This window comes from Oncorhynchus clarkii, unplaced genomic scaffold (genome assembly GCF_045791955.1).
Source record: "Oncorhynchus clarkii lewisi isolate Uvic-CL-2024 unplaced genomic scaffold, UVic_Ocla_1.0 unplaced_contig_1137_pilon_pilon, whole genome shotgun sequence".
In the NCBI taxonomy this organism is placed as follows: domain Eukaryota; kingdom Metazoa; phylum Chordata; class Actinopteri; order Salmoniformes; family Salmonidae; genus Oncorhynchus; species Oncorhynchus clarkii.
In genome coordinates, this window is record NW_027258049.1 from 2,760 (window position 1) to 69,830 (window position 67,071).

General features: G+C 46.1%; 2 protein-coding genes across 3 annotated transcripts; both read right to left on the minus strand.

Moving 5' to 3' along the window:
- Positions 1–17,550: 17,550 nt before the first annotated feature.
- LOC139394644 (dual specificity mitogen-activated protein kinase kinase 6-like) lies at positions 17,551–43,827 on the minus strand. Its single transcript, XM_071142748.1, has 12 exons — positions 43,506–43,827; positions 33,685–33,754; positions 32,955–33,003; positions 32,235–32,348; positions 30,984–31,103; positions 28,849–28,965; positions 28,273–28,324; positions 27,888–28,015; positions 23,886–23,963; positions 23,407–23,546; positions 21,400–21,445; positions 17,551–21,077 (listed from the first exon to the last, which is right to left on the minus strand). The coding sequence occupies exons 1-12, from the start codon at positions 43,522–43,524 to the stop codon at positions 21,000–21,002; spliced, it is 1,011 nt and encodes a 336-aa protein (XP_070998849.1). The 5' UTR covers positions 43,525–43,827; the 3' UTR covers positions 17,551–20,999.
- Positions 43,828–45,251: 1,424 nt separating this feature from the next.
- Positions 45,252–51,020, minus strand: LOC139394640 (BTB/POZ domain-containing protein 17-like). Of its 2 annotated transcripts, none has more exons than XM_071142745.1 (3): positions 50,776–51,020; positions 47,696–47,981; positions 45,252–47,524 (listed from the first exon to the last, which is right to left on the minus strand). In XM_071142745.1, the coding sequence occupies exons 1-3, from the start codon at positions 50,867–50,869 to the stop codon at positions 46,456–46,458; spliced, it is 1,449 nt and encodes a 482-aa protein (XP_070998846.1). In that variant the 5' UTR covers positions 50,870–51,020; the 3' UTR covers positions 45,252–46,455. The 2 variants fall into 2 exon arrangements, with proteins under 2 accessions (XP_070998846.1, XP_070998845.1); XM_071142744.1 differs by having other exon boundaries at positions 47,696–48,026.
- Positions 51,021–67,071: the final 16,051 nt, after the last annotated feature.

Below are 67,071 nucleotides of genomic sequence, written 5' to 3' on the forward strand. Positions count from 1 at the left end.
GGTCTCAGGAGGATAGACAGCACAGAAGGTGAACAGGGGGACTGAGGATCCAAACGCTGTCTCCAGGGTAATGTGCACTAGACCAGCCCCTGGTAAAACCTAGAGGCATCATGAGGGCACTGTTTTGGGAAGGGCTTTACAGATTTTTCTGATGTGCAAACCGATTTGCCAAAATCTGAAACTGACCCCAATTTAACCCTTAACCCTAATCGTAACCCAACTTTAACCAATTCTGAAATAAAATCTTGGCTTGCATGTCAGAAAATTTGGTATTGCCCTTTCCCATAATTCACTCAGCAGTGGTGAGGAGGTGCAGCTGTTCTGCTCGTTAACCATCCTCCTCCATTACTCCTTCTCAACATAATGCTCAATGAGACGATATTACATTTCACCTTCTTGGACCGTCTCGATTCTAAAATAATCCGGAAAATGTTCCAAACTGCCTCGTAAACAACACACGTTTGGAACATCCTGTATTTACCCTGATGCTTGTGTCACGTTTCTACCAGCTACTCCTCTCTTCCATCCCTCCCTTATTAATCTCTGGTGACCAGTACACATCTCTAATTGGACCAATTATATTATTCTTGGCTCTGACACTCCAGCTCTCTCTCCCCCACCTTCCCTCCTCTTAGGCTGGTTGCCACTGGTTGTTGTCACATGTCAAAGAAATCACTCCTAATTCCCCGGGAGGGTTTTGTGTATCTACCATTGCCGTGCACAGTTCACCATGCTAAACAGTGCACAGCGCTGCCGTTCACACACTCAACTGTGGTTGGTGTGCTGGTGTTTATGTCATGTAAAGACTAATGAAGGCAGCAATGTAATTGATATAACACAACTGGACTAGTTTTAAGAAGACAGCAAGAGCCCAAAGACCAGTTGTGTTCTTTAGGGCTTGCAACAGAATATGTTTTTAAAAGTTTTACAACTGAAACGATAAAAACGTGTTTATTTTCCAAGTCCAAGTTTCGTTTCCTGTTTCAGTCAGTTTTCTTCATTATGGTGCATAATGAACATGACCTAAAATGGTAGAGACACTATATATAGCATTTTATTTTTTCCCCTCTCTACGTTTCTTCCTAGGTTCCTGCCTTCTTAGGAGTTTTTCCTAGACACTGTGTTCTGTCTCTGCATCGCTTGCTCTTTGGGGATTCAGGCTGGTTATCTGTACAGCAATATGTGACAACTGCTGATGGAAAAGGGCTTTATAAAATACATTTGATTGATTGATTGATTGACATTACACCCTCTACAGCAAGTCAGATATTTCTGAGGCAGAATTTGGCAAGCCTCTTAAGATGTCTCCATACCCTTTTAACAACATTGTGGTTAGCTTTTACTGTGCCAAGCTATCTAGATATTTAATTCTGTCAGTGTGCTGAAATATACTGTCATCACATCTCTGGGAGGAGGCTTCTATTCCAATAGTCCAATGGCAATGATCTGCTGGAGAGGTGATCCTGCCTACTCAGATGGCTCTCATCGATCTGTTTGTTTACAAACACAGTACCTGAAACACACACACACACACACACACACACACACACACACACACACACACACACACACACACACACACACACTTACGCAAGCAAGCATGCTCGCACCTACACACACATGGGCACACACATACACACCCACAAGCACACACACCCACCTCCCTCTCGTTATGGCCTGCAGTATACAGACAGGGACAGATGTCCGACCTTGGCATGGTGATTTGTGGTGGGTGGCTGCCACCAAGGCATAATTACTGACTACGTCTTCTCTCCAGGCTCAGCTGTCAAATCCACTAATCTATCCAGGCTATCACTTTCTTTCACATCCACATTAAAGCAGGGATTGTTTCTTTGAACCTTTGCAAATGAAGCCCAGAGCCTCTGTAATGAATGAAACAGCCTGTAAGACTAGAGTATTTCCAGAAGTTTAATCAGGCAGACCACTTGAGACCCAGTTACACACAGGTATTTATTTACAACTTAGATGTCAAGCTATCAATGTTAAACAGCGAAGTAGTCCAGTCAGACTACACCTCTCTGGATCTGTCTTTCACTATATCTACGTGCTCATCGTTGGGCCCCAAACCCAGAGGCTCCAGTGCAGTAGGACAGTGTACCAGTATAATCCCATCTGCCCTTTTCGGCTATGCAATGTTACCGCGGTCCCGGAGATCGCATTTAAAGTAAAAGCTGCAGATGTCAGCTCAATTGGAAATTACCTTTAAATGTCAACCGCGCTGCAACAAGGATGTTCCACGGCCTGGACTGTATCCTGGACTTAGACTTACATGTACACATATCAGAGGAGGCTGGTGGGGGGAGTTATAGGAGGACTGGCTCATTGTAATGGCTGGAATGGAATTAATAGAATGATGTCAAACAAATTAACCACATGTTTGACTCTGTTCCATGAATTCCATTCCAGCCATTACAATGAGCCAGTCCTCCTATAACTCCCCCCACCAGCCTCCTCTGAAACATATGGGTTACACCATGGCCAGGCTTGATGCATCTACTGAGACATTCAACCCTTTGACAGCCAGGTAATATCTCAGAGAATCTCTCCCACATGTTGTTTATGTAATGGCCTGATACAGTCTCCCTGAGACATCCTTTTGGTAGAGGAGGATCATTTATACACAGGGTTGGCTTTGTGTCCTAACCCTTTGATTTCAGAGGGGACGGTACCCCCCTGGAGGCTTTGGAAATAAGGGATAACAGTTGGTAAGTACATTATACAAAGCCTATGGTGACCCCTGACCTTATTCCAACATATTTCAATGACATTACCATGGGCTTCTGTGGGAAAGCAAAGCAAAGACCAGTCCCCTCAAGGACAGTGGAAAAACCCTCAATCTAAGCTTATGACTGTGAAACATTGTTTGCACATAGGAACCTTTCCCACTGGAAAAGCTTTGTACCAAAATCAACCTGTCTGTATCACCTGTCTGTATCAACGTGTCTGTATCAACGTGTCTGTATCAACGTGTAAGTATCACCTGTCTGTATCAACGTGTCTGTATCAACCTGTCTGTATCACCTGTCTGTATCAACCTGTCTGTATTACCTGTCTGTATCAACATGTCTGTATCAACGTGTCTGTATTACCTGTCTGTATTACCTGTCTGTATCACCTGTCTGTATTACCTGTCTGTATCAACCTGTCTGTATCACCTGTCTGTATCAACGTGTCTGTATTACCTGTCTGTATCAACGTGTCTGTATTACCTGTCTGTATTACCTGTCTGTATCAACCTGTCTGTATTACCTGTCTGTATTACCGTGTCTGTATCAACGTGTCTGTATTACCTGTCTGTATTACCTGTCTGTATCACCTGTCTGTATCAACGTGTCTGTATCACCTGTCTGTATTACCTGTCTGTATCAACCTGTCTGTATTACCTGTCTGTATCAACGTGTCTGTATCACCTGTCTGTATTACCTGTCTGTATTACCTGTCTGTATCAACGTGTCTGTATCACCTGTCTGTATTACCTGTCTGTATCAACCTGTCTGTATTACCTGTCTGTATCAACGTGTCTGTATCACCTGTCTGTATTACCTGTCTGTATCAACCTGTCTGTATTACCAGTCTGTATCAACCTGTCTGTATCACCTGTCTGTATCAACTGTCTGTATCACCTGTCTGTATTACCTGTCTGTATCAACGTGTCTGTATCACCTGTCTGTATCACCTGTCTGTATTACCTGTCTGTATCAACCTGTCTGTATCACCTGTCTGTATCAACTGTCTGTATCACCTGTCTGTATTACCTGTCTGTATCACCTGTCTGTATCACCTGCATGTGAGTCTATATCACCTGTATGTGAGTCTATATCACCTGTCTGTATCACCTGCATGTGTGTCTGTATCACCTGCATGTGAGTCTGTATCACCTGTCTGTATTACCTGTCTGTATCACCTGTCTGTATCACCTGTCTGTATCACCTGTCTGTATCACCTGTCTGTATCAAAGTGTCTGTATCACCTGTCTGTATTACCTGTCTGTATCAACCTGTCTGTATCAACATGTCTGTATCACCTGTCTGTATCACCTGTCTGTATTACCTGTCTGTATCAACCTGTCTGTATTACCTGTCTGTATCAACGTGTCTGTATCACCTGTCTGTATCACCTGTCTGTATCACCTGTCTGTATTAACCTGTCTGTATTACCTGTCTGTATCAACGTGTCTGTATCACCTGTCTGTATTACCTGTCTGTATCAACCTGTCTGTATTACCTGTCTGTATCAACGTGTCTGTATCACCTGTCTGTATTACCTGTCTGTATCAACCTGTCTGTATTACCTGTCTGTATCAACGTGTCTGTATCACCTGTCTGTATTACCTGTCTGTATCAACCTGTCTGTATTACCTGTCTGTATCAACGTGTCTGTATCACCTGTCTGTATTACCTGTCTGTATCAACCTGTCTGTATTACCTGTCTGTATCAACGTGTCTGTATCACCTGTCTGTATTACCTGTCTGTATCAACCTGTCTGTATTACCTGTCTGTATCACCTGTCTGTATCACCTGTCTGTATTACCTGTCTGTATCACCTGTCTGTATCACCTGCATGTGAGTCTGTATCACCTGCATGTGAGTCTGTATCACCTGTCTGTATCAGCTGCATGTGTGTCTGTATCACCTGCATGTGAGTCTGTATCACCTGTCTGTATTACCTGTCTGTATCACCTGTCTGTATCACCTGTCTGTCTCAACGTGTCTGTATCACCTGTCTGTATTACCTGTCTGTATCAACCTGTCGGTATTACCTGTCTGTATCAACATGTCTGTATCACCTGTCTGTATTACCTGTCTGTATTACCTGTCTGTATCACCTGTCTGTATCAACGTGTCTGTATCACCTGTCTGTATTACCTGTCTGTATCAACCTGTCTGTATTACCTGTCTGTATCAACGTGTCTGTATCACCTGTCTGTATCACCTGTCTGTATCACCTGTCTGTATTACCTGTCTGTATCAACCAGTCTGTATCACCTGTCTGTATCACCTGTCTGTATCAACCTGTCTGTATTACTTGTCTGTATCACCTGTCTGTATCACCTGTCTGTATCACCTGCCTGTATCAACGTGTCTGTATCAATGTGTCTGTATCAACGTGTCTGTATCAACGTGTCTGTATCAACATGTCTGTATTACCTGTCTGTATCAACATGTCTGTATCAACGTGTCTGTATCACCTGTCTGTTTCAACGTGTCTGTATCAACGTGTCTGTATTACCTGTCTGTATTACCTGTCTGTATCACCTGTCTGTATCAACGTGTCTGTATTACCTGTCTGTATCAACCTGTCTGTATTACCTGTCTGTATCACCTGTCTGTATTACCTGTCTGTATCACCTGTCTGTATCACCTGCATGTGAGTCTGTATCACCTGCATTTGAGTCTGTATCACCTGCATGTGAGTCTGTATCACCTGCATGTGTGTCTGTATCACCAGCATGTGAGTCTGTATCACCTGTCTGTATCACCTGCATGTGAGTCTGTATCACCTGTCTGTATCACCAGCATGTGTGTCTGTATCACCTGCATGTGTGTCTGCATCACCTGTCTGTATCACCTGCATGTGAGTCTGTATCACCTGTCTGTATCACCTGCATGTGTGTCTCTATCACCTGCATGTGAGTCTGTATCACCTGTCTGTATCACCTGCATGTGTGTCTGTATCACCTGCATGTGTGTCTGTATCACCTGTCTGTATCACCTGCATGTGTCTGTATCTCCTGTCTGTATCTCCTGTCTGTATCACCTGCATGTGTGTCTGTATCACCTGTCTGTATCACCTGTCTGTATCACCTGTCTGTATCACCTGCATGTGAGTCTGTATCACCTGTCTGTATCAACTGCATGTGTGTCTGTATCACCTGTCTGTATCACCTGCTTGTATCACCTGTCTGTATCACCTGTCACCTGTCTGTCTCACCTGTCTGTATCCTGTCTGTCACCTCACCTGTCTGTATCACCTGTATGTCTCAACTGTATGTATCACCTGTATGTATCACCTGTCTGTATCACTGTCTGTATCACCTGCATGTGTCTCAACTGTATGTATCACCTGTATGTATCACCTGTCTGTATCACCTGTCTGTATCACCTGCATGTGTGTCTGTATCACCTGCATGTGAGTCTGTATCACCTGCATGTGTGTCTGTATCACCTGTCTGTATCACCTGCTTGTGAGTCTGTATCACCTGCATGTGTGTCTGTATCACCTGCATGTGTGTCTGTATCACCTGCATGTGTGTCTGTATCACCTTGTCTGTATCACCTGCATGTGAGTCTGTATCACCTGCATGTGTGTCTGTATCACCTGCATGTGTGTCTGTATCACCTGTCTGTATCACCTGCATGTGAGTCTGTATTACCTGCATGTGAGTCTGTATCACCTTGTCTGTATCACCTGCATGTGAGTCTGTATCACCTGCATGTGTGTCTGTATCACCTGCATGTGTGTCTGTATCACCTGCATGTGAGTCTGTATCACCTGCATGTGTGTCTGTATCACCTGCATGTGAGTCTGTATCACCTGCATGTGTGTCTGTATCACCTGCATGTGTGTCTGTATCACCTGCATGTGTGTCTGTATCACCTGTATCATGTGTGTCTGTATCACCTGCATGTGTGTCTGTATCACCTGCTGTCTGTATCACCTGTCTGTATCACCTGCATGTGTGTCTGTATCTCCTGTCTGTATTACCTGTCTGTATCACCTGCATGTGTGTCTGTATCACCTGTATGTGTGTCTGTATCACCTGTCTGTATCACCTGCATGTGTGTCTGTATCACCTGTATGTGTGTCTGTATTACCTGTCTGTATCACCTGCATGTGTGTCTGTATCACCTGTATGTGTGTCTGTATCACCTGTCTGTATCACCTGTGTGTCTGTATCACCTGCATGTGTGTCTGTATCACCTGTCTGTATCACCTGCATTACCTGTCTGTATCACCTGCATGTGAGTCTGTATCACCTGTCTGTATCACCTGCATGTGAGTCTGTATCACCTGCATGTGTGTCTGTATCACCTGCATGTGTGTCTGTATCACCTGTCTGTATCACCTGCATGTGAGTCTGTATCACCTGTCTGTATCACCTGCATGTGAGTCTGTATCACCTGCATGTGAGTCTGTATCACCTGCATGTGTGTCTATATCACCTGCATGTGTGTCTATATCACCTGCATGTGTGAATCTGCATGCTTCAGTCAATTCATAATGAACACTGAAATTGACTGGATTGACTGGAATGTAAATGGATTTGACCCCAACCCTGGCATGCAGCCACAGACATCATCAATCTAATGTATCTCTGCTCCCTGATGACTACAATCCACCTGTCAGGTCTGGGAAGACGGTTGCTGACACCCAGCACTACTTCCTCTTCCACTCTCCTACTCCACTACTCCCTCTTCAACCCTCCGACTCCCTATTCCACCCTCCTACTACCTCTTCCACCCACACCCTCCGACTCCGTCTTCCACCTTCCTACTACCTCTTCCACCCCCAGCCTCCTACTACCTCTTCCACCTTCCTACTACCTCTTCCACCCCCAGCCTCCTACTACCTCTTCCACCTTCCTACTTCCTCTTCCACCCCCAGCCTCCTACTACCTCTTCCACCCTCCTACTACCTCTTCCACCCCCACCCTCCTACTACCTCTTCCACCCCCAGCCTCCTACTACCTCTTCCACCCTCCTACTACCTCTTCCACCCCCAGCTTCCTACTACCTCTTCCACCCTCCACTACCTCTTCCACCTTCCTACTACCTCTTCCACCCCCACCCTCCTACTACCTCTTCCACCTTCCTATTTCCTCTTCCACCCTCCACTACCTCTTCCACCTTCCTACTTCCTCTTCTACCCCCACCCTCCTACTACCTCTTCTACCCCCACCCTCCTACTTCCTCTTCTACCCCCACCCTCCTACTACCTCTTCCACCCCCACCCTCCTACTACCTCTTCCACCTTCCTATTTCCTCTTCCACACCCCCACCCTCCTACTACCTCTTCCACCTTCCTATTTCCTCTTCCACCCTCCACTACCTCTTCCACCTTCCTACTTCCTCTTCTACCCCCACTCTCCTACTACCTCTTCCACCTTCCTACTACCTCTTCCACCCCCACTCTCCTACTACCTCTTCCACCCTCCTACTACCTCTTCCACCTTCCTACTACCTCTTCCACCCTCCTACTACCTCTTCCACCTTCCTACTACCTCTTCCACCCTCCTACTACCTCTTCCACCTTCCTACTACCTCTTCCACCCCCACCCTCCTACTACCTCTTCCACCCCCACCCTCCTACTACCTCTTCCACCTTCCTATTTCCTCTTCCACCCTCCACTACCTCTTCCACCTTCCTACTTCCTCTTCTACCCCCACTCTCCTACTACCTCTTCCACCTTCCTACTACCTCTTCCACCCCCACTCTCCTACTACCTCTTCCACCTTCCTACTACCTCTTCCACCCCCACTCTCCTACTACCTCTTCCACCTTCCTACTACCTCTTCCACCCCCACTCTCCTACTACCTCTTCCACCTTCCTACTACCTCTTCCACCCCCACTCTCCTACTACCTCTTCCACCTTCCTACTACCTCTTCCACCCCCACTCTCCTACTACCCCTTCCACCCTCCTACTACCTCTTCCACCTTCCTACTACCTCTTCCACCTTCCTACTACCTCTTCCACCTTCCTACTACCTCTTCCACCCTCCTACTACCTCTTCCACCCTCCTACTACCTCTTCCACCCCCACCCTCCTACTACCTCTTCCACCCTCCTACTACCTCTTCCACCCTCCTACTACCTCTTCCACCCTCCTACTACCTCTTCCACCTTCCTACTACCTCTTCCACCCTCCTACTACCTCTTCCACCCCCACCCTCCTACTACCTCTTCCACCCTCCTACTACCTCTTCCACCCTCCTACTACCTCTTCCACCCTCCTACTACCTCTTCCACCTTCCTACTACCTCTTCCACCCTCCTACTACCTCTTCCACCCCCACCCTCCTACTACCTCTTCCACCCTCCTACTACCTCTTCCACCCCCACCCTCCTACTACCTCTTCCACCCCCACCCTCCTACTACCTCTTCCACCCCCACCCTCCTACTACCTCTTCCACCTTCCTATTTCCTCTTCCACCCTCCACTACCTCTTCCACCTTCCTACTTCCTCTTCCACCCTCCTACTACCTCTTCCACCCTCCTACTACCTCTTCCACCCTCCTACTACCTCTTCCACCTTCCTACTACCTCTTCCACCCTCCTACTACCTCTTCCACCCTCCTACTACCTCTTCTACCCCCACCCTCCTACAACCTTTTCCACCTTCCTACTACCTCTTCCACCCCCACCCTCCTACTACCTCTTCCACCCCCAGCCTCCTATTCCAATACTCCCATTTATGGGCCCTGGTCAGAAGTAGTGCACTATATAGGGGATAGGGTGTCATTTGGGATGTAGATATAGATCCCCTGTAATCACTGTTCCAAGTACATCCTGTGTCAGACTTGGCTGTCTATGCCATCCAATGATGAAATGCTGGTGAACAGAGATGCTTGCTCGGTAGATGAGGTGTTCTAGAAGGGGCTGTTTTAGCTCTGCCATCTAAGGGCACCATGACACAAGGACAGGGGCTGCATTCCTTGGCAGGGCAGACTGAGAGGGAGGAGGCATGGGGAGAAACAGAGATCTCCCAAACTGCTGACAGACAGACAGACATGCTGACCATCCCCCTTGGGTAGAAGAATCTCTCTCTCTCTAACTACATTATTCCAATTAGGGACCTCTCTCATGTCCCTCATTGTCTGTCCCCAAGAGATAATTACGGGAAGCACTGGAACCAACACGGGGACAAACACTGGGATGGGAAAACTGTCCTTTGTCTCTGGATCTAGTCTCTGTCTCTCTAATGAGTTGCTAGATCACAACCTAAAATAGAGCCTTCCAATGTCCCATGTTGTTGTTGTTGTTGTAGTAGGGGGCAAAAGATCGTGAGACCTGGCATCAGATTAAGGCTCTAAACATGGAGTGTAACATATTGAACTTTGTCATACACTGTCCGATCCAGCTGAGTCTCTTATAGGGAGGTTCCCTGTTACTTTCAAACCCAAGCTCTGAGCAGGACTAGACAGGATGAGACTGGCTCTGAGCAGCACTAGACAGGATGAGACTGGTTCTAAGCAGGACTAGGCAGGATGAGACTAGCTTGGAGCAGCACTAGACAGGATGAGACTGGCTCTGAGCAGGACTAGACAGGATGAGACTGGCTTTGAGCAGGACTAGGCAGGATGAGACTGGTTCTAAGCAGCACTCGACAGAATGAGACTGGTTCTGAGCAGCACTAGACAGGATGAGACTGGTTCTGAGCAGCACTAGACAGGATGAGACTAGCTTTGAGCAGCACTAGACAGGATGAGACTAGCTTTGAGCAGCACTAGACAGGATGAGACTAGTTCTGCCCAAAACCTTCTCCCGTAGCCGGACAGATATGTTTGAAGGGAGAGAGAAGAGGGTGTGGAGGAAGTGGATGCTTTTTTCGCCTCAATGTACTTGAATAAAAACACAGGAAACCCCTAGCAAATTGAGGAAATGATTTAGGGCCCGCTTCCTGCCTGTCTGCTGACTTTTCCCTCTACAGATCTTGTCAATACGGAGCAATCATATATGGGGATACCCAACACACACTCACAGGCACACCTACATTTAGGCCTACACACTCAATGCATCCTCTGGCAAGGCCTTAAACAACCTCTGTTATAAAACAGCGGTTCCCTTCGGCACCAAGGTTGCCTCTCCATTGGGATATTATTGGCCCTTTTCTCTAGCAAACCTCTTGAATTTCACTGCCCTTATGTAAGTGTTCACTTTGGCTGACTTTTTATTTTCCTGAAAAGAGTGCCTCCTCTTTGGCTGGTGGCCATGTCTTGGACCTCTCAACTCTTGAGCCGGCGGCTGCAGACTCCTGGCATTGAGCTTCCCCATGGTGCCGTGAATAGATTGGATCTTTGACAGACACACATTCAGAATGGAGTGGTATGCACTGGACTGGTCAAGGGAAGTGATCATTTGTTAGCTGTTGCATTGATAGTGAAAGAACTCAAAAAGAGCCATGGAAATGCGCTTTTGTGTTTCTTCTTATGAAGCCTCTGAAACGAATAGGCGTGCAACACAGTCCTCTTTTTGTTTCCATTAAGATGCAACATAAAGACAGACACCACTGCAATATCATCAGGTACATGCACATGTGTTATAATGAACAAAATGAATTAATATTACTAAATGGGGAAATTGGCTGCAAGGGGGCTCAGATTAAAAAGTCATACCGCAGAGAACAATGAGGTTGTTCCCAAATCCTGTGTGTGTGTGTGTGTGTGTGTGAGTGAGAGAGAGAGGGGGCACAGCTACCATCTTTCCTCTCCATCTTTGAAAAAGTGAATTTCATCGGGATGCATTCCTACAATACAGATATGAGCATGTGTAGACAACAACAAAACCCTATTTCCTGATCAAAGATCCTATACAGCCTCTAGCAAGTACTGGAACACTGTTCTTCTTTAACATATCTAATGACTAAAGGTTAACCATTAAAAATATTCATGGTCCCCAATGGAGAAGAAGAATGGAGCCGGCGGGACAAGTACTCTGGAAAAGCACCACAAAGACTGAGAGCAAGAGGAGGAGGGAGAGAGGAGGAGAGAAGAGAGGAGGAGAGGAGGAGAGAAAGAGACGAGAGGAGAGGAGAGAGGGAGGGGGAGAGAAAGAGAGGAGAGGAGGGAGGAGGGGGAGAGAAAGAGAGGAGAGGAGGGTGAGAGGAGGAGAGAAAGAGAAAAGGGAGAGAGGAGGGAGAGAGGAGGAGAGAAAGAGAGGAGGATGGAGAGAGAGGGGAGGAGGGAGAGAGAAAGAGAGGAGAGGAGAGGAGAGGAGAGGAGGAGAGAAAGAGTGGAGAGGTGGGAGAGGGGAGGAGAGGAGGGAGAGGGGGAGAGAGGAGAGGAGGAGAGAAAGAGAGGAGAGGAGGGAGAGGGGAGGAGAGGAGGAGAGGAGGGGGAGAGAGGGGAGAGAGGGAGAGAGGAGGAAAGAGAGGAGAGGAGGGAGAGAGAAAGAGAGGAGGAGAGGAGGGAGAGGGGGAGAGAAAGAGAGGAGAGGGGGGAGAGGGGGAGAGAAAGAGAGGAGAGGGGGGAGAGAGGAGGAGAGAAAGAGAGGAGAGGAGTGAGAGGAGGAGGGAGAGAGGAGAGAAAGAGAGGAGAGGAGGAGAGAAAGAGAGGAGAGGAGGGAGAGAGGAGAGAAAGAGAGGAGAGGAGGAGAGAAAGAGAGGAGAGAGGAGGAGAGAAAAAGGAGGGAGAGAGGAGAGAAAGAGGAGAGGAGGGAGAGAGGGGGAGAGAAAGAGAGGAGGAGGGAGAGAGGAGGAGAGGCGGGAGAGAGAAAGAGAGGAGAGGAGGGAGAGGGGAGGAGAGGAGGGAGAGGGGGAGAGAGGGAGAGAGGAGGAGGGAGAGGAGGAAAGAGAGGAGAGGAGGGAGAGAGAAAGAGCGGAGAGGAGGAGATAAAGAGTGGAGAGGAGGGAGAGGGGAGGAGAGAAGGGAGAGGGGGAGAGAGGGAGAGAGGAGGAGAGAGAGAGGAGGAGGGAGAGAGGAGGAAAGAGAGGAGAGGAGGAAGAGAGAAATAGAGGAGGAGAAGAGGGGGAGAGAAAGAAAGGAGAGGGGGGAGAGGGGGAGAGAAAGAGAGGAAAGGAGTGAGAGGATGAGGGAGAGAGGAGAGAAAGAGAGGAGAGGAAAGAGAGGAGAGGAGGAGAGAAAGAGAGGAGAGAGGAGGGAGAGAGGAGAGAAAGAGGAGAGGAGGGAGAGAGGGGGAGAGAAAGAGAGGAGAGGAGGGAGAGAGGAGGAGAGAAAGAGAGGAGAAGGGGGAGAGAGGAGGAGAGAAAGAGAGGAGAGGAGGGAGAGGAGGAGGGAGAGAAAGAGAGGAGGAGGGAGGGAGAGAGAAAGAGAGGAGAGGAGGGAGAGAGGAGGAGAGAAAGAGGAGAGGAGGGAGAGAGGGGAGAGAAAGAGAGGAGAGGAGGGAGAGAGGAGGAGAGAAAGAGAGGAGGGAGAGAGGGGGAGAGGAGAGGAGGAGGGAGAGGGGGAGAGAGGAGGAGAGAAAGAAAGGAGAGGGGGAGAGAGGAGGAGAGAAAGAGAGGAGAGGAGGGAGAGAGGAGAGGAGGGAGAGGGGGAGAGAAAGAGAGGAGAGGAGGGAGAGAGGAGGAGGGAGAGGAGAGGAGGGAGAGAGGAGAGGAGGGAGAGGGGAGGAGAGGAGGGAGAGGGGGAGAGAGGGAGAGAGGAGGAGAGAGAGAGGAGGAGGGAGAGAGGAGGAAGAGAGAAAGAGAGGAGGAGAGGAGGGAGAGGGGGAGAGAAAGAGAGGAGAGGGGGAGAGGGGGAGAGAGAGAGGAGAGGGGGGAGAGGGGGAGAGAAAGAGAGGAGAGGGGGGAGAGAGGAGGACAGAAAGAGAGGAGAGGAGTGAGAGGAGGAGGGAGAGAGGAGAGAAAGAGAGGAGAGGAGGAGAGAAAGAGAGGAGAGGAGGGAGAGAGGAGGAGAGAAAGAGAGGAGAGGAGGAGAGAAAGAGAGGAGAGAGAAGGAGAGAAAGAGAGGAGAGAGGAGGGAGAGAGGAGAGAAAGAGGAGAGGAGGGAGAGAGGGGGAGAGAAAGAGAGGAGAGGTGGGAGAGAGGAGGAGAGAAAGAGAGGAGAGGGGGGAGAGAGGAGGAGAGAAAGAGAGGAGAGGAGGGAGAGGAGGAGGGAGAGAAAGAGAGGAGGAGGGAGAGAGAAAGAGAGGAGAGGAGGGAGAGAGGAGGAGAGAAAGAGGAGAGGAGGGAGAGAGGAGGAGAGAAAGAGGAGAGGAGGGAGAGAGGGGAGAGAAAGAGAGGAGAGGAGGGAGAGAGGAGGAGAGAAAGAGGAGAGGAGGGAGAGAGGCAGAGAGAAAGAGAGGAGAGGAGGGAGAGGGGGAGAGAAAGAGAGGAGAGGGGGAGAGAGGAGGAGAGAAAGAGAGGAGAGGGGGGAGAGAGGAGGAGAGAAAGCGAGGAGAGGAGGGAGAGAGGAGAGGAGGGAGAGAGGAGGAGGGAGAGGAGAGAAAGAGAGGAGAGAAAGAGAGGAGAGGAGGGAGAGGGGGAGAGAAAGAGAGGAGAGGAGGGAGAGTGGAGGAGGGAGAGGAGGAGGGAGAGAGGAGGAGAGAAAGAGAGGAGAGGATGGACTGAGGAGCAGAGAAAGAGAGGAGGAGGGAGAGAAAGAGAGGAGAGGGGGGAGAGAGGAGGAGAGAAAGAGAGGAGAGGGGGGAGAGAGAAGGAGAGGAGGGAGAGAGGAGGAGAGAAAGAGAGAGGAGGAGAGAAAGAGAGGAGAGGGGGGAGAGAGGAGGGAGAGAGGGAGAGAGGAGGAGAGAAAGAGAGGAGAGGAGGGAGAGAGAAGGAGGAGAGAAAGAGAGGAGAGGATGGAGAGAGGAGCAGAGAAAGAGAGGAGAGGAGGGAGAGAGGAGGAGAGAAAGAGAGGAGGGAGAGAGGAGGAGAGAAAGAGAGGAGAGGAGGGAGAGAGGAGGAGAGAGAGAAGAGGAGGGAGAGAGAAAGGAGAGGAGGAGAGAAAAAGAGGAGAGGAGGGAGAGAGGAGGAGGGAGAGGAGGAGAGAAGGAGAGGAGGAGAGGAGGGAGGAGAGGGGGAGAGAAAGAGAGGAGAGGAGGGAGAGAGGGAGAGAGAAAGAGAGGAGAGAGAGGGTGAGAAAGAGAGGAGAGGTGGGAGAAGGGGAGAGAAGAGAGGAGAGAGAGGGTGAGAAAGAGGAGAGGAGGGGGAGAGGGGGAGAGAAAGAGGAGAGAGAGGGGGAGAAAGAAGGTTGAGAAAGAGGAGAGAGAGAAAGGGAGGAGAGGAGGGAGAGAGGGAGGAAAGGAGTGAGAGAGGGGGCGAGAGAAGGGGAGAAAGAGGAGAGAGAGAGAAGAGGAGGGAGAGAGGGAGGAGAGGAGTGAGAGAGGAGTGAGAGAGGGCAAGAGAAGAGAGGGAGGAGATGAGTGAGAGAGGGGGCGAGAGCGAGAGGAGAGGAGGGAGAAAGGGAGGAGAGAAGTGAGAGAGGGGGCGAGAGCGAGAGAGACTGTTTCTCTACTTTATCTGAAGGATCAGACATCTTAAATCTCTCCCATCTCAATCAAGGTGTGTGGTTTCAGGAAGGATGAACTTAAGTGGAACCCGTTAGTGACGCACAACTCAGGGTCAGGAGGCTTGAGCTTGATTGATGGAGGACCAGTCTCAATGGCAGATCTAACTGTGACGGCCAAGATGCAGGTTTTATTTAACCTTTATTTGGGCAGGGAGTCCCATTGAGACCAAGGTCTCTTTTTCAAGAGTGCGCTGCATGACAAGACCACCGGCAATTATCCAATACAAGTAATTACAGCAATTACACAATAAATGTTAGAGACAGATACTTCAATCATGTATTGGAACAGTCACAACACGACTCTAGTATTTATTGGACGACATGTCGACACTTCCTGGCAGTTTCCTGCCAGTCCTAGCATGAACTTCTGGTAACACTATGCCTGCCAGTCCTAGCATGAACTTCTGGTAACACTATGCCTGCCAGTCCTAGCATGAACTTCTGGTAACTCTATGCCTGCCAGTCCTAGCATGAACTTCTGGTAACACTATGCCTGCCAGTCCTAGCATGAACTTCTGGTAACACTATGCCTGCCCTAGCATGAACTTCTGGTAACACTATGCCTGCCAGTCCTAGCATGAACTTCTGGTAACACTATGCCTGCCTAGTCCTAGCATGAACTTCTGGTAACACTATGCCTGCCAGTCCTAGCATGAACTTCTGGTAACACTATGCCTGCCAGTCCTAGCATGAACTTCTGGTAACACTATGCCTGCCAGTCCTAGCATGACACTATGCCTGCCAGTCCTAGCATGAACTTCTGGTAACACTATGCCTGCCAGTCCTAGCATGAACTTCTGGTAACACTATGCCTGCCAGTCCTAGCATGAACTTCTGGTAACACTATGCCTGCACTTTAAAAAACAAATCCAATGCAGACATTTTTATCTCAATATCAAATAATTTCTGGTTAGCAATTAAGTACCTACCTTCAATTAAATTGGTAAAAAAATTAGCAAAGAGTAATTTCTCAGGCAAGAATTTTGCTAGGACTGTCTGGGAGTGGTTGTAGGGAGGGGAAAAGTGAACATGTGCTGTTATTGGCAGAGAGGTTTGGAACACTTTTTTATTGGTCGATTGACTAATTTACCACATGGTGATGTCACCAGGAAGGCCACAACTCCCTCCCACCAAAACAGGCTGAAATGTCAGTTTATTGGATTATATATATTTTAAACAGTTCTTACACTAAGGGCATTATACATTTCACAACATTATTACAATCTCAGTGTATAAATATATACAAAAAACATCTAATTGACTACCCTGTGTATTCATGTAGTGTATTCTTCCCTTAGCTCATAGTAACATATCTACTACTGTACATTGCAATGTTTTTACACATTATTTATACACTGGATTCTCAACATAGCTCACTGTAATATCTACTGCTGTACATACTCTTAGTATATATTTGTACACCAAAACCTGAACAACAATCCAGGACTGATTGTACTTTCAGTTCTGTCAGATGTGTCTCACGTTTGGAAATCAACTAAATCTATTGAACTTATTAGAAAATGTGCTCAAGTTTATCATTATCTGAAGAGGCAATGACACAGGAATGCCCGTCTGTGTGTGTGTGTGTCTACCACCTTGTGTGGCCGTTACCAATGCTAATGACAGGCTAACCTTTGTCAGGTAGATGGAAAGGGGTTTCCCAAACGTCTCAATTAACTAGTAGCAAGCATTTCTGCTGCACTGTTCAGAGCTAGTAACAAGCATTTCTGCTGCCCTGTTCAGAGCTAGTAACAAGCATTTCTGCTGCACTGTTCAGAGCTAGTAGCAAGCATTTCTGCTGCCCTGTACAGAGCTAGTAACAAGCATTTCTGCTGCCCTGTTCAGAGCTAGTAACAAGCATTTCTGCTGCCCTGTTCAGAGCTAGTAACAAGCATTTCTGCTGCCCTGTTCAGAGCTAGTAACAAGCATTTCTGCTGCCCTGTACAGAGCTAGTAACAAGCATTTCTGCTGCACTGTACAGAGCTAGTAGCAAGCATTTCTGCTGCCCTGTTCAGAGCTAGTAGCAAGCATTTCTGCTGCCCTGTTCAGAGCTAGTAACAAGCATTTCTGCTGCCCTGTACAGAGCTAGTAACAAGCATTTCTGCTGCCCTGTACAGAGCTAGTAACAAGCATTTCTGCTGCCCTGTTCAGAGCTAGTAACAAGCATTTCTGCTGCCCTGTACAGAGCTAGTAACAAGCATTTCTGCTGCCCTGTACAGAGCTAGTAACAAGCATTTCTGCTGCCCTGGCTATAGCATCTGCTAAACTGTGATTTAATCACGATTCTACAATCATGGTCAACGAATGATAAAACGGGATACTCAAGAAGTTTGGTGCGATAACAGTAATTGACAAGGACACATTTTATTTAAGAATAAAGCCTTTATTTTGTCTTCCCACAGTTCAAGTTTGTCAGAACCACCCAATGACTTGGTGGCATGTAGAGTGAATGAAAGAGGTAGACCATCAGTTCCATCCACCCAGTCATCACCCTGTACAGTTCCATCCACCCAGTCATCAGCCTGTACAGTTCCATCCACCCAGTCATCACCCTGTACAGTTCCATCCACCCAGTCATCAGCCTGTACAGTTCCATCCACCCAGTCATCACCCTGTACAGATCCATCCACCCAGTCATCACCCTGTACAGATCCATCCACCCAGTCATCACCCTGTACAGATCCATCCACCCAGTCATCACCCTGTACAGATCCATCCACCCAGTCATCAGCCTGTACAGATCCATCCACCCAGTCATCAGCCTGTACAGATCCATCCACCCAGTCATCAGCCTGTACAGATCCATCCACCCAGTCATCACCCTGTACAGTTCCATCCACACAGTCATCAGCCTGTACAGTTCCATCCACCCAGTCATCACCCTGTACAGATCCATCCACCCAGTCATCACCCTGTACAGTTCCATCCACACAGTCAGCCTGTACAGTTCCATCCACCCAGTCATCACCCTGTACAGTTCCATCCACCCAGTCATCACCCTGTACAGATCCATCCACCCAGTCATCACCCTGTACAGATCCATCCACCCAGTCAGCCTGTACAGTTCCATCCACCCAGTCATCAGCCTGTACAGTTCCATCCACCCAGTCAGCCTGTACAGTTCCATCCACCCAGTCAGCCTGTACAGATCCATCCACCCAGTCAGCCTGTACAGTTCCATCCACCCAGTCACCCTGTACAGTTCCATCCACCCAGTCAGCCTGTACAGTTCCATCCACCCAGTCAGCCTGTACAGTTCCATCCACACTGTATTACTCCATCAGTGTGTTGTGAGGAGCCTCTGTACTATGTGGAATAGTCCCACTTCACTTCTAGATCCTTAAGCTTCACAAACTACAAAGTGACCCATAAAGAACTAACCATCAGTCGGATAGCCATGAACACATTGTGAATGGGCCCATCAAAAGGCCCATCAAGCTAGGTTCTAATGTGTTGTTCACTGCTCTAGTCTGCTTTACGGAACTAAAAAGTGGAACGGAACTATTCCGAGGACGACAGTGGTCCACTTCTAAGATGGCCGACAAGAAGAGAAAAAAAAGGTCAAATCACAGCAGCTCTTTATTTGCTTTCCCTTCTTTACTCACATATTATAAATACTCCTCATCCACCAACTTTGATAAGAAGCCCACTACAATGTACGTCAGAGAGGCTGAGAGAAGACCGGGTAGGCTTACCAGTTACAGACCAGGGCTGCGTCTGAAATGGCACCCGGTTCCCTAGAAAGAAGAGACAGGAAATAGGGCATCCTTTTGGGCGCACCCTAAAAACACTAAGGGCAAGTGCCACCACCACCACTGGCGGTCACATGGCAGGATTCTCATAGTCCTGATGGAAGACCTGAGGGCCACTGCATAGCAGAGTCCAGAGGATTGAGTTCCAGATCAACCCAGAGCCTCCCTACTCCCCAGGGCACTTCTAGAAAGTATGGAGTGGTAACTGTAACCAATATGGTGATTACTTCACCTTGTTATAGTGCTCATACCTCCAAATCGGTCTCAGACCTAGATGATTGTCTAGGGATTGGGTGGGGTCGATTTGGGATTCAAGCCTAGATGGCAGGTACCCATTCACAGCCTAGCAATGATCTCACACATAAGTAGTCTTCCACCATAATGGGTTGCGTTCATTGGGGCATGCAACGGGAAGCTTTTAACATTTTGCAACGTGGAACCGAACATTAGCGTTTCTTATTCGGACCAAGTCCAGGTAGTTCCTCACGGTTTGTTTTCTTCCGTTTGGTGCCTAATGAACACAACCCAGCGCTGGAGAGAGGTACAACATGGTGGGGAAATAAACATGGCCGCCTCCACTGACTTAAAGCAGGGCATTGAAACCTGAGAGGTGGCTGCAGCAGATCGATCAAACAGATGATTACAGGAGGAGTCAGCAGGCTGCGTTTGCCTCTCTCACACGACTGCATTAAAACCAACGAGAACACATCAATCAGCCGCGTAGCACACGACTACACGTCCTCTCTGCCGCCACGTTGCCAACGTTACATTTAAAAAGAGAAAAAAAGTTGTCCAAAATAGTATTTACATCTTCAACACACATAAATGATGTTCCCTGACATACTGTCCGTGTAAGGCATGAGGCTCCGTAGACCTCTCTGTGCTTCAGGGATGAAACACCATACTGACATGCTCCTGTCCGCCACTCGGGAAAAGGAAATTGAGAAAAATTTTAAATTTAAAAAGTTAAAATGGGTCAAACAGCAGCCCCCAACCACATCTAGGAAACCAAGTGATAATAGTCACAATTAATAATGAAAAGACAGTTTTAAAACGGCTCGGAGGGACTGGAAGATAAATACAGCAGTCTGGAGTTACATTATCATTCCCCCAATTACAAGTCCATGTACTATATGAGAATACACTGTTCACATACTCTTTACAGCACTCTTGGTGACAGAGCCGATGGTTAGGAAAGGGGCGGGGCAGAGGGGCGTATACAGATGGTTAGGAAGGGGCGGGGCAGAGGGGCGTATACAGATGGGTGAGGGGTTGTATATAGGGTCAGCATTGCATTCCCATGCCACCAAAGAGACCTAGGTAGGACTTGCAATTCCTTTTGTACAGGGCCCCCATTCACGCTTTCACCTTTGAACTTCCCTCTACAAAGAAACTTACTGAGTCTGACCCCTCCAGAGCCTCCCCAAACCCTGCCCGACGACAGCAGCTGCCGTCCCATTACTGACCAATCACCAGAAGGCGAGACGAGAAATGTAGGTCACCTCTTCCTCTCATGATACCATTCAGAAAGAGTAAAGACACACCCTTAAATTCATATTTGATGAAAATATACAGTATTACAAACTGTATCAGGAAAAATAAAAATGCATAAATGAAAAATATATATCTTTTCAATTCATTATACAGAGACGTACACATTTCACCCAATTCTTTTTGGCTTTCTGTGTAATTCAGAGTGATGGACATACAGTATGTGTAAAGAGAGATTTTCTTCCTGCTGACAGACACTGTCCAATCAGAAAACTGGTACAGTGAGGAGTTTGAATCAGTTCAGTTTGTAGGAGTAGAGGGAGGGAAAAGGTTTGTTGGACCCGTGGGCGAGTTGACCATCTCCAGTTTGGGTGGACACCATCAACATCTTGAGTTCATATTACAAGCGCTTTCCCACGTGGCCTCTGTGAGCTGTCGTCAGTCTTTGGGGAAAGAAAGTTGGAGTTGTGTGGCAGATCAATTCCAGTCAGCTTTCTGAAAGGCCTTGGATTGGTGGGTGGGTGGAGAAGTCCCGCCTACCTCCTACCCTGGTGGGTGGAGGGGCCTGTCAGTCTGCCAGGATGATCTTGACAAAGCTGGCTACGTCCGTCTCTTTGGAGTCATGCAGGGTGAAAAAGGGGTGTTGCTGTAAAAAAATATATATGAGAAAACACCATGAGTCAACAATTCCTAAAAATAAACAGGAGTCCAACAGAAAGTACACATTTACACACAAGACTTAAACATATGTGGTTTAAATACAAGAACACATCCTCATGGTTTGACTAAACACTTGGGTAAGCCTGTCCTCTTGTGGACACATAACAAAGAGGAAACAGAGACAGGAAGTGAGCTTCTACAAAGATACTGTGAATGAAGAGAGAAAAACAACGCCTACAATCCAACCACATTACACCTATTCACCGGTCACCGATTTAAACAAATGCTGATGAGGATCTAAAACCAACCATTAGTTCTGTGTAGGCGGGTCTCTCGTTGGGTTTCTTTCTTAAGCTGCAGAGAGAAAACAAAACAAACAACTGAGAAACATACCTCAATACTGGACACTTCTTAAAATATACCTTTAGTAAGAGTCCCCAACACATCGAAGCCTGTTTGAGGACAACATTCTGATATCTGGGAAAACATTTCTAAAAATCCCAGGTTATCTCAGTTAGGAGATTCCCAGAATCAGAAAGGAATCAGCAGGAAATCCAGAATCCTCCAACCTGGGAAAGTTGCCGTAATTGTGCAACTCTAAGTACACCAAAACACATTTCCACCAGATAAGCTACAGCATGACATTTATAGAGTGGGCCAAGGCGGGACTAGGTCAGGACAACTGGGTCGTCCACAAAAATGGAGGTGGATTCATTTCCAGGTTGTCTTTTTCCCCCAGGGTGCATTCACACTGGGCAGATAAACAGATCTGATCATGTCTGGAGAAGGTTTAAATGCTTTCATTTAACCAGGAAGTCCCACAATCAGTCTCACCAACCACATATGTTGTAGCAGTCAGAGATGCACAGGCTGAAGGGGACCCAGGCCTGGACCCACAGGGAGGGGACAGCAGGACAGTGCCCAGGCCTGGACCCACAGGGAGGGGACAGCAGGACAGTGCCCAGGCCTGGACCCACAGGGAGGGGACAGCAGGACAGTGCCCAGGCCTGGACCCACAGGGAGGGGACAGCAGGACAGTGCCCAGGCCTGGACCCACAGGGAGGGGACAGCAGGACAGTGCCCAGGCCTGGACCCACAGGGAGGGGACAGCAGGGCAGTGCCCAGGCCTGGACCCACAGGGAGGGGACAGCAGGGCAGTGCCCAGGCCTGGACCCACAGGGAGGGGACAGCAGGGCAGTGCCCAGGCCTGGACCCACAGGGAGGGGTCAGCAGGGCAGTGCCACCTGGTGGTGTTTGGTTCAACTGCCTCATCAGTAAGGCCAGATAGGCAGCATCCCAAATAACACCCTATTCCCTATACAGTGCCCTACTTTTGACCAGGACTTTAAACCCTACTCCTATAGGTCCTGGTCAAAGGTAGTGCACTAAATAGTAGGGATGGGCGGTTTACATTTTACTTTTTTTTTTAAAAACTGTTCGAGTTACTCGCAGGATTTTTTTCAGAGAACTCAGAATGGAGAATATATCTATTTTTTGTTACTTTTAGAACACACAGACCAATATGTGTGCGTATATCTATCTATTCAGTCAATAAAACAATTGCCATTTAAGATTCATTTTTTGAAAGCATAAAATCAACTGGTCATATTATATGGTGAAACAGAATCTTCTAAAAGGCAGTAACCTCAGCAGGGGCGCTTGCATGTAGAACTCTATGGCTTTGCAATGGCATTGCCTGGTTTTGTTCATTTCCTGAGCACTCATCACAGTCAAGACACCTATTTTAGAGCAAAAAACATGATCTAATATAACAAGAAAACACAACAGATTCTTTTTCCAAATGAAAAAAAAAGGGTTGCCAGTGTGAAGTGATGTGCATCAGGAACTGTTATTCTCAAACAGGGCTCGGTTTGGAACGGGGCTCGGTTTGGAACGGGGCTCGGTTTGGAACGGGGCTCGGTTTGGAACTTTGAAATTTCTTCAGGGTTACAAACCAAAATCTGTCTTTTCAATATAGGCCTACAGATGTTCCATTTAGTTTATTCTGCCTGTTCTTTGGAATTTTCTAAATGGATTAACAACATTGAACACTGATCACACTGATGAATTACAGCCACAACATCAGTTTGGTTTAATATGATTAGGCTTAATCATTCTTATGAAAATACACTAGTCTTTTTCAAACTAATGTTTCTGTATATTTTCAGCGTGGAAACATTCCACCAAATAGTTTTACAGTATTTGGGGAGAAAAAAGGTGACCCCTGGTTAAAAAAATGAGTTCTGATTTCCTTCCTTACTAAACAGAAGATGGTGCCATTTGGAATGCAGACAGGGAGAGAGAGATGGGCTCACCACTGGGAGCTGAAGTCCACAAACTCAGGGGAGAAGCGGCCCGAGGGCAGCTGTGGAGAGGGCTCATCCACTACCTGCTTCAGTTGCTGGAAGGGTGTACCCCACGAGTCATAGGGGAACTTCAGAATGGCCAGCTCAATCTGGGGCAGAGGACCAGACAGAGGTTTGTTATCCCACAAGAGGGAGGCAGTCAGGAGCTCATCTTTCAACTATGGAGACTGGTATTTACCGTCATAAAGAAACATGGGACAATACAGTAGAATCATCACTCAGACCAGGGTTGTATTCATTAGGACACACCGTTACAAACTAATGGTGCAACAGAAAACAATCACATAAATGCAGGTAGCCCCTCTCCGTTTCAGTCCCATTTTCTTGTTTGGTGCCTAATGAACATGACCCTGCTGTTGAAAGAATTGCTGTGATCATGTGCTGTGACTCACCATTGTGCTGTGACTCACCATTGTGCTGTGACTCACCATTGTGATTCCTAGACTCCAGATGTCTGACTTAACGCTGTAGCCTTTCTGGTTGAGGTCGGGGTTTATCCGTTCCGGCTGAAACCGAGGGAATGAAAACACTATCAACACCATTACACAATGACACCAACGCCATCACATAGGATAAGAATACCATTGTAACATATAACAAGGATAAGAATACCACTGTAACATATAACAACGACATCATATAGGATAAGAATACCATTGTAACATATAACAACGACATCATATAGGATAAGAATACCATTGTAACATATAACAAGGATAAGAATACCACTGTAACATATAACAACGACATCATATAGGATAAGAATACCATTGTAACATATAACAAGGATAAGAATACCACTGTAACATATAACAACGACATCATATAGGATAAGAATACCACTGTAACATATAACAAGGATAAGAATACCACTGTAACATATAACAAGGATAAGAATACCACTGTAACATATAACAAGGATAAGAATACCACTGTAACATATAACAAGGATAAGAATACCACTGTAACATATAACAAGGATAAGAATACCACTGTAACATATAACAAGGATAAGAATACCACTGTAACATATAACAACGACATCATATAGGATAAGAATACCACTGTAACATATAACAAGGATAAGAATACCACTGTAACATATAACAAGGATAAGAATACCACTGTAACATATAACAAGGATAAGAATACCACTGTAACATATAACAAGGATAAGAATACCACTGTAACATATAACAAGGATAAGAATACCACTGTAACATATAACAACCACATCAACACAACAAGCACCAGTCCTATTTCATTCAGGCAGTGCGCTCCCAACCACAACTAGACCAGGGTCGTGTTAAGTATGTGTTGTGTTAGACGTTTTCCATGCGATGCCTACTGAACGTGGCCCAGACGGTGTCAGAGCCACCTCTCCTCTTCTCCCCAGTCCTCCTCACTATCGTTGTTCAACTGCCTCTTCAACACTCTCCCTGTCTTTCTGTTTCGTTTCTCTCTGGCATCAGTGGTTTCTTTCATCAGGATTATTCAGAAATTACAACAAAATACATCATCTGCACAGAGGAGATGGTCACGTTTAGTATCTCAGGAACCACATCAATATGATGTAGCATCGTCACGTTTAGTATCTCAGGAACCACATCAATATGATGTAGCATCGTCACGTTTAGTATCTCAGGAACCACATCAATATGATGTAGCATCGTCACGTTTAGTATCTCAGGAACCACATCAATATGATGTAGCATCGTCACGTTTAGTATCTCAGGAACCACATCAATATGATGTAGCATCGTCACGTTTAGTATCTCAGGAACCACATCAATATGATGTAGCATCGTCACGTTTAGTATCTCAGGAACCACATCAATATGATGTAGCATCGTCACGTTTAGTATCTCAGGAACCACATCAATATGATGTAGCATCGTCACGTTTAGTATCTCAGGAACCACATCAATATGATGTAGCATCGTCACGTTTAGTATCTCAGGAACCACATCAATATGATGTAGCATCGTCACGTTTAGTATCTCAGGAACCACATCAATATGATGTAGCATCGTCACGTTTAGTATCTCAGGAACCACATCAATATGATGTAGCATCGTCACGTTTAGTATCTCAGGAACCACATCAATATGATGTAGCATCGTCACGTTTAGTATCTCAGGAACCACATCAATATGATGTAGCATCGTCACGTTTAGTATCTCAGGAACCACATCAATATGATGTAGCATCGTCACGTTTAGTATCTCAGGAACCACATCAATATGATGTAGCATCGTCACGTTTAGTATCTCAGGAACCACATCAATATGATGTAGCATCGTCACGTTTAGTATCTCAGGAACCACATCAATATGATGTAGCATCGTCACGTTTAGTATCTCAGGAACCACATCAATATGATGTAGCATCGTCACGTTTAGTATCTCAGGAACCACATCAATATGATGTAGCATCGTCACGTTTAGTATCTCAGGAACCACATCAATATGATGTAGCATCGTCACGTTTAGTATCTCAGGAACCACATCAATATGATGTAGCATCGTCACGTTTAGTATCTCAGGAACCACATCAATATGATGTAGCATCGTCACGTTTAGTATCTCAGGAACCACATCAATATGATGTAGCATCGTCACGTTTAGTATCTCAGGAACCACATCAATATGATGTAGCATCGTCACGTTTAGTATCTCAGGAACCACATCAATATGATGTAGCATCGTCACGTTTAGTATCTCAGGAACCACATCAATATGATGTAGCAATCTCCTGAGAGGCACAGCTTGACCACGAAAAAGAACCTGCAATCTGGCCAACCAATGCCTGAAGAAGCCTGGCTGCAACCAGGGTCGTGTTCAGTCGGCACAAAATGGAAACGTAGGAGGTACCACGTTAACTAGTCCGATATGGAAGTTTCATTTGATTTCTTTACGTGTCAAACTTCTCTAAAACAGGGTTTCCTTTAGGAAAATGTGGAGCGGTACATTTGACCGGCAGCATTTTCATTTAAACAGACATTTGAGAAATGTGCTCATTCACGAAATGTAGACATTGGGTGTGTAATCTGATTAGGGAGTCCACCCACTGAAATCACTTTCAGATGATGGTTATTCGTTTAAACAGAACATTTGAGAAATGTAGACATTGGGTGTGTAATCTGATTAGGGAGTCCACCCACTGAAATCACGTTCAGATGATGGTTATTCATTTTAACAGAACATGCCAGTCCAGGATGCAAATGGTGTGCGTCCTTATAACCAAATTCTGATAAACAATTTGAAGATGTTAGAATGACTGTCACGTGTCCTTCTCCTCAGCCAACATCACTCGCCTATGTCAATCTAGTACCCCCCCCATAGCAGAAAAGTTGACCTATTCTATTGGTAGGCTTCTGGGACAGTTGTGGGGCGAAGGATTCCAAATTCATCCAACCAGCAGGCCTGGGCTACATTAAAATAAAATAACGAGGCTGATGCGACAGAGCAGAACGTTAACTTCAAATGTCAATAAACCATTATTTCTTCACATTATCAGCACAACAATGAGCACAAGGCAGTAGGTTATACGCGGATGTTTATTCCATAATGCAATTAGCATGAAAACACGGTTGTCCAAAAATCACACACAATTTAGACAGAGGGGAGAACTAACGATGCAACAACTAGCACGGGTTGCTAACATGACTAGGATTGTGCCTTTGGCTACTGGACAATGAAAGAAAAGTTGAATATGCTACTGGTTTCAATGGCATATGGAAGTCTAAAATAATTGCCACCACGTTTCTATGGTGGGATTTTACTTTGAAGGAAGGTAAGACATGTCTCCTAACATGAAGTAAAACATTCAGGTTTCAAACAATTACATGTAAGTATGTTGTTTTCAAAATGTTACTGCCTCCAGCTCATTACAAAGTGGTGTGTGACGCACTGTTGCCTACACATACCGTTGCATATATAAATGGGAAACACAATTTACCACAAGTGGACTCCAATCAAGTTGTAGAAACCTCTCAAGGATGATCAATGGGAAACAGGATGCACCTGAGCTCAATTTCGAGTCTCACAGCAAAGGGTCTGGAAGCTTATGCAAGTAAGGTATTTCTATTTGTAATACATTTGCAAATATTTCTGCAAAAACTTGTTTTCGATTTGTCATTATAAAAATAAATGAATTTAATCCATTTTTAAATCAGGTCTGAATACTGTACTGAATGCACTGTAAGCGTGACCGGTCAAATGCTTTTCCGTCGACTGGTATTTCCATCAATCAACGGGCTAAAACACATTATTCTGCAATAGGAGTTTTTATTTTGTCCCTCGGCAACTACATTTTTTTTGGCTTTTCATAAATAAATTTTAAAAAGCCGTCTATTACCGGCTGACAGAAACCCTGTTGCCTACTGAACATGGCCGAGAAGGTGTCAGAGCGCACCCATTCCTACTCACCGCCATGTAGGGCTTGCAGCCGGCGTCCATGGTCTTGGCCACAGAGTCCACCAGGTGGCCGCTGATGCCGAAGTCACACATCTTCACCTGGCCCTGTGTGTTGATCAGCACGTTGGACGGCTTCACATCTGCACAAAGTTATAAAAAACAAACACATTTTAATCATCAGGAATAGTTTAGTCCCTCCAAGCGTGGCGGAGAGCAAATAATAAGTAATAATAATAATACAAATCAAATAAAGAGCCATTTCAGGTCAACATGAGTAAAGGAGGTGATCGAGTGATGAGTAACCGTGCCCAAGACATGAAGACTTGTGTTAGCTTGGGGAGATGTGTTTGCCTTGGCTTTAGCTCGGCAGGCTAACGAAACCGTATCATTAATTTACCTCGGTGTATCACTGACAGTTTGTTATGCAGATGCTCCAAAGCCTTGACGATCTGGAGAGAGAGAAGCAGTTACACACACACTGCATTTTAATGACATCACTCCGGATAACCCGAGGGAACTGTGTGCCTGTTCCTTATACAGCATCACAACAAGCTGCTGTGGACACTTCTTAAAGATGACAATATAAATCATATCAATAGGCAAGTGGACTACAGCATTATGCATGTTTTTCCTGTTCTGTTCTCTCTCTCTGGCATCAGTGGTTTCTTTCATCAGGATTATTCAGAAATTAAAACAAAATACATCATCTGCTCAGAGGTCAGTGTGACGTTATACTGCAGCTATAAGCATTATTCAGCTACCCTGCAGGGTGGTGCTCATTAGGCACCAAACAGAATGAAAAAACTAAAACAGGGAGAGACTATCTGGACCAATAAGAAACTAATTTCAAACAGAATAAAAAAACTAAAACAGGGAGGGACTATCTGGACCAATAAGAAACTAATTTGTTTTCCATTGCAAATCATTTTTAAAATGATCTCCATTGATGAACACGACCCAGGTGTCCACTCACCGCTACAGTGATCTTCCCCAGGATGTCTTCAGGGATGGTCATGCCTTTATCGATCACCTGCTTGTAGAACTTATCCAGAGACGTGTCCATCAGCTCCATGCAGATCCACACGTCACCCTGGCAACGCAGAGACAACACCTATTACTGTACAACTACCTCTTTAAAATACTCAGCCTGTTTGTTTTCTCTCTCTGGCATCAGTGGTTTATTTCATCAGGATTATTCAGAAATTACAACAAAATACATCATCTGCACAGACGTCAGTGTGACACACACAAAAACACACAAATAAAAACAAAATCAGTCCTTCCATGACTAATACAGAGGAGACTACTTTTAATCGTAGTTTGAAAACCCAACTGAATTGAAAATGTATTTGAGGGAAGAAAGAAGTGGCCAAGTGAAAGCCAGCCTAGCCACAGGCTTCCACCATAATGTCGTTTTCACAGGTTAGTTTTTTCCATTTATGTTTTGAGGTTGGACTTTTACCACGTATAGTACTTTAGCACGTAGGGCGCACTGACTGGTGTCATCTCGTTAGTCCGCACGTGTTACACCTGTGCTGGTTCTCCCCCATCTCGTTAGTCAGCACGTGTTACACGTGTGCTGGTTCCCCCCATCTCGTTAGTCAGCACGTGTTACACCTGTGCTGGTCCCCCCCCATCTCGTTAGTCAGCACGTGTTATACCTGTGCTGGCCCCCCCCCCATCTCGTTAGTCAGCACGTGTTACACCTGTGCTGGTCCCCCCCCCCCATCTCGTTAGTCAGCACGTGTTACACCTGTGCTGGTTCCCCCCCATCTCGTTAGTCAGCACGTGTTACCCCTGTGCTGGTTCCCCCCATCTCGTTAGTCAGCACGTGTTACACCTGTGCTGGTTCCCCCCCCATCTCGTTAGTCAGCACGTGTTACACCTGTGCTGGTTCCCCCCCCATCTCGTTAGTCAGCACGTGTTACACCTGTGCTGGTCCCCCCCCATCTCGTTAGTCAGCACGTGTTACACCTGTGCTGGTTCCCATCTCGACACCCCCATGAGTGACCTTCAGAACCCCTCCTAAAACCCACCCGTTTCCTTTTGGTTGTTCTCAGTGACTCTTAGTTCCCCTTTCGGTTTGAGTGACAATTGTTGGTTTTCTTGCTGGGGAAAGTAACAACCTGTTAAGTCTTTTCCAACCAGTTGATGAAGGGAATGAAACAAGGACAGGTTTTCCTTATTACCAATTCAAATTAAGTCCAGATAACTCCATCTTAATTTGACGGTGTGCTAGCTGTTTACACAAGTAACCCAATTCAGAAATTTGGCCAATAATTGGTATTTTGAACAATCAGAATTTTTGCCAATAAATGGGCAAAATACAATAATTGGGCTGCCTGTGTAAACCCAGGCTGTGCTACAGATGTGGTGCTGAGTGACAGTGTCCAGGCAAACCCAGGCTGTGCTACAGATGTGGTGCTGAGTGACAGTGTCCAGGCAAACCCAGGCTGTGCTACAGATGTGGTGCTGAGTGACAGTGTCCAGGTAAACCCAGGCTGTGCTACAGATGTGGTGCTGAGTGACAGTGTCCAGGCAAACCCAGGCTGTGCTACAGATGTGGTGCTGAGTGACAGTGTCCAGGCAAACCCAGGCTGTGCTACAGATGTAGTGCTGAGTGACAGTGTCCAGGCAAACCCAGGCTGTGCTACAGATGTGGTGCTGAGTGACAGTGTCCAGGCAAACCCAGGCTGTGCTACAGATGTGGTGCTGAGTGACAGTGCCCAGGCAAACCCAGGCTGTGCTACAGATGTGGTGCTGAGTGACAGTGTCCAGGTAAACCCAGGCTGTGCTACAGATGTGGTGCTGAGTGACAGTGTCCAGGTAAACCCAGGCTGTGCTACAGATGTGGTGCTGAGTGACAGTGTCCAGGTAAACCCAGGCTGTGCTACAGATGTGGTGCTGAGTGACAGTGTCCAGGTAAACCCAGGCTGTGCTACAGATGTGGTGCTGAGTGACAGTGTCCAGGTAAACCCAGGCTGTGCTCCAGATGTGGTGCTGAGTGACAGTGTCCAGGTAAACCCAGGCTGTGCTACAGATGTGGTGCTGAGTGACAGTGTCCAGGCAAACCCAGGCTGTGCTACAGATGTGGTGCTGAGAGCTGACCTCTCTGAAGAGAGCGCCGTAGAAGGTGACCGTGAAGAAGCAGTCCACGGTCCTCATGGAGATGTCCAGGTCCATCAGCAGTCTCTTCTGCTCCAGGGTGTTCACTGTGGCCCGGATCCTCTGGGGGGGGCAGTCACAGAAATACAATCACTAGAAGGAACAAAGCCCTTTGGCTCAGACCACGGCAATTTGAATGGAAGACTCACAGGAACACTAACTATCTCTTCCATAATGTATCTATTTTATTTTTGTGTGTAAATTACATATAGTTCAGGGGCATTCTTGTTAAAGATGATGACTTCCCGGTGAAAATAAACTTTAAATTTGGTATGACATCTGCATACGACACCATAACCTCATCTATTACCGTTAAACGACCTGTTTTTTTCTCTCTGGCATCAGTGGTTTCTTTCATCAGGATTATTCAGAAATTAAAACAAAATACATCATCTGCTCAGAGGTCAGTCATTGTCCCGTTTGGCTTGACAATAAAAACATATTTAACCTTTATTTACCTAGGCAAGTCAGTTAAGAACAAATTCTTATTTACAATGATGGCCTACCCCAGCCAAACCCTAACCTGGACAAAGCTGGGCCAATTGTGCGCCGCCCTATGGGAGTCCCAATCACGGGCGGTTGCGATAAAGCCTGGAATCGAACCAGGGTCTGTAGTGACGCCTCTAGCACTGAAATGCAGTGCCTTAGACCGCTGTGCCACTCGGGAGCCCAAAATGACCATAGGAGTTGTCAAAACAGCACAGGTCTGTGTTGGTCAGGAGTGTTGATGTTGAGATAGAGCTGTGTGGCTCGTCTTTAAAAGTGACACGCACACTTATATAATCAACATCTCAGATATGTAAATAGAAAATGTCTGTTTTGACTTTTGAAAACATCTAATAAACATCTCTGATAAAGTGCCGTCGGAAAGATCTCAGATCCGTAGACTCTTTACACATTTTGTTACGTTACAGCCTTATTCTAAAATGGATTCAGTAATTAATAAATAATGAATAAATGAAATACCTTATTCACATCAAGGGGTCTGAATACTTTCCGAATGCAATGTACAGAAATCTAAAATGTCTGTTTCAGTAGAAGGCAACATTTTGAAACATTCAGATACACATATGCTATGTAGAACAAACACACCTCTGACATAAGGAATCGTGTTGTCTCTATTCATGGCATTTCTATCTGCAACGTTCCATAACATTGGCTCATTAAACATGCACCCTGGAGCACTCCACCCACCTTGACGGCCATGATAAGCCCACTGGGCACATGTCTCATCTTGTCCACCACGCCGTACGCTCCTCTACCCAGCTCCCCAATCTGCTCCAAGTCATCTGCCTTCATAACAAAGTTCTGGCCAGAGGGAGAAACACAGTGGAGAGAGACAAGAGGTCTATCAGCCAATCACATCACGTTCAACCAATACATGTAAAAGAGAAACCCCCAGAGTCGTGTTCATTAGGACCCATCGGAAAACAAAAATACATATTTCTTATTGGACCCAGGTGGTTTAGTTTGGGATTTCTGAGTCAGGTAATGACATCACCATTTTGACACCAAAACCCTATACTTATCGTTGACTACAGTACAACTCTCTTCAACACTCTCCCTGTCTTTCTGTTTAGTTTCTCTCTCTGGCATCAGTGGTTTCTTTCATCAGGATTATTCAGAAATTAAAACAAAAGTAAGTGCTTCTTATAGGACCAGTCCAGGGGTGTAAGCATTAGTCCAAAGTTACAAAACATGAGTTTCTATTGGACAAATTCAGGTCCGGCCCCATTCCGGTTAAGAAACGTTTTCCAACAGAATCGGCGTAATGAATACACCCCAAGCAACCCCTCGCTGTTTCAGTCCGTTTTCGTCCGTTTGGTGTCTAATGAACATGACCCAAGTAAAACCACAAAAGGTGATAGAAAGTGAAGTACTACAGTCTGAGCACAACGTTCCTCCCTTCCCTACCTTTTCTCCAATGGTAACACAGGCTTTGGAATCCAGATCTCGAGGGGGGCTGAGGAGAGAGGATAGGTAGTGGGATTAATACCATGCATTCGTTTAAAGATGTGACATCGATATCAAACTTAACACAAACAACTAATGCTCTTTCTTATTGAACATCCCACTGTACGACTGTAGTTTGACAAGATGCTATGTGAAACCTGGGTGGTAGAATTTAGGGTGTGAAAGAGGAGGTTCAGGTAATGACATCTGCATATAAAACCATAACCACATCCTCTATTACTGTACAGCTACCTCTCCCTGTTTCTTTTGTTAGCTTCTCTCTGGCATCAGGGGTTTTCCTCTTCACCATTATTAAGAAATTAAAACACACACATCACCTGCACTGAGGTCCTCTTCACCATTATTAAGAAATTAAAACACACACATCACCTGCACTGAGGTCACCATTATTAAGAAATTAAAACACACAAACACACACATAAAACACACACATCTGCACTGAGGTCCTCGTCACGTTTGTGACAAACACACAGCAGTGGCTAATTTCCAGGGCATCTTTTTTGGAGTCGTGCTGCACAGATGATGAGCTCTCACAATATCCGGAGAAGTGTTTAGCCCACCATCTCAGAAACCACGTTAATATGATGTAGCGATCTTCTGAGATGCACAGCGCGACCACGAAAAAGACACCCTGGAATCCGGCCAACCAATGACAGAGAAGAAGCCTTACGCTGCGGCTGCAGGTGGGGGCTGATCAAAGACCTCTTTGGAGAGCTTGAGGCCTGGGTTCTTCTTCTTTCCTATGAGAGGAGAGGAAAGATCAGCCTAGTTCTTTAAGAAAACTTATCTATACCATGACCTGTCAATTCTTACTTTCAATAAAGCAGAACAGAGAAACCCCCAGTTGAACCATGTGTTGTGAGAATGCTTGGTACTGTTTTTGGTGTGGACTTCCGAATAGTACCGTAACGTGTTAGTGACTGTACAGCTCCATTTGTTATCTACCCAGAGATTACTCAACAATAGAAAACAGGTGAACGACTCGCTCATAAATCAGAACGATGACACAGAGAGCGAGAAAGCACAAACAGATTACCTCACTCATTTACCCTCAGTTGTCTAACCCTATTGTCATACAAGCAGCAATTTAACCGCCTTGGTTTGTCCCAACCAAAGTCTCAACCATAATCAGAGGAATACTCACTGAACAGTGACTCATGTTAGCTCCTGCAGTAGGTCTGCTTCTGCCTACACAATGGAGACCAGAGACCTCTCCTGTGTGAAATGCACACTACAGTGCATTCATTAACACTGTTCACAAGCAACAAGTGGGGACTTCTCATCCAGGCTAGGGTAATGGGACCATGGGGTTGTTGTTTTACAACAGCAACTGAAGGAACATGGGATTCAGCCGAGGACTGTGCCTCTATAGTCTAAACATGGACCCCTTTCTCCTCTCCTGATCGGCACAACATTGGATGAGTGGGAGTGATGCAGCAGAAAGATATTTAGGATCTGCTCTCATCCGGGCCTGAGGCAGGTTGATTTCTGCCAGCTATTGGCAGGTACATTTGCAGAGGTCCTGTTAAATGCAGAATTCTGGGTTTTCACACAGACAAAAAAGAAAAACGCAAAATAAAAATCTTGCTGCGTTTTGTAAAATGCTGGTTTAAATGCTTTTTTTGTGCCTAGACTAATTTTGTGCTTCAGTTGCACTTCACTCAGATGAGAATACATGAAACAGGCATTCTATCAGCAGACAGCACTCTGAACTGACTCTCTGTTTTACTTTTCTCTGGTAAAATGCACGATTAGCTTCCAGTAAAACATCCGGAAATGTAGCTAGCGACATTCTTTCTATGATAAACAATAGAAATTTGATGGCCATGTATCGTTTTTTGCTAAAATAAATAAATAATAATAACACAAAAATATATATATAGCTAGTTTTTTCATTGTAAGCTCATTTACTTGTGTGGCTGAATGCCAAATAGAGTTGCACTTTATTGTCATCTGATGAATTAAGCTATTTTCTGCCGAATGTGTTGCACTCATGTATTTTCTGTGAAGGGAAACTATATTTTTATGCCCCTGATCACTACTGAAGCAAAATAATAACAAAATAAAATGCAGGTGAAATGGTTTTAAAAAGGCAGATTTGATGGACTGCGTTTTGAAGATGCAGCTTTATGAACTCTAAAGCGACCCCATGCATGTCTTCTACACCAGCCACCTTGGCAGGTAGCCAATTACAGGCTCTGCTCCATGTTGGTAGATCTGTGTTGGAAAGAACACGAGGAAATGACGACACTTGAGACCATTGAGATGCATCCTGGTACGTGTCCTGAACAACAACTGTCATTGACCTGGACATGATGATGTTCCCTCTAACCCAGACGGGCCATTAGGCGAGGAAGCACCACATAACCAAAAGTATGTGGACACCTGCTCACTCCAAAATCATGGGCGTTAATATGGAGTTGGTCCACCCTTTGCTGCTATAACATTCTCCACAATTCTGGGAAGGCTTTGTTACCAAAGCCCCTTATACCACCCACCACTGCGACCTGTATGCTCTAGTCGGCTGGCCCTCGCTACATATTCGTCGCCAGACCCACTGGCTCCAGGTCATCTATAAGTCGATGCTAGGTAAAGCTCTGCCTTATCTCAGCTCACTGGTCACGATAACAACATCCACCCGTAGCACGCACTCCAGCAAGTACATCTCACTGGTCATCCCCAAAGCCAACACCTACTTTGGCCACCTTTCCTTCCAGTTCTCTGCTGCCAATGACTGGAACTAATTGCAAAAAAAAAAAAAAAAAAAAGAAATCGCTGAAGCGGCAGACATATTTCCCTCACTTACGTTAAACATCAGCTATCTGAGCAGCTAACGGATCGCTGCAGCTGTACATAGCCCATCTGTAAATAGCCCATCTAATCTACCTACCTCATCCCCATATTGTTTTTATTTACTTTTCAGCTCTTTTGCACATCAGTATTTCTACTTGCACATCACCATCTGCTCATCTATCACTCCAGTGTTAATCTGCTCAATTGTAATTACTTCACTACTATGGCCTATTTATTGCCTTACCTCCTCACGCCATTTGCACACACTGTATACAGACTCTCTTGGGTTATTTGACTGTATGCTTGTTTATTCCATGTGTAACTGTTGTTTGTGTCGCACTGCTTTGCTTTATCTTGGCCAGGTCACACAGTTGTAAATGAGATCTTGTTCTCAACTAGCCTACCTGGTTAAATGTGGGGCGGCAGGGTAGCCTAGTGGTTAGAGCGTTGGACTAGATTCGGATGGCCGTTTTATGTGTGGATTAATTGTCGGAGTAGAGGACCTTGTGCATTTCAGTTAAAATAACTCAATGTTTATATCCCAGGACAAATTAGCTAGCAACAGCAAGCTAGCTAAATAGGACAAATTAGCTAGCTTTTCGACCTGTCCCCAAATTAATGTCATCGGTTCAGAGTTTGTTTTGATATTTTAACCTGTGTGTTGTGATCGTGTTTGGTGTAAGGGGGACAAAATAAATGTATGCACGATAGCACGCGCAGCCGGTTTGGGTTCCGTGTAAGGCCATTTTACTGCCAACGTTTGTCTATGGAGATTGCATGGCTGTGTGCTCGATCTTATACACCTGTCAGCATGGGGTGTGGCTGAAAGAGACCGATCCACTCATTTGAAGGGTTTCCACATACCTTCGTATATAGTGTACATTGGCTCAGAAGTAACCAGACACTTAAACACCACTTGCTGTTTAAAGCTTCCAATGGCTCCCTGTACCACTAACAACTGGGAAAAAGGGCTGCAGAGAGCATCAGAGACACCCTTCATAAACGCAAGGCAGTGCAGCGTTATGCAATGTTTCAAGTGAAGCATTTAGGTTGGGTGTGCTGTGTTGGCTGGGTAATACAGTGCAGCCTAACCGTGGGTGGATTCTCTGCAGTACATACACAGTACATGCAGTACATACACAGTACATACACAGTACATACACAGTACATGCACAGTACATGCACAGTACATGCACAGTAGGCTAAATGTTAGCAAATAACCTACATATCTGGAGGAAAGCAAGTTCGTATAGACTGGACTGGTAGCATCTCGTGCTCTCCTCAGATGAGCCACTGCAGACATCCAGCTTCCCAATAAGACGAGATTCTTTGACTTCCCAGTGAAATACAGTGAGGGGAGATTCATTGACTTCCCAGTGAAACACAGCGAGGGGAGATTCATTGACTTCCCAGTGAAACACAGCGAGGGGAGATTCATTGACTTGTGCTATGCTCACATGCACCCAGCAGAGTAAAAATAGATGTTCATTTCCTCCGTCGAGCTAAAAAAAGAGCATTCAAAACCTTCTTAAAATGACCTAGAACAACAGTATAAAAACAGCCTTTGTCCCAACTGAAGTAGCATGGCCTTACTCGCCTTCATTCACTTTCTCCAAAATATCGCTATTTTTAAAACCAGCCATAGAAAGCTGGTTGCAAATTTGGTTTAATATTTGTTCAGTGTTTTCTGGTGGATTAAACAAATATTGTTAAACTCAACAACAACAAAAAATAACGTTTTTGAAAAATATGTTTAAAAATGGTTTAATATTTGTAAATGATATAAATAGGACGGGTGGAATTGTTAACAAAAATATGGAAATGTCTGCTGTATTCAAAATTACAACCAACTGACTGCAGCATCACTGCAAAAATGGAGGCGGCAAGTGGAAAGGGGAGGAGTTAAGGATTCACAAAACCACGCCGGATTCAAAACTGAGTTTTTACAATTCAAATTATACAACATTTTTGCAACCAATACAACTGTTATGTATATATATATATATATATATAAAATACACACACACACAACCAGTCAAAAGTTGACACCTACACATTCCACACTTTATTTGTACTATTTTCTACATTGTAGAATAATAATGAAAACATCAAAACTATGAAATAACACATATGGAATCATATAGTAACAACAAAAAAGTGTTAAATATCAAATATATTTTGATTTGTTTGAGATTCTTCAAAGTAGTCACCCTTTGCGCACACTTGGCATTCTGTCAACCAGCTTCATGAGGTAGTCACCTGGAATTAATTTCAACACACAGGTGTGCCTTGATAAAAGTGAATGTGGAATTTCTTTATGCGTTTGAGCCAATCAGTTGTGCTGCGACAAGGTAGGGGTGGTACACAGAAGATGGTATTTTACCAACTAGGGCTAAGTCCATACTATGACAAGAACAGGTCAAATAAGCAAAGAGAAACAACAGTCCATCATTACTTTAAGACATGAAGGTCAGTCAATCCATAACATTTCAAGAACTTCTAAAGTTTCTTCAAGTGCAGTCGCAAAAACCAAGTGCTATGATGAAGCTGGCTCTCATGAGGACAGGAAAGACAGACCCAGCGTTACCTCTGCTGCAGAGGATAAGTTCCTTAGAGTTAAACTGTACCTCAGATTGTAGCCCAAATAAATGCTTCACAGAGATCAAGTAACAGACACATCTCAACATCAACTGTTCAGAGACTGCATGAATCAGGCCTTCATGGTCAAATTGCTGCAAAGACACCACTACTAAAGGACACCAACAAGAAGAGACTTGCTTGGGCCAAGAAACACGAGCAATGGACATTAGACCAGTGGAAACCAAATTTGAGATTTTTGGTTCCAACCGCCATGTCCTTGTGAGATGATCTCCGCATGTGTGGTTCCCACCGTGAAGCATGGAGGAGGTATGATAGTGTCACCAGCAAAGCACCGTCTGTGATTTATTTAGAATTCCATGCACACTTAACCAGCATGGCTACCACAACATTCTGCAGCGATACACCATCCCATCTGGTTTGCACTTAGTGGGACAATCATTTGTTTTTCAACAGGACAATGACCCAACACACCTCCAGGCTGTTTTTGTATTTATTTTTATTTCACCTTTATTTAACCATGTAGGCTAGTTGAGAACACCTTTATTTAACCAGGTAGGCTAGTTGAGAACAAGTTCTCATTTACAACTGTGACCTGGCCAAGATAAAGCAAAGCAGTGTGACACAAACAACAACACAGAGTTACACATGGAAAAAACAAACATACAGTCAATAATACAATAGAGAAAGTCTAAATGCAGTGTGTGAAAATGAGGTAGGATAAGGGGGGTGACGCAATAAATAGGCCATAGTGGCAAAATTATTCCAGTATGGCAAATTAAACACTGGGGTGATAGATGTGCAGAAGATGAGTGGGCAAGTAGCGGTACTGGGGTGCAAAGGAGCAAAATGAATAACAATATGGTGATGAGGTATTTGTATGGGTTATTTACAGACTGGCTATGTACAGGTGCCGTGATCTGTGAGCTGCTCTGACAGCTGGTGCTTAAAGTTAGTGAGGGAGATATGAGTCTCCAGCTTCAGAGATTTTTGCAGTTCGTTCCAGTCATTGGCAGCAGAGAACTGGAAAGAAAGGCGGCCAAAGGAGGAATTGGCTTTGGGGGTGACCAGTGAAATATACCTGCTGGAGCGCGTGCTGCAGGTGGGTGGTGACCAGTGAGCCGAGATAAGGCGGAGCTTTACCTAGCAACAACTTATAAATTACCTGGAGCCAGTGGGTTTGGCGACGTATATGAAGTGAGGGCCAGCCAACGAGAGTATACAGGTCACAGTGGTGGGTAGTATATGGGGCGTTGGTGACAAAACGGATGGCACTGTGATAGTGGTTTGCTGATGTCAAGGGTGTGAACAGAGTGCCCCATGAAGCCGGTGGGGTTATGGTATAGGCATAAGCTACAGACAACGACACAGACAACGACACATTTTATCGATGGCAATTTGAATGTACAATACCGTGGTGAGATCCTGAGTCCCATTGTGAGGCGCATTTTAAAAATGTTTTTAAAGGTATCTGTGACCAACAGATGCTTATCTGTATTCCCAGTCATGTGAAATCCAAATGCATTTCAATTGACTGATTTCCTCACTGTAATTTAGTAAACTCAATGAAATTGTTGTTAATATATATTGTTTTTTATAAAAAATATATATATGGGGGATTGGAAATGATGCAGACAATTACATTGTTAGAAGCCACAATCTGCAATATTAAAGCTGATCCACAGCGCAACATTGTTTTAAGCATGGCAAGAAACTATTTCGTTTGGCTAAATACTGCCCTTAGCTCGTAATGCATAGCTAAAATGCATGGCAGAAACGGATCTTACGTGGCACTCTATTTCAGCTGAACTCCCTGACATACAGTATACCTTGAGTGTCTGAGGTCACATATTTGACTAGTAGACAGCTAGGCCCACATCAGGCCTCATTTCAATGAAGGAGCTATTAAAAATCCTACAACTCTAAGCATTTCAGGCATGGGACTATGCAGTATCCAACACTTTCTTTGTGGGAATGTCTGACGTCGACGAAACCAAGTTGGAAGTTCTCATGTTACAAATGGTAGCCCATATGGACGATGCTTACTGTGTTAACTTCCTCGGGGTGGGGGGTGGGGGGGGGGGGCAGGCAGGTGTGCACTCCCCTCTAGTGCCTGTATCCAGGCAAGAGAGGATGACTCCCAACCAAACAAGACATCCTTTCTGAATAGCTGTCACGTGATCCTTCGGGAAGCATGATGTCATTGGGCATAGCTCTCCTCCAGCTTTCTGAACCCCTGGTACATCCACCTGAACCCTAAACCCAGCCAAATAAGCTTACTGCACGACAACCCTTTGGTTATAGACAGTGGGCTTACACTCCACTATACGAGTTGCTTTGCCATCAGCATCGTGTCAATGTGACATTCTACCTGCTACACAGATGGTTTTGTAAAGCGTTGTAAAATAACGAGTGGTGTGTGTATAGTCAAGGCCATATGTAACCAAAATCAACTTTATTTTTCCATTCAATTCACAAGATGGAATGAATGTGCGCGTCAGCCATCGATTCTTGAGTTTGGACGCCGCCATCAGACATGACACAAGTCTCCCCTCAACGGCCTGAACCATGCACAACAAGAGCCTATAGGCGGTAAACTGAAATAATTGATGCTGACTAATCTAGCTACAGCCGTAGCTGTGGTGTGTGTCTCATGTTACAGGTGATTCACTACCTTCTAGAGGAAAATAACCCCACCCGGCTTTAGTCACAGACAGGTGCACTGGTTTGAAGACTCCTGCACAAGGTATGCTATGTCTTCTGTGTAAAGATGAATACTCAGAATTCTTGGGCAGCCCATTGGATGACGGCGTGAATAGCTGGGTCACGAGCCACCATCAACCCGCTTAAACCGGCAACGATGAAGCTACCAAGTAACAGGTTATTTTTTCACCCTGGACAAGCAGCAGTGCTCTCTCACTGTCAAGAGTTTCTGTGCATGTGCACAGGTTCACGTCACACTCCTACAACGTGGTAGGTACGGGACCAAAATAGCAGAGACGTTTAGCCTTGTGCTTCACTGTTCTTAGTTGTTGTCGAAATCGGCCCGATATTGCTGCGTGAAACTCATTTCCATCTCAAATGACTCAAGCAAACAGCAAAGTTATCTTAAAGAGAAAAAACATGAATAAAACAACACATCAAAATGCCTCTCCCCTGTCTGACCCAAATAACTCTGGGGCATAAGTACATGTACTGATGTGTGGGTAACTCAGTAATGTGTGTAACTGTCAGTAGGACCTTTTTAGGGTTCTATTGTTATGTAAGATGTGTAGTTCAGTCGTTCTTGTCTATTGACGTTCTGGGATTATGTTATGGGTTTTTTGTGGATCCCCAGGAAGAGTAGCTGCTGCTTTAGCAACAGCTAATGGGGGATACGAATAAAATACAAATTAGTTTACCTCTAAACCTAGTCCTGGACTACAACGCACTTTCCATGGAGATAAACCATCCCAGGATGGGACTGGCTGCCTGTCAGAAGGCACACCGGTCAGACCGTGTTAACCCACTGTGCTAAAGCCTAGCCCTGTCTGTAAATCAGTCTGGATAAGAGCGTCTGCTAAATTACTAAAAGATCAATGTAAAACAAAAACGGGGTGCTTGAAAATGTGTCACATTGCAGCTGACATTTCTTGTATGGGCAGGGCAAACACCATTGTAGAAGAGTGCTTTATTTGTTGTAAAAACCATCCTTAAGCAACAGCAACTTGAAATGAACAAACAAGCATTGCAAAGCACTTAAGCCAACTCCACCCAATACCTTAAACAAAGTGAAACTGACTACAGCGGTCAAGAAAAGTCCAGACACAACGGAAAACCCAGGGCTCATCCTACACTTTTACTATAAGCAAACAGGCTGTTGCTGCTCCCGAAAGAAAGGTGAGCACCAATAACGTCAGCATAGCACAACAGTGTAGCAGCTGTACAACCACAGGTTGCAGAAGTCGCTGGAAGTACAAGTCAACACATGCATTCAGGTAGCTAGGCTATAGAGGGGCTGCCTGTGATAGCATAATAGTCAGTGAGCAGGCCTCTCACAATCCTGGTGGTAATGCCAGTTAGGATTGTGTAGATCAGCACTTCCCAAATTGGTGCTGGGGACTTCAAGGGGTGCATGTTTTGTTGTTTGCCCTAGCACTACACAGCTGATTCAAATAATGAATGCTTGATAATCAGTTGATATTTTGAATCAGCTGTGTAACGGTTAGTGTTAAGGCAAAAACCAAAATGTGTACCCCTTGGGATCCCCAGGACAAGAGTTTTGGAAACGATGGTGTAGCATAATATCACATCATCAACAACATAATGTCCCCATGTGTGACGTAGGAGGGCCTTGATTTATTTTCCACCAGGTGTTTTTAATTCAGCATTGCTTGTTGCTAGCTAACTACACATCACTTAGTGTCAGAGGGAGACCTAACTAACTGTATGATAGATCAGGCATTTGTAGAAAATGTGCGAGACAAATATAAGTGAACAACTATTGCAAGAATGCGTGAGAGACGACGCACACGGTAATATTAGACCAAGTAACGCTGTCGGAAAAATACATGACTCATGGTTTCCCATCAAAACGACAAGTCGCGAGGCATGGCATGCGTGCTCCCAATAAAATAACGCACGCGATATAGTTAACGTTACATCGATACCGGTGTGGCTAGCTACGCACTTTTCGTTTGGTCGAATAGACAATGCTATAGGTAACGTTAACTCGGTAGGAAGGTAGCTAACGAACAAGCAACAGTTGCAATTTACAGACCCAAGTAGCCTAACTAACGTTATCGCGTGTTCACAAATTGTTTACATTTCCAGGAATTGACAGGAAACAACCAACCACGGGGAATCCGCATAAAATGTATGGTTTCTAGCCAGGTTACAGAGAAATGCAATTAGGCACCACATTACAACTTGTACCGTAGCTAGCTGGAGTTAGCTAGCAACTTTGTACAAGGACAGACCCTAACGTTAAGCCGGAAACGAACTGATATTTTAAAACACGTCTAATGCAATGACGCAATACATAACCCTGACTTCCAGCAATGCATCTTCATCGGAAATTCAGTCTTGTTGCACGATTAACATTATTGTTAAAATTCTTACCTCCTTTCGAAAGAGACATTTCCCCCTTTGCTTTGATGAGGGGGAGGGGAAGCACAAAGACTTTTTTACTCCCTCCCTCCCTGCATCTACCCCGCTCAGAAGCTGCGGCTTGTCCTGCAACTACGATGCAAGTCTGTTTCAATCTTCATGCATGTTGCGTTAGTTTGTCTCCGTGTCGCAGGGCTTCTAGTTTAAAAAAAAGTTATAAACCGAAAGCACATATGAATTTAACTCGATAACGTTACATTACCAAACTGTACACTTTTTAGACAGCGAAGAAGTGGTCGGATTAATTTTTCATAGCCCGGTGCTCCGGATGTGTGGATATTTTTATTCAGGACCAATGGAATGGTCTAAAATGAGTCAACCCTGTTTATCCGGGGAACCGGGCTATGCAAAACGAACTCGATCAATCTGACATCTGAAAGCTCGAGCGTCAAATGCGTTATGACGTTTTTCCTCCCTGTGTTGTACATAGTTGTGGGATATGTAGTCTCTGCTGTCATTGCCAACAAGTGTGGACATGTCCAAGACCCGTCCATGGTCACAACAATCATAATTGAAAAATATATATATAAATTCTAAGAATGCCATTGTACAATTTGTGGTTTTCAATGGCTTCAAAGCATTTTGATTTCAGGGAGATATCCCCATACACACATCTCTGAAACTGGAAACACTTATCTCCCTCACTAGCTTGAAGCACCAGCTGTCAGAGCAGCTCACAGATGACTGCACCTGTACATAGCCCACCAGTAATTTTGCCCAAACAACTACCTCTTTCCCTACTGTATTTATTTTATTTATTTATTTATTTTGCTCCTTTGCACCCCATTATTTCTACTTTGCACATTCTTCCACTGCAAATCTACCATTCCAGTGTTTGACTTGCTATATTGTATTTACTTTGCCACCATGGCCTTTTTTTGCCTTTACCTCCCTTATCTCACCTCATTTGCTCACATTGTATATAGACTTGTTTATACTGTATTATTGACTGTATGTTTGTTTTACTCCATGTGTAACTCTGTGTCGTTGTATGTGTCGAACTGCTTTGCTTTATCTTGGCCAGGTCACAGTTGTAAATGAGAACTTGTTCTCAACTTGCCTACCTGGTTAAATAAAGGTGAAAAAATAAATAAAATAAATACAAGGCATGTGAAATTCATTTTGATAGGCCTACCTTGTTTGTTTTTGATTAAAGTTTAATTTATACCATACCTACAGTACTATAAAATACAAGAGCTACAAATAGCTATGAAAAATAGAAATGCTGTTTTGTTGAGTAGCAAAAACACACACACGTCTGCAGCCCCACGATTATAAATATGATGCCAGTTTGCAGGGTTGACATTTTGTATTTTATTTTTTTTTTATTTTTTTTATTTCACCTTTATTTACCCAGGTAGGCTAGTTGAGAACAAGTTCTCATTTGCAACAGCGACCTGGCCAAGATAAAGCATAGCAGTGTGAGCAGACAACACAGAGTTACACATGGAGTAAACAATTAACAAGTCAATAACACAGTAGAAAACAAAGGGGGAGTCTATATACAATGTGTGCAAAAGGCATGAGGAGGTGGGCGAATAATTACAATTTTGCAGATTAACACTGGAGTGATAAATGATCAGATTTGCATTACTTTGTTGCATATGTACGATAGAAATTCGGCTTAAGTCACAATTGTCCTCTGTATCACATTGTGTTCTGCATATTAGGGTGAATCAAGTAAACAGACCAATTACAGACGGGGTAAAATAACATTTTATTCAGGATATAGGAAGAGCACATAGAGAGATATGGTAGCTACATGAACCAGTGACATTCTAAAGACCCGGAAGTATAATTTAGACCAACAATGTCGTCCATAGGTCTGTGCATAATTCATTATATAAGTACTACTCACAACTACACAATTCTTCTAATAGCACTAATACTGCAGGTTGGCTTAAAGATTCAATAGAAATGCTCCTCAATTGCAAAAGAGTAGGGCAACAGCAAAATGGCTTCTAGAGAAACTCTGGTATAGGAATTGTCCAGTCACTGAGTATCAGCATGGCTATAACATTTAGGCCTGTAAACGTATGTGTGTGATTGTGACTAATGGTGGTATGAATGCATGCTTTTAAAATGGCCTGTACTTATGGTGTTGGCAGTGTGCAAAGCGACGAAAGAAGCTTCACTTGATCCTGTGAGGTTTGGTTAGCACCAACAAAGTGAGAGTTCAGCTCATGGAAACAATACCAATAACTGACACTTTGATTTACTAGTAGTATCCTATAGCGATGCAGTTAACATCATACAGTTAAATATGTCATAAAGAATGTGCCTTTCCTCTAATCAGGGGCAATCAAGGAAATATCCAACTATTGACATAATCATATCTCAAACAAATACAGTGCAGTTGTGTTTGCCCCTACCATGTGTGTACGATTTGTGGGGAGGGACAATGTGGAGGAACTGTTATTATCTGAAACTCTTTCATTGACTTCTTTAATAGATGCAGTACAGTTACAGTTGGCTCCATACACCTCTTTTCAGAGCTAAAACAGTTTGGAGACAAACTTAACCACTACTGTAAAAAGTACCATTACCTTATGTAGAACAGAGGTGCCCAGTACCAGGCCAATAAACAGGAGTTGTGATATGAGTGTGTGCATGTGTGACTTTGTCTGCAGGCTAGGGGGGGGACTCTGCAGGGAGGGCGGTTGGCTACGGTCATCACTGTCTGGGCAAGTTCCAAAGTCATACACCCAGACTATTTCTACAATTTCTGTTCTTGAAATATAACCTCAACCACACTGCAAACCTTATGCCGTGTACCTTAAATTAAGACCAAAAAGCAAATGTTTTGTTTTCATCATTTTTTTATGATATAGCCAATTTTTACTCTGCAACTTGACCATCTAATGGGAACCGTTGGTTACTAAGGCAACAACAACCTCTTGGCCTATTTCCTGGCAACGATGAGGCTGTGGTAAAGGGGCTTTACCACGACGTGCAGGTAGAGGGAGCTGTCGATGAGGTATTCAGACGCCCGGCGGTGAAGGTCGGCTTCCACCAGGAAATCCCCGGCCTCCTCAGTGCTCTGGTGGAAGTTGTAGACGTGACGAACCACCATTTTACCCCCCTGCCTCGCCGTCACGATCACCGTCTTCTGGAAGCTCACACCCGCGAAGTCGGGGCTGGAAGTGGCTGGGGTGACGATGATGCGAGGACGACCGGCGTCAGTGCGTGTGGCCTGCATCTCGTTTGTATAGGCGGAGCGCACGCTGAGCGGGAGCCAGCGCGGGGAGAACAGGCCGTTCCAGGTCACCCGCTTGCTGGCGTCGCTGCCGCTGGGGCCCAGCTGGGTCTGGAAGCTGAAGCTGCGGTCGTCGCGCGTGGGGTTATTGATGACCCACGGAGAGCCCCAGGACGGTGACAGGTAGTTGCGTGGCGTGAATATGCTGCAGTTGACGTCAAAGTATTTGGCCAGCTGGACAGGCGAGGCCGAGTGGAACTGGAAGGCCAGGAAGAGCAGGTCACGGATGGACTCGTAGTATTTCAGCATGACTGGTGACTGCTTCTGCAGACGGAACAGGTGCTGCGGGGGGATCATGCCGTAGCGCACCTGCCTCAGGGCATTCTCCACCGTTAGGCCTGCCGGCTGGTTCTGGCCGATCCAGGCTTCCAGGGCCTCGTAGAGCTCCAGCTCGCTCTGCAGGATGAGGTCGGAGCGCTGCATCAGGGACAGCAGCAGGTCGTCGCTGATGGAGCCCCACTCGCCGCTCTGCAACACCGACGACAGGTTCCAGGACAGGTACTGGAGGCAGCTGTCCCTCAGGTTGGCGTCGCCGATCTGCATGGCATACTGGTACCAGCCAACCACGTGGCCGGTCGGGGAGTCGCTGGACAGGTGCCCTGTCATGTACTGGCTCAGGCCCTGCTGGAGGCTCCACACACGGTACTTGCTAGCCAGCTTGTGCAGAGGGATTGCCTGGTCCAAGCGCACAGAGATGTCACCGCAGTAGAGGTACCTGCAGAGATAAAACAAGGCTAGATCGTTCTGCAGAAACATTGGCAGTCATTACTGAACTTGAAAGGAGGTCACTTTTTAAAATAAAAACATGAAACACCACTAGCCCATTTCTGCTCCTCCCCTATCCTCTTGAGGTGTACACTGATTCTACCCCCCCCAGTCCCCTCACCTGATGAACTTGTCAAAGACAGCAGCACAGTCGGCAGGCTCTCTCAGGACCAAGGTGCTGGTGTTGTGGCTGAGCAGCAGCTCCTCAAACACCTCGCTCTGCAGCGAGAGCACCAGCGTGTGCGCCTGGATCACCTTCACCTCATCCGTGTTGACCGTCTGCACGCGGAGGGCCACATCACTGCCGTTGCCTTGGGCCAGAAGACCTTCCATGCGCTGCACCATTGCCATGGAGTGATTCAGCGTTGTGGCGCCATTCTCCAGCGCCACCTCCTGCTTCAGCGCGGCTGCAGGAAGAGAAGATGAAGGGATCCCATTCAACACCGGGTCAACTGCAAGTGAAAACACCTCTTTCTCAATTCATCTGTCCTCGATTCCTCACAACCTCATTCTATTCACCGTTCTCTCTATTCTATATGGTATCCTCCCCTTGGACCTTCTCCTCCATTACTGTTGTGAAGGATGTGAGGAATTGCGGAAAGACAAATTGAGATAGAGCCCTTCTTCTCCAGTCATCACTCACTTTGACACTGAATGTTGAGTTGACAGTTGAGCCTTCTGCCAATCAACACCGGTTGAATTACAACCGCTAACCAATCATTAATTATGACAAGCTGTCTACCAGCCTTAACACTCTACACTCTCTCCTTCAAAAGCTTAATTAACAGTGCAGTGATGAGATAAACAGCCATTAACTTGAAGAGTTGCTGAGTTCGTCTGCAGTAGAAAAGTGACTGACCTAGTCGCTAATGGGGAAATCCTACCCGTGGTTTGGGTTTAGGGTCAGCATCTTGGAGTGTAAAACACATTGTTAATAGACAGATAATAATGGATGGTAATAGTGTAGGCTATGAAACCAATAGGCTACTTGTCTTTAAGTATAATTATGCCTAGGCTATGCTGTATAAGCACCAGACATGTCGAAAACATTTTTTTATCCCCTGACTAAACTACTTTTTAAAGTTTTTAAATCCATATTTGCAGATTATTACATGAATAGACCGAATTAAATTGCTCGGTGTCTACATCACTGAGGACTTAACATGATCCTCTCACACCAGCACAGTCGTGCCTCTTCTCCCTCAGGAGGCTGATACGATTTGGCATGGCGCCTCAGATCCTTAGGAACTTTTACAGCTGCATCATCGAGAGCATCCTGACTGGTTGTATCACCGTCTGGTATGGCAACTGCAACCCCCTCATCCGGAAGGCCCTACAGAGGGTGGTACGGACGGCCCAGTGCATCACTGGGGGTGAGCACCCAGCCATTCAGGACGTAAATGCCAGGCGGTGTCTGAGAAAGGCCAAATGGATTGTTCTCCATGTTCCCATACGCCAGGTGGTACTGGTGCATCAAGGCTCAGGCCAACAGACTCCTAAACAGTTTAAATCTCCTGGCCATAAGACTGTTAAATGGTTAACTACTGCACACACCTACACTGCTGGTAAAAGTAGTATTAATTAGATGTATTACTAACGCTACAGGGTTCCTGTGAGGTTGAACACAAGATGTCTCCTTCTTCACTACAGGGTTCCTGTGAGGTTGAACACAAGATGTCTCCTTCTTCACTACAGGGTCCCTGTGAGGTTGAGCACAAGATGTCTCCTTCTTCACTACAGGGTCCCTGTGAGGTTGAACACAATATGTCTCCTTCTTCACTACAGGGTCCCTGGGAGGTTGAGCACAAGATGTCCCCTTCTTCACTACAGTGTCTTCTTGAGGATGAGCACAAGTGGCACCTGCACACTGTAGAGTCACATGAAAGAAGGTCTCAGCACGACAAGCTGCACGCTCACTCTCTTTAACGTTCTCCTTCCTCTGCCTCCATTGACACCAGCTGCTTCCTCCTGTTACTGTAGGTTTAATGAGACACAGGGGGAGAAAGACTCCTGCCCCCCCTCCACTCCCTTAGCTGCCTCACCCCCCAGTCTTCATGTCACCACTGTCGGCTAATCATGCACCTCCACTTCAAAGCAACCTTTGTTCAGTTCATTAGACACAACTAGCCTGTACCCTACATCTCCCTGACGGCAGCTGATGCTTGTGGGCCATTGACAAATAACTTTGACATTTGCATATTGCATTTGTGTAATTTGTGTCATTCACCCAGCTCAAACAAAATTGGACTTCTGAAGTTCAATTTGTCTTTTGCGAGCGTATTAATTGTGATAGGTAAACATGCCATTTAATTGTGACGTGAATTGTGATTGATTTGTTCCCGGCTAATTACTTCCTAGTTTAAATGTGCTGCAATCAAGCATTCCATTTGTTTCCTTTAAAATGCCGTGGTGAATTCATTGCAATAGATTGAAGTGAGAACTTCAGGGGAATTGATACAGCTGAGGAGGATGTTATTAATAAAAGATTACGGATTTTCTCCTCTAGTCAAGCACAGTGATTTTTAGAAGCTGGTGGGTTGAATCCCCTAAATTAAACATAGAAATGCATGTGTATGAGTACACAAGAAGAGCACACAAAACGCATGAGGAAAAAACTGCCATGCAAGAGGAAGGTGTTATAGCCTGAAATAAAGTGTAATTCAATTGATGCTTCCCCGGTCAAGTCCTTCAATATAGGAAAGAGCATTTTCTTCAGTCTCTAAAATAGCATCCTCATCGATTGTGACTCACAAAGGCCACACAAAAACAAACATCTCAGGCTCTCCCTGCAAAACATCACAGACAAACAGAGATAGGATGTGGGAAAGTGAACTGGGGGGACAGTGCTGCTATTCCAATACTCAACCTAGTGCCTCTGGGCTTAAAGAGAGCAACCCACATGCAACGTGTCCCAACAGCGTTTCCTCAACCCACTGAGTGTTGGGGACAACGCTTCAAGTCCAAATCATCCTAAAATATTTAACATTGATTGTGTAGCTCAATAGATGGTTTGGACATGATATTCCTCTAAAACAGAGTTGTATCTCTTTCCTACCCTTCTGTAGGATAAGAAATGTAAATAGAATAGGAAATCAAACGGATGTTGTTGATGTACTGTAGTGAGAGAGGAAAGAGTGACTCAAATAGACAAGCTAAACAGTTGATCACTATGCAGAGCAGTCTGTCACACAGTCACCTTACCTCCTCCAACGGAGATGGGGTGGAAGCAAAGAGCCACGAGCAGGGTTCCCAGATAGACCCGGGCAGGGATTCCTCCTTCATAGGTGTGTGCCATATCTAGTCATATATATCCCCTCTCTCTCTCTCTCTCTCTCTTCTCTGTTCCTTCTTTTTCTTCGTTTCACTCTTTCCGTCTTCCCCTTAGTGCTTAATGTCTTTGTGTGAGTGTGTGCAAGAGGTGGGTTGCCCAGTTGTGGCGCCCTGACTCCCCGTCCCGGACTCTTTATGTAGGACGCCTGGCCTTTTTTCCCCGCCTGGCGCCTCTCACATCGCCTTGCGGACTCCATTGATTGGTGGAATCTGGCAGGGGCCGTTGCCATGACGACGGCTTTGATTTTGAATTTCTCCCTTTTCCATGTTAACATGGCATCGATCTGTGGCCCAATAGGGACTCTCTCTTCATTTTCTGAGTGTAGGTGGATGAGAAAGGGTTATTAAACACTATATTATGGAGTCAATATGAATCAACTATTTTATGATAAAGTACACTGTTATAATATAATTAGGGTATTGTATGTGAGGGTTTTATTTATGTTAATTAGAGGTAATGAGACCAATATATGAAATGTGTAACAATGGCACGATTAAGTAATTAACCACAGAGTTAATTAGTGAGGTGATATCTTCCTGGAGAGCTACTGTCCTATAGGTTTTAACTCCAACCCTGTTCCTGGAGCGATATCATCCTGTAGGGTTTAACTCCAGCCCTGTTCCTGGAGAGCTACCCTGCTGTAGGTTTTAACTCCAAGCCTGTTCCTGGAGAGCTAGCATCATGTAGTCAAAACTTATAGGACGGGATCTCTCCAGGAACAGGGTTGGAGTTAAACCCTACAGGACAATATCTCTCCAGGAACAGGGTTGGAGTTAAACCCTACAGGATGATATCGCTCCAGGAACAGGGTTGGAGTTAAAACCTACAGGAAGGATTCTCTCCAGGAACAGGGTTGGAGTTAAACCCTACAGGACGATATCTCTCCAGGAACAGGGTTGGAGTTAAACCCTACAGGATGATATCGCTCCAGGAACAGGGTTGGAGTTAAAACCTATAGGACGGTAGCTCTTCAGGAACAGGGTTGGAGTTAAACCCTACAGCAGGGTAGCTCTCCAGGAACAGGGTTGGAGAGCCTTGCATTAGAGCGATGGTCACTCTCCAAATTTTAATGTGACAATTTCAGTGCACTGCTCTCTGATTGGGTTAGTGAACATATCCTGCTAGGGACATCTGGGACATCGTCTACTTCACTCATCTGTTTCTTTGAAAATAAAATACATGCACCTTAATTGGGGAGGACGAGCTCGTGGTAATGGCAGGAGCGGAATCAGTGGAATGGTATCAAATACATTAAACACATGGTTTCCATGTGATTGATGCCACTCCATTCGCTCCATTCCAACCATTTTTATGAGCCGTCCTCCCCTCAGCAGCCTCCACTGATGTACACGCCTATCTTCTTGTTCATGTCTTGCTTTTATGTTCATTTTATGCTTTTTTTATGACAAATGGCTTGATATGAATTCAGTATGGACAATGCTTCATGTCCAAATCGTCCTAAAATATCTAACATTGATTGTGTAGCTCAATAGATGGTTTGGACATGAAGTGTGACACATTTGAGTACTATTGACTTGCATTGGATTTGTGCCACGAATGAAAAACAAAGTTAGCATTTGGAAACAGTGGCCAAGTAAATAAAACCAAAGCATGGCACCGCTACAAAGATTCTAGTGGGCTGGTCGCCACTTCCACCATCACAGACCTTGGTTAGGTACCCCTCATGTAATATTATCGCTCAATTGTTGTATCCTGAACTGCTGTATCCCCCCCCCCCCCCCCCCCCCTGTTCTTGCTCATGTTTTGTTGCTGTGGTAATCATGTGATTGCTATATCTTATTGATTGACATTGGTTAAAAACACCAAATAATAAAAAATATAAATGGTTGCTTTCATCATACCTTGTTCATAGACTGCTTACAGGGTAAGGAAACCAATATGTCACTTAGTCATTTGGGTGAACTATCCCTTTAATGTTTACTTATTGTGTTGAAAAGGATTGAAATGTGGTGAAGAGACAAACCACACTAACAAGCGGTACCTGAGTCAGTGCATGCAGAGTGACTGTGTGTTCTGTGTTCTGTGTCACTGTGTTCTCTGTTCTGTTCCACTGTGTTCTGTGTTCTGTTCCACTGTGTTCTGTTCCACTGTGTTCTGTTGCAGAGTGTAAAACGAATGTGCGTGATCCTCAGCGACAAAAGAAACAGCTGGTCAAAGAGTTCACAGGTTGCTGCTGCAGGCAGGGAACATGCTAATTGCTCTTACGGGGAACCATGAAATCAATACCGCGCATACTATCCACTCTGGTGAGTGGTATCAAGCTACATGGTCTCCTAAAAACTCTTACTCAGCCTTATTGACGAGCATGAAGGTTACTGCCTGGTGCATTGTGGTCCCGGCAGAGAGAAGCCGCCCGTGACATTGGCACATGAGAATGTGGTGATGACCTAAAAAGGTCAAAGGAATGTTAAAGTAATTGACCAATGAACAAGGTGTTCAATTGACCCTTTCTCTGCCATGAAGTTTCGAGATCGATTTCCTGTCTCCTGGGTAATGGGGAGCCAATACCCAAATGGTTTCGATGTTCTCTTCTTCAGGGAAAAATGAAGAGATGTTCTCAAAGTGTGTTGGACCGCTGACTGAGATGAAAGCAAATGAAGGAGCCTCTCAGACTAATTAAGCCGGTTGATGTTTATTGGGATGAGTCTTATACTTGAGGCAGAACTGAGCGATTATGGCTAGAAGGACCAGCTGCAAAGACAGAATTGGCTATATTGTAAACATTATTGAAAACAAAAAAATTGCTTTTTGGTCTTAATTTAAGGTCAGGCATTATGGTCAGCAGTGTGGTCAGGGTTAAGGTTACATGTATGTTAAAAATCAGATGGGATGACTTTGTGGCTGTGCCAGCTAGTGACTGCTCTGCAGAGCTGCCTCCAGAGCAGGATTCATGACAAAAAACCCTAACCTGCACTAATTAGTCTTCAGTCTAATCTCTCGTTGACAGACGTCTATCGAAGCATCTAAACAAATTACGCACGATTTTAGTTCTGTGTTAAATGAGATCACCTTCAGTCGAGTCAAATCATCTCTGTTGAATAACCACCACATAAGACAGATAAATACATCTGTAGAAAGAATATGGGTTTTGTTCATAATGGTATCCTACGTAGTCCACCAAGGATAGCATAAAAAGGTGTTTCAGACGGAATTGGGTTGCTAGTAAGAATGCATCTATGTAGTTGCCTACAGATGTCCTAGGAGATCCATACCTAGCCTGTGTGCTATGAATAGCATGACATGTTCTCTGAGGAGAGCTGGGCAGAGGTACTCTCTAATGAGGTCTGAGACAGGAAGGAAGGAATTGGAATGGCTACTGGAGGACAGGGGACAGGAGACACCGCATCTCCTTGAGAAGAAGTGATAGCTTGCCCTGGTCTTATGTAAATGTGTTGTAAATTAAATCAAATCAAACTTTATTTAAAGTGCAACACACTTTACATTAAAACAATCAAATGAATAAAGTTTAAGCGAACAGGTAGTATGAAGGATTAATAAAATAACACAACACGGAGGATGTTTAAAACAATTCCTGACTAAAAAGACATGCTAAAAAGGTGTGGTTTTAAATTTGATTTAAAAAACCTAAAATGGTACCTGACCCTCTTACCTGACAGGCTGTAACCAACTATAGTTGCCATGGAATGACAATGAAGAAACAAAGAGAGGCTGTATTTGAGATGGAGATACACGATGCAAAGCCATCACTCTACGTACAGTCATTTACAGACACTGACCGATCCCATCCAATAGGTTTAACTCAGGCGGCTTTTTCAGGCACAGTGAGATTCAAAAGGAATATTTCACTACCTGATCTAAACGTGTCCTCTCTCCTCTCTCCTTAATAATTCTGAATCGCCTGAGGGCACCCAATACATTTTCTGCCAAACTGTCATCTTTTCTTCTGGAAATGTTTAAGCACTTTCTCGACCAGTGTGTCAAAGTCTGACAGAAGCAGCATTCAAACTTGTGTTAAAGCATTGCAAAGATGTGTCTAATTGTTGCTCTTTTAGACCAATGTTGCTTTTGAATCGAAACAATCAAATACCAGCAAAATGTCTTGCTTCTCTGTTGTGAAAGACATCTGCTTTGATGTACATAATATTGGATTAGACAGGGTTTACTAACCAATGTCCAACACTCCCCTGCATATTGGGACGTTCCTGAGCATCCTTAGATTCAGATGTGTTTGACAGGAGAGAATGGGACTATTTATTCTCTGTGCCTTAAAATGTGGCTTCTGAAGTTATTTTCCTTGAATCATCTTTTGGACTTGTCACCCAAGCACAGGAGGCTACCGAGGGGAGGACAGCTAATGGAAGGCATGTGTTTAATGGGTTTGATACTATTCCATTATTCCGTTCCAGCCATTACGATGAGCTGTCCTACCCAATTAAGGTGCCACCGGCCACATGTGCACCCAAGGCATCAGTGCTTACAAACTAAGTTCACATTGATTTCCACTTTTAAGGAACATGCGCCAAGGATGACCAATATCTACTCTGTTCTTTGTCTTTTGTTTGTCTTCTAATCCTCTGGCGGTGAGTAGATCAATCCTAAACTGTAAAACTGTTCAGTGTAGGTTCACTGTGAGCCGAAATGCAACAAATCATTATCTTGGTTGCAACTTAGAATTAGAACTCTGGGTGACTTTCAGAGCCTTACCAAGGTAATCTCTTCACCAAGACCAGTTCTAAGAAGAATGTACTGACAGGACAGTGGTCACAAAATTCAGAATCCAATTGACACCCTGCCAAATCTCTAAAAGCACCCCTGGGGAGGACTGAATGGTAGGATCAATGAGACCACGGGGGGCCTTGCCTGGCCCGATCGCAGCCCTGTTAAACACCTTAGTTTAACGAGTGGTAAATGGCAGTGCCAACACCAGAAATGTGTCCTGAGTGACCTCACGTTGTGTGTTGGGACCACAGGGTATCAACCAGTTGATTGACTCCCTTGGAGACCAAAGCACGACCTGCATGTTCCTCTGTGATCTAAAATACAGGCGGTGCATTCAGTGATCTAAATTACAGACGGTGCATTCAGTGATCTTGTCACGACCTGTCCTTAGTTCCTTTGTTATGTTTCTTGTTTAGGTTGGTCAGGGCGTGAGTTGGGGTAGGCATTCTATGCGTTGTTCTAGTTTTGGTTTTCTATGTGTTTGGCCTGGTATGGTTCTCAATCAGAGGCAGCTGTCAATCGTTGTCTCTGATTGAGAACCATACTTAGGTAGCCTCTTTTTCCCATTTGATTTGTGGGTAGTTGTTTTCTGTTTTGTGTGTTTGCACCTTACAGGACTGTTTCGTTCACTCTCTTTGTTGTTTTGTTATTCAGTGTTCAGTTGATTTATTAAATATTAACATGGACACCTACCACGCTGCGCATTGGTCCGATCTTGACTACTCTTCCTCAGATGACGAGGAGAACCGTTACAGATCTAAAATACAGGCGGTACATTCATGGTGTTCTTTTAGAGGACAAGCAAATTACACATTTGGTGCACTTTAAAAATATCTGCATAATCTTTTATTTACTTTTACAAGGAGTAATAAGAGAGAGAAGATCAAACAGTCTGTCCACTGGCCAACATTAAAATGGACGGGATCCATTGATCTGAAAAGCACATTGTGTGATATCAATGAAACATACAGCTCATGTTCTTTCCTTTTCAGTCTCATAATGTTCCCATTCGGTTTCTATTTTCAGTCTCATAATGTTCCCATTCTGTTTCTATTTTCAGTGTCATAATGTTCCCATTCTGTTTCTATTATCAGTGTCATAATGTTCCCATTCTGTTTCTATTTTCAGTGTCATAATGTTCCCATTCTGTTTCTATTTTCAGTGTCATAATGTTCCCATTCTGTTTCTATTATCAGTCTCATAATGTTCCCATTCTGTTTCTATTTTCAGTCTCATAATGTTCCCATTCTGTTTCTATTGTTATGATGCAAAACACTAATGAAGTAGGACATGGACCTGACCAACATCCTTTCAGGGATGGAAACATTTTGTCTTTGAAAGGGTTCATAAAGGGTTCTCCGGCTGTCCAGTTTCCAGGACTACTTTTTATTCCAGGTAGAACCTTTTTGCCCAACAAAGAACCCTCAAAGATCCCTTTTAAGAAACCTTTGGTGAAAAGGTTCTTCCTGGAAGAGAGAACTAATGTGTTGGATCATCTACTTCGTTACTATTAGTTTTTTGGACCAGAACCCCCAAAATAAGACGTGTGTTTTACTATCAATGCTAGGTGATGCAAATCACTTGTGTTAAAGGTCACACTGATGCCTGTCTGTGTAACGAGTTTCGTCTTCATACGAAGGAGAGTCGGACCAAAATGCAGCGTGTGGTTTACGATCCATGTTTATTAATAATACGAAACACGAATCTCCAATACAATACTACAAAACAAAACGTAACGAACGTAACGAAAACCTAAACAGCCTATCTGGTGAAAAACACATAGACAGGAACAATCACCCACAAACACACAGTGAAACCCAGGCTACCTAAATATGGTTCCCAATCAGAGACAATGACGAACACCTGCCTCTGACTGAGAACCATATCAGGCTGAACATAGAAATAGACAAACAAGACATGAAACATAGAATACCCACTCAGATCACACCCTGACCAATCAAAACATAGAAAATACAAAGTAAACTATGGTCAGGGCGTGACAGTACCCCCCCCCCAAGGTGCGGACTCCGGCCGCAAAACCTGAACCTATAGGGGAGGGTCTGGGTGGGCATCTGTCCGCGGTGGCGGCTCTGGCGCTGGACGTGGACCCCACTCCATGACAGTTTTAATCCCCCTCCTAAACGTCCCTAAATAGGTTACCCACCACAATGATAACATGGGACAGAGGGACAGCTCGGGACAGAGGTAACTCGGGACAGATGGGTAGCTCAGCACTGAGAGGAAGCTCAGCACTGAGAAGAAGCTCAGCACTGAGAGGAAGCCCAGGCAGGTAGTAGAAACTACCAGAACCTGGCTGGCTGGCGGTTTCAGCAGATCCTGGTCGACTAGCAGATCTGGGAGAATCTGGTCGACTGGCGGATCTGGGAGAATCTGGTCGACTGGCGGATCTGGGAGAATCTGGTCGACTGGCGGATCTGGGAGAATCTGGTCGACTGGCGGATCTGGGAGAATCTGGTCGACTGGCGGATCTGGGAGAATCTGGTCGACTGGCGGATCTGGGAGAATCTGGTCGACTGGCGGATCTGGGAGAATCTGGTCGACTGGCGGATCTGGGAGAATCTGGTCGACTGGCGGATCTGGGAGAATCTGGTCGACTGGCAGATCTGGGAGAATCTGGACGACTGGCAGATCTGAGAGAGTCTGGACGACTGGCAGATCTGGAAGAGTCTGGACGACTGGCAGATCTGGAAGAGTCTGGTCGACTGGCAGATCTGGAAGAGTCTGGACGACTGGCAGATCTGGAAGAGTCTGGACGACTGGCAGATCTGGAAGAGTCTGGACGACTGGCAGATCTGGAAGAGTCTGGTCGACTGGCAGCTCTGGAAGAGTCTGGTCGACTGGCAGCTCTGGCTGCTCCATGCTGACTGGCTGCTCCATGATGACTGGTAGCTCTGGCTGCTCCATGCTGACTGGCTGCTCCATGCTGACTGGCAGCTCTGGCTGCTCCATGCTGACTGGCTGCTCCATGCTGACTGGCAGCTCTGGCTGCTCCATGCTGACTGGCTGCTCTGGCTGCTCCATGCTGACTGGCTGCTCCATGCTGACTGGTTGCTCCATGCTGACTGGCGGCCCTGGCTGCTCCATGCTGACTGGCGGCCCTGGCTGCTCCATGCTGACTGGCGGCCCTGGCTGCTCCATGCTGACTGGCAGCTCTGGCGGCTCCTTGCAGACTGGCAGCTCTGGCGGCTCCTTGCAGACTGGCAGCTCTGGCGGCTCCTTGCAGACTGGCAGCTTTGGCGGCATCCTGCAGACAGGCAGCTCTGGCGGCTCCTTGCAGACTGGCAGCTCCATGCAGACTGGCAGCTCTATGCAGACTGGCAGCTCCATGCAGACTGGCAGCTCCTTGCTAACTGGCAGCTCTATGCTAACTGGCAGCTCTATGCTAACTGGCAGCTCTATGCTAACTGGCAGCTCTATGCTAACTGGCAGTTCTGAACAGGCGGGAGACTACGGCAGCGCTGTAGAGGCGGAAAGCTCTGACAGCGCTAAACAGGCGGGAGACTCCGGCAGCGCTGTAGAGGCGGAAAGCTCTGACAGCGCTAAACAGGCGGGAGACTCCGACAGCGCTGGAGAGGAGGAGGGCTCCGACAGCGCTGGACAGGCGAGGCGCACTGTAGGCCTGATGCGTGGTACTGGCACTGGTGGTACTGGGCCAAGGACACGCACAGGAAGCCTGGTGCGGGGAGCTGCTACCGGAGGGCTGGGGTGTGGAGGTGGTACTGGAAAAACCGGACCGTGCAGGCGCACTGGAGCTCTTGAGCACCGAGCCTGCCCAACCTTACCTGGTTGAATGCTCACGGTCGCCCTGCCAGTGCGGCGAGGTGGAATAGCCCGCACTGGGCTATGCAGGCGAACCGGAGACACCGAGCGCAAGGCTGGTGCCATGTAAGCCGGCCCAAGGAGACGCACTGGGGACCAGCTGCGTAGAGCCGGCTTCATGGCATTAGGCTCGACGCTCAATCTAGCCCGGCAGACACGCGGAGCTGGAATATACCGCACCGGGCTATGCACCCGCACTGGAGACACCGTGCGCACCACTGCATAACACGGTGCCTGTCCGGTCTCTCTAGCCCCCCGGTAAGCACAGGGAGTCTGCTCAGGTCTCCTACCTGGCATAGCCATACTCCCTGTTAGCCCCCCCCCAAGAAATTTTTGGGGCTGCCTCTCAGGCTTCCATCCGCGTCGCCGTGCTGCCTTCTCATACCAGCGCCTCTCTGCTTTCACCGCCTCCATTCTACGGTAACCTTCCGCGCACTGCTCCATTGAATCCCAGGCGGGCTCCGGCACTCTCCCTGGGTCGGCCGCCCACCTGTCGATCTCCTCCCAAGTCGTATACTCCATACTGTACTCCTCTTTGGGCTGCTCCTGTTGTTTCTTCTCCCGCTGCACCTTTGGGCGGCTACACTCCCCTGGTTTAGCCCAGGGTCCTCTCCCGTCGAGGATTTCCTCCCATGTCCAGAAATCCTTATTGCGCTTCTCCTCGCGCTGCTCCTGCCTGTTGACACGCTGCTTGGTCCGTTGGTGGTGGGTGATTCTGTAACGAGTTTCGTCTTCATACGAAGGAGAGTCGGACCAAAATGCAGCGTGTGGTTTACGATCCATGTTTATTAATAATACGAAACACGAATCTCCAATACAATACTACAAAACAAAACGTAACGAAAACCTAAACAGCCTATCTGGTGAAAAACACATAGACAGGAACAATCACCCACAAACACACAGTGAAACCCAGGCTACCTAAATATGGTTCCCAATCAGAGACAATGACGAACACCTGCCTCTGACTGAGAACCATATCAGGCTGAACATAGAAATAGACAAACAAGACATGAAACATAGAATACCCACTCAGATCACACCCTGACCAATCAAAACATAGAAAATACAAAGTAAACTATGGTCAGGGCGTGACAGTCTGTGAGTCCTCAGGAGTCACTGATACAACTTTTTTGTGATACATTTAGTTTTAGAACATTTTCAGACATAACAACATAAAACCCTAAAAGAACACCCCATCCACCACCCACTAACCTCCTCCCCTAAAGGTCCCAGATTGCATAGGTTAAATGAAAACAGCATAGTTTTAAAACAGAAATATGAAAATTGGCAAGAATGGACCAATAAATAATGCTTAAATACACATAAAATAGTAGCACATGCCGAACAACTGCAACAGTGATCACAGAAAAGTCAGAAACAAGATATTAGGACAGTGGACCTCAGTAGACCTCAGTAGACCTCAGTGGCCCTCAGTAGACCTCATTGGACCACAGTGGACCTCAGTAGACCTCAGTGGCCCTCAGTGGACCTCAGTTGACCTCAGTGGCCCTCAGTAAACCCCAGTGGCCCTCAGTAGACCTCAGTAGACCTCAGTAGACCTCATTGGGCCACAGTGGACCTCAGTGGACCTCAGTGGCCCTCAGTAGACCCCAGTGGCCCTCAGTAGACCTCAGTAGACCTCAGTGGCCCTCAGTGGACCTCATTGGACCGCAGTGGACCTCAGTAGACCTCAGTAGACCTCAGTGGCCCTCAGTAGACCTCAGTAGACCTCATTGGACTGCAGTGGACCTCAGTCGACCTCAGTGGCCCTCAGTAGACCCCAGTGGCCCTCAGTAGACCTCAGTAGACCTCAGTGGACCTTAGTGGACCTCAGTAGACCTCGGTAGACCTCAGTGGACCTCAGTAGACCTCAGTAGACCTCAGTGGCCCTCAGTAGACCTCAGTAGGCCTCGTGGACCTCAGTGGACCTCGGTAGACCTCGGTAGACCTCAGTGGCCCTCAGTAGACCTCAGTAGACCTCAGTGGCCCTCAGTAGACCTCAGTAGGCCTCGGTGGACCTCAGTAGGCCTCGGTGGACCTCAGTGGACCTCAGTAGACCTCAGTGGACCTCAGTGGGCCTCAGTAGACCTCAGTAGACCTCAGTGGACCTCAGTAGACCTCAGTAGACCTCAGTGGGCCTCGGTAGACCTCAGTAGACCTCAGTGGACCTCAGTAGACCTCGGTAGACCTCAGTGGCCCTCAGTAGACCTCAGTAGACCTCAGTGGCCCTCAGTAGACCTCAGTAGGCCTCGTGGACCTCAGTGGACCTCGGTAGACCTCGGTAGACCTCAGTGGCCCTCAGTAGACCTCAGTAGACCTCAGGGGCCCTCAGTGGACCTCAGTGGACCTCAGTGGCCCTCAGTAAACCCCAGTGGCCCTCAGTAGACCTCAGTAGACCTCAGTAGACCTCATTGGGCCACAGTGGACCTCAGTGGACCTCAGTGGCCCTCAGTAGACCCCAGTGGCCCTCAGTATACCTCAGTAGACCTCAGTGGCCCTCAGTAGACCTCATTGGACCTCAACGGCCCTCAGTGGCCCTCAGTAGACCTCAGTGGACCTCAGTAGACCTCATTGGACCGCAGTGGACCTCAGTAGACCTCAGTAGACCTCAGTGGCCCTCAGTAGACCTCATTGGACTGCAGTGGACCTCAGTCGACCTCAGTGGCCCTCAGTAGACCCCAGTGGCCCTCAGTGGACCTCAGTGGACCTCAGTGGCCCTCAGTAAACCCCAGTGGCCCTCAGTAGACCTCAGTAGACCTCAGTAGACCTCATTGGGCCACAGTGGACCTCAGTGGACCTCAGTGGCCCTCAGTAGACCCCAGTGGCCCTCAGTATACCTCAGTAGACCTCAGTGGCCCTCAGTAGACCTCATTGGACCTCAACGGCCCTCAGTGGCCCTCAGTAGACCTCAGTGGACCTCAGTAGACCTCATTGGACCGCAGTGGACCTCAGTAGACCTCAGTAGACCTCAGTGGCCCTCAGTAGACCTCAGTAGACCTCATTGGACTGCAGTGGACCTCAGTCGACCTCAGTGGCCCTCAGTAGACCCCAGTGGCCCTCAGTAGACCTCAGTAGACCTCAGTGGACCTCAGTGGACCTCAGTAGACCTCGGTAGACCTCAGTGGCCCTCAGTAGACCTCAGTAGACCTCAGTGGCCCTCAGTAGACCTCAGTAGGCCTCGTGGACCTCAGTGGACCTCGGTAGACCTCGGTAGACCTCAGTGGCCCTCAGTAGACCTCAGTAGACCTCAGTGGCCCTCAGTGGACCTCAGTGGACCTCAGTGGCCCTCAGTAAACCCCAGTGGCCCTCAGTAGACCTCAGTAGACCCCAGTAGACCTCATTGGGCCACAGTGGACCTCAGTGGACCTCAGTGGCCCTCAGTAGACCCCAGTGGCCCTCAGTAGACCTCAGTAGACCTCAGTGGCCCTCAGTAGACCTCATTGGACCTCAACGGCCCTCAGTGGCCCTCAGTAGACCTCAGTGGACCTCAGTAGACCTCATTGGACCGCAGTGGACCTCAGTAGACCTCAGTAGACCTCAGTGGCCCTCAGTAGACCTCAGTAGACCTCATTGGACTGCAGTGGACCTCAGTCGACCGAAGTGGCCCTCAGTAGACCCCAGTGGCCCTCAGTAGACCTCAGTAGACCTCAGTGGACCTCAGTGGACCTCGGTAGACCTCGGTAGACCTCAGTAGACCTCATTGGGCCACAGTGGACCTCAGTGGACCTCAGTGGCCCTCAGTAGACCCCAGTGGCCCTCAGTAGACCTCAGTAGACCTCAGTGGACCTCAGTAGACCTCGGTAGACCTCAGTGGCCCTCAGTAAACCCCAGGGGCCCTCAGTAGACCTCAGTAGACCTCAGTAGACCTCATTGGGCCACAGTGGACCTCAGTGGACCTCAGTGGACCTCAGTAGACCTCAGTAGACCTCAGTGGACCTCAGTGGACCTCAGTGGACCTCAGTAACCTCAGTAGACCTCAGTGGACTTCAGGGCAATGAGTTCTGATGTCTTAGAACTTCCATCTGTCCATGTCAGCAGTGTGGAGGCCTTGGCCTTGTTCATCCTAGCGGTGGACAACTCTAACATCACAATGTCCTGAAACTGTCTGAGTCAGTGTAGCACAAAAAGCTCATGTGGAGGAATTCACAGCTAGGCCAGCCAACAATGATTTGATGTTGTTTGTCCACCAGGCCAATTTGGAATCATCATTAGGCAACAATAATACAGGGTGCAGGAGTATGTCTCATTCCAGCATGTCTGTTAATAAAGATGGAACTTTTCCACAGAATACGAACCTACTGATACAACTTAAACACACAGAGACCAGAAAAAGGTTGAAAAGGCTCCAAATCAATGGCAGTGACTCGATAGCTTTCCTATCAAATGGTTTCTAATTGACTTAGCCTTTATAGCAGATCGATAACTAACTGAGTCCATCTGTTTGACAATGCTATTTGATTCAATTGAGTCAGTAAAACATTGGGCAGTGTTCAAAATGCTCTCAATATTCAATCTAGGACATGTAGCCAGATGTAACAGAGGTGGTTTGTACTACACTGAAGTTGCGCGTAACCTTGCCTGAGACCTGAAGACTTCTGTTAGCTGCCCAAGAGAATGTCCATGCTGGCAGGCTTCAGCTCAGAGTAACATGGTTGTGTGGTGCGCTGGCAGGCTTCAGCTCAGAGTGACATGGTTGTGTGGTGCGCTGGCAGGCTTCAGGTCAGGGTAACATGGTTGTGTGGTGCGCTGGCAGGCTTCAGCTCAGGGTAACATGGTTGTGTGGTGCGCTGGCAGGCTTCAGCTCAAGGTAACATAGTTATGTGGTGCGCTGGCAGGCTTCAGCTCAGGGTAACATGGTTGTGTGGTGCGCTGGCAGGCTTCAGCTCAGAGTAACATGGTTTTGTGGTGCGCTGGCAGGCTTCAGCTCAGGGTAACATGGTTGTGTGGTGCGCTGGCAGGCTTTAGCTCAGAGTGACATGGTTGTGTGGTGCGCTGGCAGGCTTCAGCTCAGAGTGACATGGTTGTGTGGTGCGCTGGCAGGCTTCAGCTCAGAGTAACATGGTTGTGTGGTGCGCTGGCAGGCTTCAGCTCAGAGTGACATGGTTGTGTGGTGCGCTGGCAGGCTTCAGCTCAGAGTGACATGGTTGTGTGGTGCGCTGGCAGGCTTCAGCTCAGAGTAACATGGTTGTGTGGTGCGCTGGCAGGCTTCAGCTCAGAGTGACATGGTTGTGTGGTGCGCTGGCAGGCTTCAGCTCAGAGTAACATGCTTGTGTGGTGCGCTGGTAGGCTTCAGCTCAGGGTAACATGGTTGTGTGGTGCGCTGGTAGGCTTCAGCTCAGGGTAACATGGTTGTGTGGTGCGCTGGCAGGCTTCAGCTCAGAGTAACATGGTTGTGTGGTGCGCTGGCAGGCTTCAGCTCAGGGTAACATAGCTGTGTGGTGCACTGGTAGTTATGTTGTGCGCTGGTAGGCTTCAGCTCAGGGTAACATAGCTGTGTGGTGCACTGGTAGTTGTGTGGTGCGCTGGCAGGCTTCAGCTCAGGGTAACATAGCTGTGTGGTGCGCTGGCAGGCTTCAGCTCAGGGTAACATAGCTGTGTGGTGCGCTTGAAATCCGGTTTTGAACACAGTCAGTCACAAAAAAAAGAGATCTGAAGAGATGTGTTGTATTACAGTGATAAAAAGGGCTACATGAGGTCTTCTCATTGAAATAACATAGATGATGTGATAATCAATCTGATGAAGGTCCTGTCATATTGCCAAGTCTTGCTTCATTATCCTGTATCGACATCCCCCACCAGATGGCTCTACAAGACCAACTACGTTTGGTTGGTTCCTTTGTTAGGGGTTATACGCTACTATTCCATAACACAAGGCTCTACAACCCTGTTCCTGGAGAGATACCCTCCTGTAGGTAATAACTCCAACCCTGTTCCTGGAGAGATACCCTCCTGTAGGTTTGAACTCCAACCCTGTTCCTGGAGAGATACCCTCCTGTAGGTTTGAACTCCAACCCTGTTCCTGGAGAGATACCCTCCTGTAGATTTGAACTCCAACCCTGTTCCTGGAGAGATACCCTCCTGTAGATTTTAACTCCAACCCTGTTTCTGGAGAGCTAACCTCCTGTAGGTTTTAACTCCAAGCCTGTTGCTGGAGAGAAACCTACAAGAGGGTATTCGCTCCAACCTCAGTTGAAACTAACCAGATTCAGCTTATCAATCAAATAATTAACTGAGTGAAAACCTCTCCAGGAACAGGGTTGGAGAACCCTGCCATAACAGCATCATAAGAGATGTTCACACCCCCATCCCCTCCAGCTCGGGGTCCAATCGCCAGTGGAAAGAAATAAAGGCAAATATTTTAGCACTTATTATACTAGTACGCTCTCAAAAATATGGGTACGGTTAGGGTTTAGTATTGTTCCCTTGGGTACAAAAAGGTCAAAAGTACACAAAGTATCTTCAGAGGTAAACATACTGTACTGTTCAGTACCTTTTAGGGTACATGTGCAGATAATCTAGTAAAATGGTACATTTCTATACACAATATTTTGAATATAAGGTGCAATCATCACTGCGTTTTTTTCCATGTTTGTGTGGGCAATGTAGCTGAGGGGGCTCATTAGCATATTGTATGGCCGTGGTTTCCACAGTGTTGTATTTGTGCCACCCGTTAATGGAAGTGTTGTACCAGTTTAGGTGGTCTGTGGTTATGTTCAGGTTGATCACTATTATTGTCCAACGGCAGTCCTAACGTCTTTGTAAAGGATTATGTAAAAGTATGTGACAACAAAGAGGTCTTGCTAATATTCATTGTTGTTGAATCAACATTATTTTACATGACATATTGTAAATTCAGAGAGGTTTAGAACATCTAAGGTCTTGCTTTTTGCAACTTAAAGGAACAAATGTATTTGTCATTGAGGTGGTACCTTAAGACCGCAAATGTGTATGTTTTTAATGGTACAATTTTGCCACTTGAAAGGAACAAAGGGCTTTGTCACCAGAGTGGTACCCCAATGCAAATTTGTATAATTTATGTAATATGAAGTTGGTCCCCCCTTTGCTGCTATAACAGCTTCCACTCTTCTGGGAAGTCTTTACACTAGATGTTGGAACATTGCTGCAGGGACTTGCTTCCATTCTGCCACAAGAGCATTAGTGAGGTTGGGCACTGATGTTGGGAGATTAGGCCAGGCTCGCAGTCGGCGTTCCAATTCATCCCAAAGGTGTTCAATGGGGTTGAGGTCAGAGCTCTGTGCCGGCCAGTCATGTTCTTCCACATCGATCTCAACAAACCATTTCTATATGGACCTCGCTTTGTGCATGGGGGCATTGTCATGCTGAAAGAGGAAAGGTCCTTCCCCAAATTGTTGCCAAAACGTTAGAAGCACAGAATTATCTATAATGTAATATTATGCTGTAGCATTAAGATTTCCCTTCACTGGAACTAAGGGGCCTAGCCCGAACCATGAAAAACAGCCCAAGACAATTAATCTTCCTCCACCAAACTTTACAGTTGGCACTATGCATTCGGGCAGGTAGCGTTGTCTTGGCATCCACCAAACCCAGATTTGTCCGTCGGACTGCCAGATGGCGTGATTCATCACTCCAGAGAACGCATA

Bases quoted from the DNA above. Each gene is read 5' to 3' on its own strand.
- LOC139394644 (XM_071142748.1), bottom strand. The intron at 33,004-33,684 runs GTAAGGCTTCTT...CTCTCTCCTCAG, and splicing joins CCCCCACCTGCAGCCGCAGC to CCCCCCTCGAGATCTGGATT. The intron at 21,446-23,406 runs GTGAGCCCATCT...TTCTCTCTGCAG, and splicing joins GTGGACTTCAGCTCCCAGTG to CTTAAGAAAGAAACCCAACG.
- LOC139394640 (XM_071142744.1), bottom strand. From the start codon at position 50,869: ATGGCACACACCTATGAAGGAGGAATCCCTGCCCGGGTCTATCTGGGA. The intron at 48,027-50,775 runs GTAAGGTGACTG...TTTCACTTGCAG, and splicing joins CCCCATCTCCGTTGGAGGAG to TTGACCCGGTGTTGAATGGG. The intron at 47,525-47,695 runs GTGAGGGGACTG...TTATCTCTGCAG, and splicing joins GTCTTTGACAAGTTCATCAG to GTACCTCTACTGCGGTGACA.